The following is a 72089-nucleotide window of genomic DNA, read 5'->3' as shown; positions in this document are numbered from 1 at the left end:
TCAAAATGCCAGGGAATCCACAAGTGACAATCATAACTTTGAAAATGAATGGGATGAACTCACCCATAAAAAGTAGACAAATAGCAAATTGGATTAGAACCCAAAACCCTACCATATGTTGTCTTCAATAAACACATTTGAGGCAGGTTGATATTCACAAGGTTAGAATTAAAGGATGGAGTAAGACCTTTTGGGCCTCAACTGATAGAAAGAAGGCAGGGGTTGCAATCATGATATCTGACAAAGCCAAAGCACAAACAAAACTGATCAAAAGGGATAGGGAAGGTAAATATATTCTTTTAAAAGGGAATATAGACAATGAGGAAATACCACTAATCAACATGTATGCACCAAATGGATTAGCATCCAAATTTCTAATGGAGAAACTAGGAGAATTGAAGGAGGAAATAGAGAGTAAAATCATATTAGTGGGGCACTGTCAAATTTAGATAAATCAAACCAAAAAATATATAAGAAAGAGGTAAAAGAGATGAATGAAATCATAGAAAAATTAGAGTTAATAGACATATGGAGAAAAATAAATAGGGACAAAAAGGAATACACATTCCTCTCAGCACCACCTGGCACATTCACAAAAATAGATCATACTTTAGGTCACAGAAACATGGCACTCAAATGCAGAAAAGTAGAAGTAATAAATGCAGCCTTTTCAGATCATAAAGCAATAAAAATATTGATCAGTACGGGTACATGGAGAGCCAAATCAAAAATTAACTGAAATTAAATAATATGATACTCCAAAATTGGTTAGTTAGAGAACAAATCATAGAAACAATGAATAATTGCATTGAGGAAAATGACAAAGGTAAGACATCCTTTCAAACCTTATGGAATGCAGCCAAGGCAGTACTAAGAGGAAAATTCATATCCCTGAGTGCATATATTAACAAATTAGGGAGGACAGAGATCAATGAATTGGAAATGCAAATCAAAAAACTTGAAAATGAACAAATTAAAAACCTCCAGAAAAAAACCAAACTAGAGATCCTAAAAATTAAGGGAGAAATTAATAAAATCGAAAGTGATAGAACTATTGCACTAATAAACAAGCCTAGAAGCTGGTACTTTGAAAAAAACAGACAAAATAGACAAAGTACTGGTCAATCTAATTAATAAAAAGAAAGAAGAAAGGCAAATTAACAGTATCAAGGATGAAAAGGGGGATCTCAACTTCAATGAGTAGGAAATTAAGGCAATCATTAAAAATTACTTTGCCCAACTATATGGCAATAAATAAACCAACCTAGGTGATATGGATGAATATTTACAAAAATATAAATTGCCTAGACTAACAGAAGAAGAAATAGATTTCTTAAATAATCCCATATCAGAAAAAGAAATCCAACAGGCCATCAAAGAACTTCCTAAGAAAAAAATCCCCAGGGCCTGATGGATTCACCAGTGAATTCAATCAAACATTCAAAGAACAGCTAACTCCAATACTATACTAACTATTTGACATAATAAGCAAAGAGGGAGTTCTTCCAAATTACTTTTATGACACAAACATGGTTCTGATCCCAAAGCCAGGCAGGCCAAAAACAGAGAAAGAAAATTATAGACCAATCTCCCTAATGAATATAGATGCAAAAATCTTAAATAGGATACTAGCAAAAAGACTCCAGCAAGTGATTAGAAGAGTCATTCACCATGATCAAGTAGGATTTATACCAGGGATGCAGGGCTGGTTTAATATTAGGAAAACCATCCACATAATTGACCATATCAACAAGCAAACCAACAAAAATCACATGATTATCTCAATAGATGCAGAAAAAGCCTTTGATAAAATACAACACCCATTCCTATTAAAAACACTAGAAAGCATAGGAATAGAAGGGTCATTCCTAAAAATAATAAACAGTATATATCTAAAACCATTAACTAATATCATCTGCAATGGGGACAAACTAGATGCATTCCCATTAAGATCATGAGTGAAACAAGGATGCCCATTATCACCTCTATTATTTGACATTGTACTAGAAACACTGGCAGTAGCAATTAGAGAAGAAAAAGAAATTAAAGGCATTAAAATAGGCAAGGAGGAGACCAAGTTATCCTTCTTTGTGGATGACATGATGGTCTACTTAAAGAATCCTAGAGATTCAACCAAAAAGCTAATCGAAATAATCAACAACTTTAGCAAAGTTGCAGGATACAAAATAAACCCACATAACTCATCAGCATTTCTATATATTTCCAACACAGCTCAGCAGCAATAACTAGAAAGAGAAATCCCATTCAAAATCACCTTACATAAAATAAAATACTTAGGAATCTATTTCCTGAGACAAACACAGGAACTATATGAACACAACTACAAAACACTCTCCATGCAACTAAAACTAGATTTGAGCAATTGGAAGAACATTAACTGCTCATGGGTAGGACGAGCCAATATAATAAAAATGACTATCCTACCCAATCTCAGTTCTCTATTTAGTGCCATACCCATTGAACTTCCAAAATTTTTTTTTTTTACTGATTTAGAAAAAATCATAACAAAGTTCATTTAGAAGAACAAAAGATCAAGGATATCCAGGGAAACAATGAAAAAAAAAATACAAAGGAAAAGGGCCTTGCAGACCCTGATGCCAGACTATATTATAAAGCAGCAGTCATCAAAACAATTTGGTACTGGCTAAGAGACAGAAAGGGTGATCAGTGGGATAGCCTCGGGGTAAGTGACCTAAGCAGGAGAGTATACGACAAACCCAGAGAACCCAGTTTTTGGGATAAAAATACAATATTTCATAAAAACTGCTTGGAAAATTGGAGGACAGTGTGGGAAAATTGTGTTTAGGTCAACACCTCACACCCTACACCAAGATAAATTCAAAATGGGTGAATGACTTGAACATAAAGAAGGAAACTATAAGAAAATTAGGTGAACACAGAATAGTATACATGTCAGATCTTTGGAAAGGGAGAGGCTTTAAAACCAAGCTAGACTTAGAAAGAGTCACAAAATGCAAAATAAATAATTTGGAATACATTAAATTAAAAAAAAATTGTACAAACAATACCAATGTAACTAAAATCAGAAGGAAAGCAACCAATTGGGAACAATCTTCATAAAAAACCTCTGACAAAGGTTTAATTACTCAAATTTACAAAGAACTAAATCAATTGTACAAAAAATCAAGCCATTCTCCAATTGATAAATGGGCAAGGGACATGAACAGGCAGTTCTCAGCCAAAGAAATCAAAACTATTAATAAGCACATGGAAAAGGGTTCTAAATTTCTTATAATCAGAGAGATGCAAATCAAAGCAACTCTTAGGTATCACCTCACACCTAGCAGAATGGCTAACATGACAGCTGTGGAAAGTAATGAGTGCTGGAGGGGATGCTGCAAAGTAGGGACACTAATTCATTGGTGATGGAGTTGTGAATTGATCTAACCATTCTGGAGGGCAATTTGGAACTATGCCCAACGGGTGATAAAAGACTGCCTGCTCTTTGATCCAGCCATAGCACTACGGGGTTTTTACCCCAAAGAGATAATAAGGAAAAAAAAAAAACACTTGTACAAGAATATTCATTAGTGCACTCTTTGTGGTGGCCAAAAATTGGAAAATGAGGGGATGCCCTTCAATTGGGGAATGGCTGAACAAATTGTGGTATATGTTGGTGATGGAATACTATTGTGCTCAAAGGAATAATAAAGTGGAGGAATTCCATGGAGTCTGGAATGACCTCCAGGAAGTGATGCAGAGTGAGAGGAGCAGAATCAGGAAATCATTATACACAGAGACTGATACACTGTGGTACAATCGAAGGTAATGTACTTCTCCATTAGGGACAACGCAATGTACCTGAACAATCTGCAGGGATATAAAAAACACTATCCTCAGAGTATAAACTGCGAGAGTAAAAACACCAAAGAAAAGCAACTGCTTAACTTCAGGGGTGGAGGGGATATGACTGAGGAGAGACTCTAAATGAACACTCTAGAACAAATACCAACAACATGGAAATGGGTTCGAGTCAAGAACATGTGATACCCAGTGGAATCATGTGCCAGCTATGGGAGAGGTGTTGTGGGGGCTGGGGGGGTGGAGGTAGGAAAAGAAAATGATTTTTGTTTCCAATGAATAATGTTTGGAAATGAATAAATAAAATAATGTTTAAAAATAAATAAATAAATAAAATATGGTAGAGTGGTTGACAAAAAAAAAGAAAAATAGAATAAAATGGTTCTGATGTTATTAGATCTAATATATATATATCCTTTTTTGAACTTATCTTTGTATACCATTGAGATATTGGTCTAACCCTTTTTTTACCCAATTTTCCCAGCAATTTTTGTCAAATAGTGGGTTCTTATCACAAAAGCTAGGATCTTTGGGTTTATGGAACACAATATTACTGAGGTTTTTTTTTTTTTATCTCTAGTCTATTCCATTGATCCACACTTCTGTCTCTTAGCCAGTACTAGATTGTTTTGGTGATTACTGCTTTATAGCACATTTGAAGATTTGGTACTGCAAGGGCATAATTCATCACATTTTTTTCTCATTAATTTCCTTGATATTCTTCATCTTTTGCACTTTCACATTAATTTTGTTACTGTTTTTTCTAATTCTCTAAAATAGATCTTTTGATAGTTTGATAGGCACTGAATGATTAAATTAATTTAAGTGGGATTGTCACTTTTTATTATCATAGGTCATCCTACCAATGAACAAATAATGTTTTATTTTTCAATTATTTAGATTGAGTTTTATTTGTGTGGAAAGTATTTTGTAATTCTGTCCATATAATTCCTGTGTTTGTCTGTGGAGATAGATTCCTAAATATTTAATTTTATCTAGATAGATTTTAAATGGAGTTTCTCTTCCTATTACTGCTGATTTTTGTTGGAAATATATTGACATTCTGATGATTTATGTGGGTTCATTTATAATTTATAATGCAAGTATTTTTTGAGCATGGTGTCTTAACTCTTTTTTTTTATTATACCTTTCCAGGTTCCTAACCATTCTTATATTGATTCTTCTCTATCTATTTGCCAGGTCAGTTGTTTTTTGTAATAAGATGGTTCATATTTTCTTCCATGTTTTCATTATTTTCTTTTGTTTTGTTATTTTTGGTTGCCTTTGTAAGTCATTGGTTTCTTCTTATCCAATTGCAATTTTAATGTTATTTTCTTTTTCTAAGAGTTTCTGAATCTTTTCAATCTTGGTGAAATTTCTTTAATAATTTTCTTGATTTTCTTATATTACTCTCATTTGTTCTCTAGTTTTTCTTCAACCTCTCTCATTTGGTTTTTATAATCTTTTTTTAACCCTTCCAAAAACTCTTTTGAAGGATATGACCATTTGATGTTTTTCTTGAAGTAGACATTTTTACTTTTGTAACCTCTGAATTTAAAATGAGGACTTATCTATACCCATAACTACATGTTGGTTTCTTACCCTTTTTCTTACTTATTAATGTATGCTTAATTTTAAATTTTCTTTTTTTCTAGAGGGGATCTATTTCCAGCATGTTGGGAATGCTTCAGATTTTAGTATTTTTTTGTGTTGTTGTTTTCTGAACCCTACTTACTTCTTCCAATTTCTATAATCCAAGACTAGGTGTATTCCCCTCTTAACTAGCTCAAAACACAGCCTATGTTTTATCTCAGGTGGTCCAGCTAGAGACCCATTTGTTCTTCTACCATTATCAGCAAAGAACTTGTTTCTACTTTGGGATGACTGAGATGACTCTACTCTCTTTTGAGCAACCACATCCAACAGGTAGTGAGTAGTTTCACTCACTAGTGTGTGTTCCTTCTCCTTTCTCCTTTCCTGAAGTTGCAGCCTGAGTCATGACCAGTAGCTGGTCAGGATGGCTGGGTGCCTGAATTCTTTCCTGTTCAGTGGTCAACCCCTATATAGGTTTGCTGACTTTATGGATACCTATTATTGGGATGTAAGCTTCTAAATTCAAAAAGGTAAGGTGAGGAGTTTTGGCTTGTTGATTTCTCAGTTGTTTTTTTCTCCAGGGTGTTTATACTATCAGGTGACACTGAGTTAAAGCAGATTAGAGACCTGCCTCCTAAAATATGTTTGACTTCTCTCCTTCACTGAAAACTTTTTTTCTTCTTTTGATGCTTTTAGGGTGGATTCTGTTATTTTTAAAAAAATTCTTTGTGGGGGAATTTTGAGAGCAAGTTAGTCTCAAACTCTACTCTGCCATCTTACCATAATTTCTTCCTGCAGAATAGATTTTCCTAAATTTTGTTGGAAAATATGAGGTAAGACAAACTTTGGAGGAAGGGATGGCATATGGGATTGGTACCTTAATTTATTGTATAACAACTCCTTAAAGTCTCCTAGGTGTCTGTTTTTTGCATTTTCTAAGGTTATATTTTTGTTGCCACTTGTCGATTTAAATAATCAGTCCTGCATACTTGTTCATATTCTGAATTATGCATTTATTTTTACATATCAGACCAATTTTCATGTCTCTCATGTAACTTAGTTTTTTACTTATATACTTAAAATTAAAAGTAGAAATTCCTTGGGATTTAACATTTCAGATAAATTTGGCTCTTCCTTAAATCCCAAGGTTGTGCTGTATTTTAAGAATACTACGTATTTTTAGAAGTACCAGCAACTTAAAATTAAGTTTTTTATAAGAGATTTATATAAGAATTTAAAACACCCAAATATTAATTAAGAATATTATAATCATTAATGAAAGTACACTTCTGACATTTTAAGTTTTCTTTTCATATGAAAAAAATCACTAAAATTTCACAAGAAAAATGAATATATTCAGGGAAATCAGGATTGATATAGGTTAAAATGGTGAATTAAGTTCACATAAATAAAAAATAAAATAAGACACCAAGTTAAATTGCTAGTCTATAATAGAAGTTTTATCTTTTTATTTTGAACTCTTGTAAGTTTTAAGGGTTTTAAAGTATCTCCATGTTAGTATATTTTCACTCATTCAAAAAACCCTGTAAATTTAATTTTGTTTTTTGTCAGTTTTAAATTGTTATTTCCTTCAGTTTTACTTTGCTGAGATTTTGCTGCCTTACTTAATTTAGGTCCAAAGGAAGTTTATAAAAATTAAATTAGCTAGCGTTTTGCAATACAAGAAGAAAACAAAAAGCTGAAAGCTAAAATCCGCAAAACAGAAAGAATAAGAGACAAAAAGAAAGAATGGGAGTAAAAGAGTTATAAAGGGAAGAATGAAGGAAGAAGAAGAAATAGAAGGAAAAGGTTATAAAATAAGGAAGAGATCCCAAAAAGGGGAGAGATAGAGACAGAGAGAGAGAGAGAGAGAGAGAGAGAGAGAGAGAGAGAGAGAGAGAGAGAGAGAGAAAGAAAGAGAGAGAGAGAGAGAGAGAGAGAGAGAGAGAGAGAGAGAGAGAGACAGAGAGAGACAGAGAGAGACAGAGAGAGACAGAGAGAGACAGAGAGAGGAAAGGAAAGAAAGCAAAGCCCTACAGATTCAATCCAAGCTGGGAATAAACAACTCTAAAATAGAATAACAGTTTGAGGTAGTTTTATTTTTCCACAAATGCTAGTACATTTCCCAGGGATTTCCCTCCTTCTCTCCAGAATTGTGATATTTAACATTGTTCTTACTCACTCCAAGAAATAAACAATTGTTTAAAGAAATGGGTAATAGTTGTTCTCTGTGCTACCGTCTGCTGACTCAGTCATGCAGAACTAATTTCCTGGCTGTCTCTGAATGCACATAAAGCTGCTCTGTAGCTGCTGCTGACAATGAACTAGTGACTGGAAAAAAGGAATCTTAAACACAGTCACATCTCCTGACTGTTAAAATCCTGTTCACCAGGCACACTGATCTAATGTGCTGGAGTACAGGAATTAGAGGCTTTTAAGTGGACTCTAGTACAAAAAACTTTCTCTCCTTCTGCCTCCAAAAGGAGTTGCTAGGTAACCAGCTATATTTTATGGAAATCCCTGACAATCAAAGGTTTGGAGCCTAGTATTTTCTACCAGTGACATATTGATACACAACTTCAATGGCCTCAATTTTCACATTGAATCTTTTGGTTGTACCTTTGGATAGCCCATTTCATTATCTCATTATGACTAATTGAAAGAGATCCTAAACCAAGCCTTTGAGTATGAAGTTTGATGGAACACTTTTGTTAATTGAATCTCATTTTGATGAAGCAATAGATTTTTGGAATGTATGAATAAAATAGTGATTTGAAATATAATGCATGTAAACTTGATTAGCACTATATGATTCACTTAAAGGGCAAATATTTCCTTCAAGTAATGAGTACTCTTCAAATTTTATGTTGACCAAAGTCAACTCTAACAACCACAACAACAATTTTATTTTATATACTACCCCATGAAGAGTTATAAAAGATATGCAATTGAAATATATTCAGGAAATGAAGTTTCATTGACCTCAAGTAGTAACTGGTTATCAGATTTAGTTTTTGAGTTAATAATATTTAGGAAAATGGGATAGACAATTTGACATTATGAATGGGCTTGGAAACAGGAACAGAGAGCTAATAAGAATACCTCCTTTAATTTTCCTTTATGTATCTCTGGCAAGTATGACATATGGGACAAGAAGAGGACCTGGTTTAAATATTGATGTTGATGCTTGCTATGCATGTAGCATTGGGCAAATAATTTAACTTCTTTGGACCTCAGTTTACTCAACTGTAAAAGGCAAGAATTGGAATATATTTGCTTTTAGTTCTCTTCTGCATGCTCTAGATCTATGATTTTGTGCCTTACATAGATGGGGTTATTGGAGAGATTTTCCATACTTATGAAAACATTATGAATATGAGGATGTTTGGCAGAAATCAAGAGTATAAGCATTAATTTGAATCTATGATAAATTTAGGGGTATAAATTAATGAATGAAATTTTACTCATTAACACCACTATAGGATGATACAAACCAAAGTGGTTACAATATCATAATGGAGTATTATTGAGTGGGCTATCTTCTAAGTGTAACATTTAAAATTAGTTTCTCTCTGTCAAGGAGTATTTTATTTTATGAGGTTTATTAAAGGTTAAGGATTAAAGAAAATATAGAATAAGAAAGCACATGTCTAGGCCCAGAGAGGCCTAGAAAACCTCACCTACATCATGAAAGAGACCTGTCTGCTGGGAAGTGGAAGTAGGAAAAAAGGGCCCAGTAACCTTTACAGCCAGATTAAATGCCCCATCTTGCTCTCGGCCCAGGTGAGGTTACAAGGCATTTTGGGAAATGAGCAAGGACTTCTGGGAAATGGAGCCCCAGGTTCAAGTCTCCATTTTTAAATACCCCCATTTGATCCTCTGGGAAAAAGGTTTTTTCCCAAAGGATCATGAAAGCATAATCAAAGTAAAGATTACAATAATTTGAGGATAAGAGGAAAAAAAGAACAAAATCTATAATTGCTGGATGCACTGACAAAAAGCCAGTTAGGGGGCAGTCCCCTTTGGCATGAAAGTATACTTACAAATAAATGTTCAATCAACTACAACCAAAGTTCAATTCTTGATCTTCTTGTGCAGCTTGTGGTCTGGAGGCTTCTTCATGGTGTCTTCTCCAACAGTTCAGTTTCTGGATTCAGAGAGATAGCATCTTTCTTTACCTAATTTTTTTCTTTAAAGGGAATTTAAACTTTGCAATTTAAATAACAATATTTTTTACATTTCCCCGTGTTGTGGGTGATTGAAAAAAAACACAGGATCACTTAGGGATGCATGGCTGAATTATGAGGTATATGTATCAATTGACAAGAGAAATTAAAGACATCACAAAAATCCAAAAGAAAAAGAAAATTTTCTGGATGAAAATATAGACTATAACAGGTCCTTGAATCAGGGCCCAATTAAAATGATCTAAGCAATAATGCATTTACCCAGTCAGTAGCCAGGACTACAGAAAGTTACCACACTTTGAAAGACAGAAAAAGGGACCAGATTATAGAAGCCAGGTAGGAACCAAGGTTTGGGGATACTCGTCTGTATTTTCAGAGTGAGTGTGGACACAAGGAAAGCCTATGTTGTAACAATGTTAAACACAGTAACCTCGAGTCTTCACACTAGGTTCAAGACCTTTGCATTGGCTTGGAAGTGCATCAATCAATCCTGATTTGACTTTTCCTTGGCCTTGTGCAATGGCTCTTTTGTGTGTATCTTGTCCTGGAATCAGACAGAATTATTAAGTAAAGTCCCATCAATTTTTTTTAATAATTAGTGGCATCATTTTTATAGTCTCGAGATTTTAGGGCCTACAATAGTATTATAGCAAATGTATTTTAAACTTATCTTACTGCAAAATCAAAAAGTTAAAGAGAATCTTAATACTGGTGACGTGCTTTGAATATAAAAAAGAGATAAAAAATTTAAAAAAAAACTGAAATAGTATATTGCACATGCAAGAAAAATATAATAAGAGTTTTAAAAAATTCAAAAATATAGCTTGTAATCATTGACACACTGTGTCAGGTAAGAAAATATAGAATGCAAGGCTTTCTCACCAAAAATGAGATCCATTTCCTCTTCATATCTGACTATGATCCACTGTGAGTACAAGCAAATGAATTGAGCAGTAGTATAAATATGTGGTATCAATATCCCTAAAATTCTCAATAGCCCAATTAATTACAATAACAAACAAGCACACTATCATATTTCACATAAGGTGCTGTATGATACTTGTCACAAGTTTTTACAGACATAGTAAATATTTTAACCTTGGTAATAAACATATTTTTAAACAAAGTAAAACTCACTTTGGGCTTACAACATAATTAAGAAATCTAGATATCATTCTGGTGGAAGTAAAGTAGTGAGCTGAAGAGTATAAATGAGGGGTGCTCCTTTTTGGAGGCTTTTTAGGAGTACAAATGCCCTGAGATTAACTGCCCCAACTTCCATTCACATATTTAGAAATGCAGGAAGTTTGAGGGTTATAAAATGTATTTCACTTCAGCTACTAGAATGGGCCTTACACCTCATTTTAGGGGCAGGCAAAAATAATCAGAGATTGTTAAGAAAATTCTAAAAATCATGTTTAATAACCCTTAAAATCAGTAGAGATATTTAGCACATTAAATTTTCTAAAGGTTGTTATACAATTGTAACCAGTTCTGATGAAGTCCATTCGTCCTCTATGTGCCAATTTACAAAGGCAAAAATAGAAAAGCTGTTTTCATATATGGGATTAATTACAATGATATTCATTCAATATGGTTATAGGGGAAAAGCAACAGAATATAGCTGTAGTTAAAACTCAGTACATTAAAATGATTCAGTATAACAGAATAATATTGAATGCAGTAATATATGAACTTAAAATCACAAAGTTAAACCTTAAACAAAACAATCAGCTAAATGCAATGAAATACAGAGATTTTTATAAAACATGGAGTCTGAAATGCCTGAAAAATATAACCTCCAGTCTTTTTAAAGTTCCTTGGGTTTCTATCCATTTAGATGCCTATTGTCAGAAGGCAGAAGGTTGGTAAGGGCTAGGCAATGGGGGTTAAACAATCTGTCCAAGGCCACACCACCAGGAAGTGTCTCAGGCCAGATTCCAACCCAGGACCTCCCATCTGCAGGCCTGGCTCTCAGTCCTCTGAGCAACCCAGCTGCCCCCTAAAGTTAGCTAAAGGTTTGTACAGAGCTGAATTTTTTCCCCTGACACGCAGGTGAAGTCAAAAAAGGATCAATGCAATTGAAAGATATTCTTGTAAAATAGCCATGCTTTTAAGTTCCTATTTGAAAAAATCACTTTCTTCCCCTTTTTCTCTATGATACCTCTGCCTACATGGAGGCCAATACCCCCACTTTTTACCAGCTGGTTTTTTATCCTGAAGAAACTGGGTCTACTACCAGCAGCCTGGGTGATGAGCTGGTTGGGGTCGCACACGTGGGTAAGGGGTGCAGAAACAGACAGGCAGCGGCCAGCAGATATCTGCAGGCAGGAACACAGGCAGGCAGGACTGGGAAAGTGGGCACTAGGTCTGAATGGAGAGAGACCAGGAGCAGGAGCCAGAGCCGGAGCGGTCAGCCGGGGTGGGCAGGGCCAGGACTAGGTGATCGATATTGAATCAAGAAAGTCTGAAGCAAATGGCTGACAGCAGAAGCTGATCAAGATGGTTTTCTAAAAAAGCATCTTGGAGAAACATGGCTTATAAATCATTATCTAGGCTATCTTTCTTTTTTTTTATTTTTTTGAGAAGTTCTCATCCAATCTAGTGGTTGCCATATAAAAGGCAAAAAGTCTTCCTAGCTTCAGCACTATTCAGAGGTTCTATATGCTCATAAAGTACAAATGCAGAAAATGACTATTCTACAAATTGGCAGATGGGACCTGATCATTGTAGTCAAAATGCAGATTTAAAGTTAAAATCAAATCAATTCAATAAAACTTCATTTTAGTAAGTTTTTAAATAATCAATAGAAATGACATTGTTTTAGTTAAAAGTTGAAATAGAAATTCATATTTTGTTGAGCTGAAGAGCATTTAACTTGAGAATTATTTTAACAGCTTTTTGTAACCATTGTATTTAACTCCAAGTCTCAGAAAATCATAGAACTCAGACTCAGAAAAACATAGAATTCTTAAAAGACATCTAGTCCAACTTCTTTTTCAATATAAGATGACTCTATGGCATTCTTGACAAAAGATGTTCATGTTCTCTCACTCTCTGTGGCCTTCCATTTTCATGGCCCTCATTTAAAAACAAAAGCAAAAACAAAAACATGTCAGCCTAGTTTAATAGTTCTGATAAAACATGACATTGATACATGAACCTTATAACACATATACATTATGAACCTGACATAATATAGTAGGGCTGTCATCTTATTGTGGATACTATATTTCTATTAATGCAGTTGAACATCACATCCTTTAAAAATAATGAGTAAAAGGATCCTATTGTTTTCTCTTATTTCTAATTACAACCAAGATCTTTTTTATATGAACTACTGCTAAAACAAATATCCCTGAGTCTTTATTGGATAGATGATGTTTTGAATTTGCATGCAGCAGGTTTCATTTATTCCATTTGAATCTCATGTTACTTTCATCAAAAGTGTGATGGTAAATATTTAACAACCAGCCCCTCCCCCAATATATGCAATGTGTATATACATTTGAGTTTAGAATGAATTATTAACCTCTTTACTATCATTTTTCTTAAGTCCATACAATCGACTAAGTAATGTAAAGCCTCAATTCATAGCATTTGCATGTTTTCATGATGTTAATACTGAAAATGACATTTTAATAATCAGCTATTATAAGATTGATCAGTCTAGTCTTGCCTTTAGCTGATCATTGTGACACATGAAAGATCTTAAAACCTTGACTTTGCCATCCACTGAATTTGGGTATTCCTTTAGATTTTGTATCATCTCTTTTTTAGATGAATATACACTTTGGTAATTTCATCCTAATCATTAATCAAAAAATGTTGTATAACAGAGCTGAAAGCCCTTTAAGAGAGCCCAGCAGTATATTCCTAGAGACCTCCTTTTAGGCTGTTATCAACCAGTTAATCAGTCCTTAAAGAATCAATATGTTAGAGTTGAAAATATCTTTAAAGGAAATCTATCCTGTAGCCCTTCTTTCACAGATAAGAAAACTGAGGCATAATAAGATGAAGAGAATTTCTCAAGGTCCAGAAACTAATCATTATCTGAAATGGGACTACAATTAATTTTTCCCATCTCCCAATTCCATGGCCATTCCATCTTAATATTTATTTTGAGAATAGTATTAAACTATCTGTGACTTGTCCATGTATATGTGTACAATAAGTGGCCACATTTCTGGGCTCAGTAAACTTAATTAAAAACACAACAAATAATATTTTTAATATTGAAATAATGAAATAGGCTTCTTTCTGGTCAGAAGCAAGTCTATCAGCTAGTGTGCTAAAGGGTCAGCTTGTGCCCATTGGATATAAAATATATATGACAGTTTTTCTCTTTTTTACAAAGGCTCTCAATAATATAGTAAGTATCTAGAATAGCCTCTCTCCTGGGATCATGCAAGGTTGGCTGTAATTCATGGAGATAAAATAGGAAACACAGGGGAGATCCAATTAGCTAGAGAAGATTCTACGATGACAGTACAAGTGCAAGATCTGATGAAACTGTACAGGTCAGAGCTGGTTAGACAATTTAACCTTCCTCAAATCATCATCTCTATGTAGTAGAGAAGAAATGTAATGAGAAATGCTAGAATAGGTTCTTTAGGAGATTAATACCTGCAGTCTGCTGTATAAAAAATGGGCCTGTTCCATAAACTCTTTTTTTCCTTGGAAGATTCCCAACTACTCTTTTCAGTTTTTATACTACTGTATCTCTTTAGCTTATGAAATATGAAAAGATCACAGTTCAGCATTCTTGCTATAATACAGAAGTATCAAGTTTAGGACATGGGGTAAATGTCAAACATCTTTAACCAAATATTGCCTCAGCCTATAAACTAAAATAAACATTTGTAGAAACATGTGAAACTAGAAAACTACCTGGGCTTGTACTCTATATTCAAAGCTGGAAGGTATTATTGCCATACTTTCCAAAATGGAATACCATAGACTATGCCAATTTACCAAAACTGCCTCTGGAAAGGAGGGGTCAATTAATTGTTTCTTGTTTCATTTACTGTCTTTGTGATTTTCTATTCCATAACTCTTTTCTCTGACTATCACTCTCCTATCTGTATTGTCTCTCCTGTTAAAATATAAGCTCTATGATAGTTATATATATATATATATATGTGTGTATATAAAATCTCTTTTGTAACAATCTAACTATAATTATATCTATGGCTATCTGCCAGTATTTCTTTGTAAACATGGTGAAAGACAGAGACAGGGACAGACACAGAGACAGACACAGACACAGAGAGGCAGAAAGACAGTCTGTTTTAATATGTACTTTTAGATATGTTTAGGACTATTTATCCAGAGCTCCAATTTTAGACTTTTTCTGTCTTGCATGGTCTAGTCCTTAAGAACAAATGATTTCTCCGAATGAAACCAAACAATCAGCTTATATTTATCTGGAAAGAAAAGTTCCTCTAAAGTGTAGATGGAATATAAATAAAATTTAAATAGGATAGGAAACTCCAGAAAATAGAGATGGCAGTTGCCTGAGTAATGGTGAGAAAGGAATGGAAGAGAGTTTTTGCCACAATGAGGCAATCAGATATACTCAAGTAAATAACTGCTGGGATAGGAGATAACCAATTAAATTGGTCAGTCATCACTGTAATCAAGATAAAAGGGAAACAAAAAACTGGGAAATTATAGTAAGCATCTCTGACAATCGCCTCATTTCTCAAATATATGGAGAACTAAATCAAATTTCTAAGAATACAAATCTTTCCCCAATTGATAAATGGTCACAAGACATAAACAAGAAGATCTCAGATGAAGAAATTAAAACTATCTTCATGTATGTCCCTCAGAATTGTTCTGTTCATTGTATTGCTGGCAGTAGCAAAGTCTATCACATTTGGTTGTCCCACAATGTTTCCGGTTCTTTGTATAATGATTTTCTGGTTCAGCTTATTTCACTTTCCATCAGTGCACATAGATCTTTCCAGATCTTTCTGAAATCATCTGTTCTCCCAATGGAATTGCATGTAAGCTATGGGAGTGGGGTGGGGGGAAGAGATGGAAAGAACATGAATCATGAAACCATGGAAAAATATTCTAAATTAATTAATTAAATAAAATTTTAAAAAGAAATAATCTGTTCACCATTCCTTGTAACACAATAGTATTCCATCAAAATCACATACCATAGTTTGTTCAGTCATTTCCCAACTGAGGGACATCCCTTTAGTTTCCAACTCTTTGACACCACACAAAGAGTATCTTCAAATATTTTTGTACAAAGATGTCTTTTCCCATTTTTTTTATCTCTTTGGGATACAAACCACTAGTAGTATTACTGGATCAAAATGTATGCATTGTTTTATAACCCTTTAGTCATAATTCCAAAATACCCTCCAGAATGGTTGGATTAGTTCACAACTCTACCACCAATGCATTAATGTTCCAATTTTACCATATCCCCTTCAGCATTTATTATTTTCCTTTATTGTCATGTTGACCAACACCACACCATGTGTGAGGTGGCTCCTCAGAGCTGTTTTAGTTTGCATTTCTCCAATCAAGAGAGATTTAGAATTTGGTACCTTTTTTCTTAGCTCCCTAGTTACTTTCCCTCATTCTTAAATTTCTCTTTCTGGGGAAAACAAAACAGAACTACTCTTTCAGTCAGGCTGTTGTGACTAGGGACTATATATTCATATAGGTTTAGGAAGAAAACTGAAAAATTATTATCAGCCTTAATGAGTAGGAAGTCTTTTATGACTAACAGAGGGCACTTATAGTTGAGTATTAATGTGGAAACCAGAATTTAGGAAATCAAGGAGAGAAGAATGAATGGTGTAGTAATGGAGGTAATAAGAGAGAATAGTCAATCAATAATTTTGGTCATGAAAAGGAGGAAAAAAGATTGTATTAGTAATGTTAGGTTTCCTTTCTTCTGTGTGCACAAACACCAGTAATTAAGGTAATCTAGATGTGTTTATAATCATATAGGAAACAACTAGTAGAGAGACAGAAGTGCTTTTTGATATTTAAAAATTAGCTTCATGGCCTGACTCAGTATATTTGGCTTACAGTACATCCACTTATATTTCCTATTTGGTGTATGGATGAGGTACAGTAATGTTTTATTATAAAAATGCAATAGTTTTAAAATGTTTAGCCACTGTTAGCAGTTGTGCCAGAATTCTCTTCCCGTGTCTAATCACAATGTGGAGGCTATCTTTTCTCCTTAAATATTAACATCAATATAACAATTATGAATTTTACTTAGTATTTAAGTCACTGGAAGCAGTGTGGTATAATGAATAGATTCAGTGCTTGGAAGATCTGGATTAAATCCAATATCTGACACATATCTGCAAACTGGTGTGATCCTAGGCAAGTCACTTGATCTCTTAGTGCTTTATGTAATTCTTTAGAATGGTAAAATGCAGAGAATATGATGAAATGAATTAGTAAAAGGAGTTTCCTTACTTGAATTTTCAAACCATGATCACAGGTCTAATACCTATTCCTCATATATACATATATATATATATATATATATATATATATATATATGCAAGGAAAGAAACAATTGCATTTTTTGGATAAGTGAGATATATTGCTGGAGTCAAATATTCTGCCTCCTCTATTTTGTTTAAAAAATACTCTTTGTTAAAAAAAATTCAGGGCACACATGAAACAAAATAGTAAGTGGAACAAGTGGAAAATATTGTAACTGACAAAAAAATCACATCTATTACTTGCTAAATTTCCTAAATTCACTTCCCTGGAGGCCTACAGATTTAAGTCTTGCTGCACTAGAAGGTCCAGTGAGATTCAAAAACATTGCAGTAAAATGCCCACAGCAAGCTTTCCCCAGAATTAAGACAACTGGTAGTCCTCAAGCAGAAATTTGAGCAGAAGCAAGGCTTTAACTTCGACTTGAACAAAAGTTACAAAAATCCTTGACTTACAAATATCTTTATAAACTACTTGAGCTCATCCATCTTTCCCTTAGTAGCCAGTACTATTCAGCTGATGAATCCGACCAGTTTGAGCATAAAAATTGGGAAAGAAAATACTGAACTCAAATCTTCTTCCATTCTTCCTTGAGATCTCACCTTCTTTTAGGCTCAGTTGCTTGGGTTTCAGACTAGGAGATAATTTATATGTCTGCTTTTATCTTATATTCAATGCCTCATTTGCAATTGAAAGTGTACTAGTACTCAATGAAGATCCTGCTGTGTTGAATTTACTATGTCTCATAAGCTAAAGACTCCTTGTACTCTGCTTTAAACTCTTGGGTAATTTCAAAGGACATTATGGGTAGATAATTCAGACAAAACATGAACATTGTGACCATAAAGCTTTCATCAGCATCATAGGCATCCTGCCAAATGTGGATCGAGATATATGTTTAAATATACACCCTGTTTCATAATCAAGGAATAACTGGAGGAAAAAAAGATGCTGAAATTATGCAATACAATGAGAAGAGAAATAAAACTAGTAAAGTTAGTTACAAAATCTGTGTAAAGTACAACTAAGTTGTACAGAAAGAATGAGCAAGAACAAAGAGAAAACAAGTTGAAATTTGGTCCCTTCATTTGGATGCCTTTTCCCCCCATATAGTTATAGCAGCCCCAGTTTGAGTGAGGCTTAGCCAATTCATTCTCTTATCTCATTTCCTAACATATCCCAGAACCTTTCTTGGCCAGACTTCGCAAGAATGGTGTGACTCTGCAGTCTGATTTAGATGAAAATGAGATGTAAGGGAGAATATCATCAGCATATTAATTTCTCTGTAGTTGAAAAAACTCTCATTATTAGGGTTGGAGGGAAAGCAACACAGATCTCTGCAACTATCACTAGAGGTAACTTTCCAAAAGTGAAGACTGATTTCTCAACAATCTTAAAATAACAACAAAAGCAACAGGACTTCTAGGTTGAATATAATCCTCCTAGTTTTCCTCTTTGCAATTCTTTTTCTGATTCTCCTACTTCTCCTACTGTTTCCTTTAAGTCCTTTCTTGTGCTGTCTTCCATCTCCTGATCCCTTAGGATCAGTGTCCTACAGATTCTATGAGGCAAAGTAGCTTGCTGAAAAGAGAACTTCATTTGAAATTAGAGGACCCGAGTTCAAATCCTTCTATTGTCACATAGTACTTATGTCACTCAATTTTCTCATCCATAAAATGGATCAGATTTATTTCTAGCTCCAATCTCTGACCATATATATATAATAGTTACATAATTTAAAAGAAAAAAGCTTTTGCCTTATATACATATTATCTTTAAATCATCAGAGATAATCATAGAAATGTGACTTCATACACTTCCAAAAAACATTTCATTGAAGTTACTAGAGATATGGAAACTTTCTTTCAATAACATCCTAACTGGATTCTAACTGACATTGGTATGAAAATCAGAACTATTCTTATAGTAGCTCAATTAATTAGTAAGCATCCAAACACATTTGTTATTTTGAAATTTGTCTTTCAGTAGGAAGATAATTCAGTAGGAAGAATATTTGGATTACAATAATTAAGAGGTTTTACTTCTTTATCCCAGTTCTGATTAGTGTTTCTTGTCAAATTCATTGAAACTATGCTTTTTTGTGAAAATGGACCTGATTTGAAAGGAGGGATGAATACCATGCAAAATTATTGATAGAAGCAGGCAGGGCCATCTATTATTAGCATGGCATCATTGCTGAAGTTTTTAAATGCTTTACAAAATCATTTAAAGTACACATGAAGAGGAAAGATAGATGGAGCACTAATGGGGTTAATTGGTAGTAATAGGAATGTATCTCAGGTCCTTACTCAGAGATCAAAATGATACAATAATTTCATTAAGGAATGGTTAAAATGGTGTCATAACTTCAAGGTTGAGAAGTTCAGATACATCCATTTCAATGAATTTTTATTAGGTACCTACTATGTGCCACATTTGCCATTGGTATCTATGGTATCCATGGTATCCATGAGGATACAAAAAAGAAAAAGACAGCTCATAATCTAAAGGAGTTTCCAAAATAATAGGGAAAGACAATATACAAAAAGAAACTGAATATTATATATGTGTGTATGTATGGGTGGGGGAGGCAGGTACAAAATAACTGGCACTAGGGTATGATATTTCATGGACTAGAAACAAGGCAAAGCTACTGACACAAAGAAGAGAGTTACAACATTCTGAGTCTCTGTAAAGAAAAGCATTGGGTAAAAGAAAGAGTGGGTCAGACTTTATTGCCTCAAAGCACTTTAAGCAGATAGGAGCGAGTAGAAATCAAGTAGATCTGCTGATAAAAAAAATGGAGAAAGTAGAATATTGGAGTCATTCTTAATAACATGCTCAAAGAAGGAGAGGAATTGAGATTTTTGGTACATAAAACTCTCTTCATCTATTAATTCATCATCAATTGAGAAATGATATGAAGAAATATAATTAGTGGTTCCCTCAAGGAGTTTTCAAGCCATACATGAAGACAAAAATAGAACAGTTTAAAAACAGAATTCTCTAGAAATTCTATGAGTTAGGTCAAAATAGATATCCTTTCTACAAAAGGCTCTCCCAGAGATCCCATAAATTAGTAAACTCTTAAATACTCTTCTGGGAAAATGTCTTAATTAGGGTTGAAACCACAAGCTATTAATGAGAGATTATCTCTTTCTCTAGGTACCCATTTCTAGATTGAAGTGATTGATTTCTACTGAAGATTTTCTGGCTTATTCAGAAGAGCTGGAAGGACAATGCAAAAGGAAATTTGAGAAGAGAAAGATTGACATCTTATTCATGCCATTGGCTGCATGGGCTATTGTAATGCACTATGAATGCTGAAAACTGTGTAGCAAAATGAGGATTTAAGGTATTTGCTGTACTGGTTTCAACATGAAAGCCTATATAAACCTATAGCAAAAGGGGAAAAAATCACCCAAAAGCCATATAATTCAATAAACTTGTGTTTTGGAAATATTCAACTAGTTGAGATGAAGTGAGTCCATTTCTCTTCTTGTATTATTTGCATAATTATATCAAATCTTCACCCCATTTCAAAAGCATAGGAAGGAACAAAGAAGATTCCTTCCTTCCTTGATTCATTACTTAAATGTTTTGTTGAGCATTTCCTGTGTGAATAGCCCAGTAGGTGTACATAAGTCAAAACATGTTAGCAGTGATGATGTTCATATATGAAGTAACATGAAAAATGCCATTAGGCATACATATGCTGGAAATAGTATAGGCTAGTCAATTAACAAGACTAAAGGCTAGCAGATGAATAATCCAAATATTGTTTTGGCAATGATGGCATCTCAAAAGACTGAAATGAAAGTCTCTAGCATGTAAGGTAAATTTCCTATGGATGACTCATAGAAAGACACTGGTAAAAACTAAAGAGTTTGAGAAGGCATGGTTATGTTGGGATCTGTATCAATAGAAGCCTGAACTATGATGAGATATTGTGGACACATATGACATGCCTATAGAACAAGATAAATGATATCTGAGGGTTCAGAAGGAACTTTGAGATGTGGTCTTGAAAATTCTGTTTATAATCATTATTAAATCATGAGTAAAAGGAAAACTATCCAAATACAGAATATGACCAAATGTCATCCTGAAAGAAAGTTGAATCCAAAAAATTATGGATTGATAAACTTGATGTCCATATTTAATCATACACATTCCTAAGAATTTTTTCCTCAATCCTCTTCTCTCTTTATAATGCTTCATTTGGCCATCTCATCAGATGCCATGGATTTAATTATCATATGTATACTGATGATTCTCCCAATCTCTCTGCTAACTTCCAACTCACATCTATTTTCTCTGAGACAGGTTGAACAGGATGTCCAATAGATATTTTAAACTCAAAATGTATAAAATAATACTTATTATTCCCCCTCCTAAACTCTCTCTTTCCTCCTATCTTCCATATTATTGTAAAGAGCAACACTATCCTTCCAGTGAAGAAAAATCTTATATGGATAGTTGTAAGCATGGAGTGGCATAATAATTTCACTAAAAATAATGTTCCATTCCCTCAGTAGAAAAATGATCAAGGAATATGAACAGAGAATTTTTAAAGGAAGAAATATAAGCTATCAATAGTCAGATAAAAATGCTTTAATACACTAATTGAGAAGTTAAAATAAAAGTAGCTTTAAGGTGCCACCTTAAACTTATCATGCTTCCAAAAATAGAATGAGACAAAAATTTGAACATTAGGGCCCTATTGGTGGAGCTATAAATTGGTGCATCCATTATAGAAAACAATTGGGAATGATACCCAGAAAATTACTAAACTGCATTATCATTTACCCATATATGAGGTCTATATAACAAAGCAATTAAAGGACAGGGGGGATTTATCAATTTGTACAATATTTGTAGGAACTCTTTTTGTGTTAGCCAAAAAATTTAAACTAATTGGATTCTTTTTATTGAGGAATAACTAACCAAACTATGTTCTATAGAATGTAGTGTAATATTTTTAAGCAATGAGAAAAATGAAATGCACATTTTCAAAGGAAACCGTGAAAATCTCTATTAACTGATACAGAATTAAGAGTACCAGAAAACAAATTTATATCCTGATAATATTATAGACAAAACCAACTCTAAATAGACTTTAGAAATTTGATTTGGAATCATTACATGCAAGAGAAGTAATGGACTTAAAATGAAGAGACATACATTTTTGGACATGACCAATGTAGGAATTTAGTTTTCTAGGTTATCTAAGTCATTAGTTTTCAAGTTAAAAATATTTGCTCAATTTTTATGTGAGTAGAATATAAAAAGAGACACAATAGAACAATACAGGGAAATAACATAAGTAGTTGAAAAATAACTAGTAGCAGTGGCATCAGAGACATGCTTTGAGAAACTTTACATCAAAGAAACAAGTTCAATAATACTCATATTATTATGACTATTTTGTTATAATGATTATATTGTCATTTATATCATATTGTTTTGGATGTTAAGAAAATTGAAATAAAATTTAAAAATGTGAAATAAATAAAGAAAAATATTTAATGTAAACTAATTTAATTTTTCATCATGATTTAATAATAATTACATAATAATTAATTAATTAATATTTACACATTGGGGAAATTTAGTAGATTAGAGATCATCAATGTAGTTTTTCATCACATGTCTTGACTTTCTGTAAAAACTTCCCATACTTTTCATTCAAGATACATCAAACTCAGTCTAGGGTTTACTATGAATATACAAATAAGAAATTAAACAAATGAATTAATTTCAATAAGATTATATTTTTTCAGAGATTTCTTGACAAGTTCCCTATAACCACTGTTATTTACACCTCAGATTTAAAATGTCTATAAAATATAAGGTGTTGTGCAAATTACTTGGGAAAAGTAATAATTATGATATGGCTTAATTTTATGAGAAAAATGGTCATGTGAGTGAATGAAGTTTTATTTCTATATGCTTCTCATGACAGCAGACTCATTCAGAATGTCTAATTTTGACAAGATTTAAGTGGATTGAGCAGGAATCCCAAACTTTTTTCCCTCTCAAGAGAAATTTTCAATTTCAAATATTATAGCAATTGATTTGATCACCACTCAATTGACCTGCTCTTGCTACCAAACTGGCTTACTGTTTAATCCATAGCCCCACTGGGCATGCCATTTTTAAAAGCAATTCTATGTAGTAGAATCAGTTTCTGTCTGAGGTCTAATAGTCTTCATTATGCTTTTAGATTTATAAGAACTTATTCATATATAGTTTACTTTTGACTGATTATATTTGATTGAGGTATCTGGGCATTCCATGATGATATTATAATTACAATTGGTGTTGAAAGTGCTATGTTTGCATAATGATATAATAAGTTTTAAAGTTTATTATAGAAATCTAATTCTATCCCAATTAGTTCACATAATCCTGTTATATATACATATATATATATATATAATATTAATTTCCAAAATATATTTGAGAAAATTCTGCCATGATATCTTTGTGAAAATCATGGAGAAATATGGCCTCAATTAAGTACACTCAGGTTGAAGAGCCATGTCCTAGATTACTAAATAATTGATTGAGATAGTTGTGCAAACCTGATCCAAAGCAATTCTGGTCTTTCTGGATTGAAATTAAATGAGACCCTCTTAGGAAAATAGTTCTACCTATGTCTCAAAACCAGAGGCGACCAGGAAAGCATGCCAACAACTTTAGCATTAGCTCATTGGACTAATCAAATCTCATGGCTAACTTCACTATCTATTTATTTGTTTATTTGTTTGTTTATTTATTTATTTTTGATGCGTAGAAATTATCCTATTCTACACAGCAGGACCTGAAATTGATATAGTTTCTTATACATAGGTCAGTCTGGAAAGGACTCTATGGAAGTATGCCAACACGTTCTGTTTTGATCTTCTTATGTTTACAGTTTTAAGAAAAAAATCATTTGCTTAGATGAAGATATCAAAGTCAAATTCATCAAAATATTAGATGAGTCAGTTCTGTTTTCCTACATAGTGATTTCCTTGAGTGTCTGGTCTAGTTGTGCCTGCCATACTCATGTCCTAAATAAGTCATTAACCAACATTCCTTATGACAACACATTTTATCTCAGCAGTGACCTAGCTTAGTGTATTTTGTGTACAGTTATATCTTCTATCTAGTTTTTCCATGATTTTAATCCCTAAGCCTTTCAGTTTTCACTATTTATCTGTCTTGATAAGTTTCTCTTGGCATCTCATTCTAGCTAATTTGACTTGAGTTTAATTTTCACATCCATCTGCTCCCTTTGATTTATTAGAGAGTATGATATAAGGGCAGTAGAAAGTTTTATATAGAGAAGAAGCAAAGAATTATAGTAAAAGACACAATGACCCTGGAGTCAGATGCCTTTAGTTTGAGTTATAGCCATGATATGAAGTACATGTGTCATTTAAACTTAGAATTTATTTCCTCATCTATAAATAGGTATCATAATGGTTAAATTACTTATACCACTGACTTGCTGTGAAGATAGAGCTTTTAAAATGTGTAAAGCTCTAATTATAGCTAATCTAACAATAATTAATTTAACAGCTAATGTTAACTTTTGATGTTAAAGGTTAGTTATTCCACATTTCTAATAATTTCCCCAGATCTTTACTTTACTTACTCTTCCCTTAAAGAATTGATAAGTATACTAGGACTTTTCTATTAATGATCAAGTGTTACATAGCTACAGATACACTAGAAAATGTTTAATATCTGGGTTTCTGGAAAAAATATACATATACTTTAAAGGCTAATATGCTTTATTAACCTTTCTTCTTTCCCTTTCTTGAATCTAAACAATCAGAAATACAAACAAAGCTTAGTTCATTGTATTTATTGATTTTTTGATGTATAAATAAAATAAAAATTTAACAAATATCTTCTGTGGGTTGGTTCATAAAACCCCTAGCTCAATTCTAAAACTTGAAACACAATTTTGGCCTTTTTGTAGTAGAACATTGCTCACAATTCCATATTATTCATTTTTGTAATGGAGTGATCTTTTTTTTAGACAAGTAACTGAGGGAAAGGTGGTATTCTGACCTGACATAATAGAACATTATACTTTTTCTTTCTTTATAATCAAGTGGAGGCAACTGCCATTATGCACATTACTGGTTTAATTTCTCTGGAATCATTTGCCATGCAGATCCAAGATGTCAGGATGCAATGCTAAGTTCTGGTTACTTATGAGTCAGTAAATATTCATCACATGCCCCCAATATGCCAGGTACTATACTAAGCACAGAAAATTTATGAAAAGTAAAAAATGGTCTCTGATCTCGAGAAATCTAATGAAAATTGCCAGTTATCTCAAGTGATTCTATAAAATATTTATTGACTGGTTTTCATCATTAATTTTAAGAAATTATAGATATTTTTTATCTGACTTTCAAGACATTAAAAGAAAATAATCTACTTTTCTTTTTTTCCTTGTTTCTTAATTTACTTTATCCAACTATCTTTTGCCCCATTATACCAATCACATTATTCTTATTTGAGAATAGTTTTTGTCTTCTGCTCCATATCTACTCCTTCTCTACATCCAACCTCTACTCTTAAGAAAAGTTATACTCCTGAAAGAAAGGAACCATTAAATATATATACATACATATTTATATGTTATTGAATTGTTATTTAAGGTGTCAGTAGCTCTGAGATATAAAAGACTCAAAGAGGACTTCCGGTTAAGATGGCGGCTTAGAGAAAGCTAAAGCTCAGATCTCCTGAAAACCCTTCCCGACCGATCTCAAATGATAAGCTCCTAAGGCGCTGAAATTCAAAACGATCAACAGCACAGACCCTGGGAACCCTCCTCCTGGACCTGGACCCGGTTCAAAAGGTACGGCTCCCCTCAAAAGCCAGAACCCGAGATCCCTCGGACCTCAGGGGTAGGAGCGCAGAGTCCAAGGCTCCTGGAAGCGGCAGCCCAGCCGGGCTCAGAGAGCAGAACCCTCAGGGCCTTCTACAGTCCCGGTGAAAGTTACTGCCTGGGGCTTCCGCTGCAGAGAGCTGGTCGAAACAACAGCAACCCTCAGGGCGGGCAAGACAGCCTCACGGGCTGGATCCTGCTATCCAAGTCGAAGTGAAAGTCCTTGCCCTAGAGCTTGGGAAAGCTGCAGCCCATCCCCCCGCAGGCCTACGAAACAGCCTCACGGCCAGCGATTCTGAAGGCAACTTCCTGAAAGCGAGCTAGGGGGAGAGTGTGGCCTCGTGGTCTGACCCTTCCATTCCAGTTCCAGTGAGGCATATTCAGTTTAACCCAGGGAAAGCTCGTAGAACCAACATCTGCCCAGGACTAAAGCCTCGGATCACCAGAGATAAGAAAAGCTAATCCTCCACATTCAGAAATGGCAAACTCTACAGAACCACAGAAGCCCCAAAATACCAAGAAAAATAAGAAGAAAGGGGCGACTTTGGACACATTCTATGGAGCCAAAATACAAAATACAGAGCAGACAGAAGATAATATAAAAGAAAATGCTCCAAAACCTTCCAAAGGAAATGGAAACTCTCCACAAACCTATGAAGAATTTGAATCAGAAATGACCAAAAAGATGGAAGCCTTCTGGGAGGAAAAGTTGGAAATAATGCAAAAGAAATTCATGCATCTACAAAACCAGTTTGACCAAACTGTAAAAGAAAACCAGGCTTTAAAGGCCAGAATCAGGCAGCTGGAAGACAACGATCGTGTAAAAGAGCAAGAATCAATAAAGCAAAGCCAAAATACCAAGAAATTAGAAGAGAACATAAAAGACTCAAAGAAATTCCTACCAGACATGTTTTCTTCCCTATATAATAAATTAACATGTGATAACTAGCATTAATATACTCTTTATGGTTTGTAAGTCACTTTACAATCATTGACTTAATTTATACTCATAACAAAACCTGGGAGATAACTGCTTTATTATCTTCTTTTTAGAAATGATAAAACTGAGGAAGATGGAGATAAAATGACTTGCCTAGGATCACAAAACTTGTAAGCATCAGGGGATAGATATATTGCTGACTCTAGATTCACTGTTCCATCTAGCTGTCTTTCACCTTTAAAAAGATAAGATTTCTACTTAGAAATTTTCATCTTTCACTCTGGCTGTAAATATGTTTTTGAGTCTTTATTTATCCTGAGAGCAAGAATGGCATAGAAAGCTCTCTAATAAAGACAAAATTCCAAAATAGATATCATTCTTCATGAGGAACAGAAATTCTTACCTGAGAGCACCATAGACAAGTGAAATGAAAGATCTAGTCCTCCTCCCTAAAAAAGTCCTAAGATTTGCCCCTCATATTTTAGGGACTATAGAAAGCTAATAATCTCAGGATCAGAAATGAGTTTTATGTTTTCTATAGGTTAGTGGTGCTTATATGTCCTCACACAATTGCTGACCTTCTGGACTTCAGCCTATGAATATTTTCCAGACTTCTCTTGCTCAGTTGGACTTTGAGGTTTGACAGGTCACACAAATATGTCTTTCTTTTTAAAAATTAATTAATTATATGCTTTTCCATGGTTACATGATTCATGTTCTCTCCCTCCTCTCTACCCTCCCCACTTCTGGAGCTGAAAAGCAATTCCATTGGGCTATACATGTATTATCACTCACAACCTATTTCATTCATTTTTTGCAATAGACAACTGTTCTTTCTGTATATTTGGATAGCATTCTTTCTCATAAGTGCCTGAGGATTGCTATTAGTAGCAAAGTTTACTAGAAAAAATGTTTTTCTTCTGTCCTTTTTCAAAGTATTCTTGAGATAGGAGGGTTAAGTGTACAAAAAGGAAGGTTTACTGTTGGAGGGCATGTGGCAAAATAGGGACATTAATGCATTGCTGGTGGAGTTGTGAATTGATCCAACCATTCTGGAAGGCAATTTGGAACTATGCCCAAAGGGTTTTAAAAGACTGCCTGCCCTTTGATCCAGCCATAATGCTTCTGGGTTTGAACTCAAAAGAGTTAATGGGGAAAATTCTTGCACAAAAATATTTATCGCCATGCTCTTTGCGGTGACAATAATTGGAAAATGAGAGGATTCCCTTCAATTAGGGAATGGCTGCACAAATTGTGGTTGCTGTTGGTGATGGAATACTATTGTGCTCAAAGGAATAATGAATTGAAGGAATTCCATGTGAGCTGGAACAATCTCCAGGAATTAATGCAGAGGGAAAGGGGCAGAACCAGGAGAATATTATACACAGAGATGGATACACTGTGGCACAATCTAATGTAATAGACTTCTCTTCTAGCAGCAATGCAATGATCCAAGACATTTGAGGGACTTATGAGAAAGAATGCTATCCACATCCACAAAAAGGTCTGTGGGAGTAGAAACACAGAAGAAAAGAGAACTGCTTGATCACAAGGGTTGATGGGGATACAATTGGTCATGTAGACTCTAAATGATCAACCTAGTGCAAATATCTATAATATGGAAATAGGTCTTTTATTTTATTTGGAAAATTTTATTTAATTAATTAATTTAGAAGATTTTTCCATTGTTACATGATTCATATTCTTTCCCTCCACACCCCCAACCTCATCCCTTAGGCAAGGCTCAATTCTACTGGGTTTTATATGTGTCATTGATCAAGACCTGTGTATAATGTTCTCTTGCTTCTGCTCCTTTCATTATGCATCAATTTCTGGAGGTCTTTCCAGTTTACATGGAATTCCTCCAGTTCATCATTCCTTTTAGCACAATAGTATTCCATCACCAAAATATACCACAATTTGTTCAGCCATTCCCCAATCCAAGGGCATCCCCTCATTTTCCAACTTTTTGCCACCACAAAGAGCACAGCTATAAGTATTTTTGTACAAGTCTTTGGAAATAAATCTTAAATAATGACACATGTAAAACCCAGTAGAGAGACTTCCGGGTAATCATGGCTGCAATCTAGACGCCACATGCTTCCTCTCCCTGACACCGAATGAAATAGAGTACATCAAAGGAGCATAAAAATCACCTTTGGAGGAACAGAAAGACTCCCCAGTACTCACCAGTACACCACAGAGGCGAAGGTATGTGGAGTTTGAACATTTCCACACTATAATGAGGAGGAAAAGCTTGCACAAAAACATGAACTGAGCCTCCTTCCCCTTTCCCCCCCTCCACCACCAAACCAGAGTGAGCTAACGGAGCGCTCACTGGGACAGTGAATGAGTAGGGAACATCTCTGTCTGGGGGGGGGGGGGCATTCCAGGGTCCTTGGGATCTGGAGACTGCCAGGAAAAAACGTCTCAGGGTGGTTTCACTGGAGAATACTGCGCTGAGCACAGGGGGCCCAGGAAGCATTGCACTGAGCATCTGGGCGGAGCTAAACACCGGGGGAGGACCACGCGCTGATTAACTGGGTGGAGCTGAACACCTGGGCAGTTTGGCCGTAATCAGGGGCCCAGCACTCTAAGAAACTTCGGAGGCTGGGAAGAACTAGTCTGAGGCAACCTAAATTCACAGAAAACCCGCCCATATCACCCAGACCCCAGAACAAAAAGGAAAAGGGAATAAAACAACCAAAAGGATGGCTCACATGGCCCAAAATCAAGCCTCCAGGAATAAAGGGAAATAAGGTGACTATTGAAAACTTTTATGGTGGAAGTACTCAAGGAAAAGAAGAGAATGAGGAGGAAATAAAAAAAAAATCAGAACATGCCTCCCAAAATGGAAACTATCAGCAAGCTCTGGAAGATCTCAAACTGGAACTTCCCCAAAAGATGGAAACCTGGAAAGAAAAATGGGAGAAAGAGATCAGTAGTCTGACAGATAAGACTGCTCAATTGGAAAAATAGCTCGAAGCATCCAATAGAAGGGCAGACAAAGCTGAAAAGCAAAACCAGTCCCTAACAACCAGAATGAAGCAACTCAAAGAAAGTGAGATCATAAAACAGCAAGAATCAATAAAGGAAACCCAAAAAATTAATGAATTAGAAGAAAACAAAATATCTCACTGAAAAGGTCACAGACTTGGAAAACAGAGGAACAAGAGACAACCTCCGAATTATCGGTCTCCCAGAAAAACCAGAAATAAACAATAAACTCGATATTATTCTACCGGGGATTATAAAAAAAAATTGCCCCCATGTTCTGGAGCAAGGGGGCAAAATAGAAATAGAAAGGGTTCATAGAAAACCCTCTATACTAAATCCCCAAAAGACAACCCCTAGGAATGTAATTGCCAAATTCAAGAGCTTCCAAGAAAAGGAGAAAATCCTACAAGAAGCCAAAAAGAGGAGCTTCAGATATAAGTGGGCTCCAATAAGGATCACACACAACTTATCGGCTAACACACTAAGAGACTGCAAAGCATGGAACATGATATTTAGAAAGGCAAGAGAGCTGGGTCTCCAACTAAGAATCAACTACCCCGCAAAACTGACTATATACTTTCAGGGGGAAGTATGGGCATTCAACAAAAGAGAAGATTCCCAAGCATTTGCTAAGAAAAGACCAGAACTTAGTGGAAAATTTGATATCCAAGCACAGAAAGCAAGAGAAACATGAAAAGGTAAATATGAAAGAAAGCGAAAAGGAGATAAATCTTATCTTTTTTTAAAGTCAAACTCTCTTCTATAAGGACTACATTTACATCAAACTATATATATTAATATGTGGGGAAAATGTTAAGTGTAACTCTCAAAAATTTTATGCATCATAAGAGTAGATAGAAGAAACATGCATAGGGAAAGATTGGGGCATTAAGAAGATTTGGGGAAAGTGGGGGCAAAGAAAGGAAAAGGGATGGGGGGAACTATCGATAACACTAAGATTTACTTCAAGAAATAGGGGGGGACTTAATAGAATAATCTTTTCCATATAAAGATACACATGGGAAGGGGAGGGGAAGAACTCTCATATGAGAAGGAGAGGAAGAGAACTTGAAGTAGAATTACTTAAACCTTACTCTCAGTGAAATCAAATCTGAAAGGGAAGAACGTCTAGATCTAGTGGGATCCTGAATTCTATCTTATCCATTAGGGCAAGAAAGAAAGGAAAATTAAGGAGGGGAAGGAGGAGGGAGTATAAAAAGAGAGGGAAGGAGATGGGGGAGGGGAAGGGAGCATAAAAATGGAGGGGCTAGAAAGGGAAGTATCTCAAGGGAGAGGACTAGGAGGACTGACCTAAAGTATATCACTGGTTCAAAAGGAGATAGCTAAAGAAGAAAGGTCAGAGCTAGGGGAAGATATCAAAATGCCAGCAAATCCACAAATGACAATCATAACTTTGAACACAAATGGGATGAACTCACCCATAAAACAGACAAATAGCAGATTGGATTAGAACCCAAAACCCTACCATTTGTTGTCTTCAAGAAACATATATGAGGTGGGTTGACACTCACAAGGTTAGAATTAAAGGTTGGAGTAAGACCTTTAGGGCCTCAACTGATAGAAAGAAGGCAGGAGTTACAATCATGATATCAGACAAAGCCAAAGCAAAAATAGACTTGATCAAAAGGGATAGGGAAGGTAAATATATTCTGTTAAAAGGGAGTATAGTATCCCAGCTTTTGGGACAAAAATCCACTATTCGACAAAAACTGCTGGGAAAATTGGAAGACAGTGTGGGAGAGACTAGGAATAGATCAACACCTCACACCCTACACCAAGATAAATTCAAAATGGGTGAGTGACTTAAACATAAAGAAGGAAACCATAAGTAAATTGGGTAAACACAGAATAGTATACATGTCAGACCTTTGGGAGGGGAAAGGCTTTAAAACCAAGCAAGACATAGAAAGAATCACAAAATGTAAAATAAATAATTTTGACTACATCAAACTAAAAAGCTTTTGTACAAACAAAACCAATGTAACTAAAATCAGAAGGGAAACAACAAATTGGGAAAAAATCTTCATAGAAACCTCTGACAAAGGTTTAATTACTCATATTTATAAAGAGCTAAATCAATTGTACAAAAAATCAAGCCATTCTCCAATTGATAAATGGGCAAGGGACATGGATAGGCAGTTCTCAGATAAAGAAATCAAAACTATTAACAAGCACATGAAGAAGTGTTCTAAATCTCTTATAATCAGAGAGATGCAAATAAAAACAACTCTGAGGTATCACCTCACACCTAGCAGATTGGCTAACATAACAGCAAAGGAAAGTAATGAATGCTGGAGGGGATGTGGCAAAGTAGGGACATTAATTCATTGCTGGTGGAGTTGTGAACTGATCCAACCATTCTGGAGGGCAATTTGGAACTATGCCCAAAGGGCAACAAAAGAATATCTACCCTTTGATCCAGCCATAGCACTGCTGGGTCTGTACCCCAAAGAGAAAATGGACAAAAAGACTTGAACAAAAACATTCATAGCTGCGCTCTTTGTGTTGGCCAAAAACTGGAAAACAAGGGGATGCCCATCAAATTGGGAATGACTGAGTAAATTGTGGTATATGTTGGTGATGGAACACTATTGTGCTAAAAGGAATAATAAAGTGGAGGAGTTCCATGGAGACTGGAACAACCTCCAGGAAGTGATGCAGAGTGAGAGGAGCATAACCAGGAGAACATTGTACACAGAGACTAATACACTGTGGTATAATCGAATGTAATGGACGTCTCCATTAGTGGAGGTGTAATGTCCCTGAACAATTTGCAGTGATCCAGGAGAAAAAACCACTATTCATTAGCAAAGGATAAACTATGGGAGTAAAAACACCGAGGAAAAGCAACTGCCTGAATACAGTGGTTGAGGAGATATGATAGAGGAGAGACTCTAAATGAACACTCTAATGCAAATATTATCAACAAAGCAATGGGTTCAAATCAAGAAAACATCTAATGCCCAGTGGATTTACGCGTCGGCTATGGGGAGTGGGGGGAGGAAAGAAAATGATCTATGTCTTTAACGAATAATGCTTGGAAATCATCAAATAAAATATATTTTTAAAAAAAGGGAGTATAGACAATGACGAAATATCACTAATCAACATGTATGCACCAAATGGTATAGCATCCAAATTCGTAATAGAGAAACTAGGAGAATTGAAGGAGGAAATAGATAGTAAAACCATATTAGTGGGAGACTTGAACCAACCACTATCAAATTTAGATAAATCAAACCAAAAAATAAACAAGAAAGAGGTAAAAGAGGTGAATGAAATCTTAGAAAAATTAGAGTTAGTAGACATGTGGAGAAAAATAAATAGGGACAAAAAGGAATAAACCTTCTTCTCAGCACCACATGGCACATTCACAAAAATAGATCATACATTAGGTCACAGAAACATGGCACTCAAATGCAGAAAAGCAGAAAAAATGAATGCAACCTTTTCAGATCATAAAACAATAAAAATATTGATCAGTATTGGTACATGGAGAGCCAAATAAAAAATTAATTGGAAATTAAATAATATGATACTCCAAAATCAGTGAGTTAGAGAACAAATCATAGAAACAATGAATAATTTCATTGAGGAAAATGACAATGGTGAGACATCCTTTCAAACCTTATGGAATGCAGCCAAAGCAGTACTAAGAGGAAAATTCATATCCCTGAGTGCATATATTAACAAATTAGGGAGGACAGATATCAAGGAATTGGAAATTCAAATCAAAATACCTGAAAACGAACAAATTAAAACCCCCCAGAAGAAAACCAAACTAGAGATCCTAAAATTTAAGGGAGAAATTAATAAAACCAAAAGTGATAGAACTATTGCAAATAATAAACAAGACTAGAAGCTGCTACTTTGAAAAAAACAGGCAAAATAGACAAAGTACTGGTCAATCTAATTTAAAAAAAAAGAAAGAAGAAAGGCAAATTAACAGCATCAAGGATGAAAAGGGGGACCTCACCTCCAATGAAGAGGAAATTAAGGCAATCATTAAAAACTACTTTGCCCAACTATATGGCAATAAATATACCAACCTAGGTGATATGGATGAATATTTACAAAAATATAAATTGCCTAGACTAACAGAAGAAAATTTGATTTCTTAAATAATCCTATATCAGAAAAAGAAATCCAACAGGCCATCAAAGAACTTCCTAAGAAAAAATCCCCAGGGCCCGATGGATTCACCAGTGAATTCTATCAAACATTCAAAGAACAGCTAACCCCAATACTATACAAACTATTTGACATAATAAGCAAAGAGGGAGTTCTACCAAACTCCTTTTATGACACAAACATGGTACTAATTCCAAAGGTAGGCAGGCCAAAAACAGAGAAAGAAAATTATAGACCAATCTCCCTAATGAATATAGATGCAAAAATCTTAAATAGGATACTAGCAAAAAGTCTCCAGCAAGTGATCAGAAGGGTCATCCACCATGATCAAGTAGGATTTATACCAGGGGTGCAGGGCTGGTTCAATATTAGGAAAACTGTCCACATAATTGGCTACATCAACATGCAAACCAACAAAAATCACATGATTATCTCAATAGATGCAGAAAAAGCCTTTGATAAAATACAACACCCATTCCTACTAAAAACATTAGAAAGCATAGGAATAGAAAGGTCATTCCTAAAAATAATAAACAGTATATATCTAAAACCATCAACTAATATCATCTGCAATGGGGATAAACTAAATACATTCCCATTAAGATCAGGAGTGAAACAAGGATGCCCATTATCACCTCTATTATTTGACATTGTATTAGAAACACTAGCAGTAGCAATTAAAGAAGAAAAAGAAATTGAAGGCGTTAAAATAGGCAAGGAGGAGACCAAATTATCGCTCTTTGCAGATGACATGATGGTCTACTTAAAGAATCCTCGAGATTCAACCAAAAAGCTAATTGAAATAATCAACAACTTTAGCAAAGTTGCAGGATACAAAATAAACCTGCAGAAGTCATCAGCATTTCTAGATATTTCCAATACAGCTCAGCAGCAAGAACTAGAAAGAGAAATCCCATTCAAAATCACCTTAGAGAAAATAAAATACTTAGGAATCTATCTCCCCAGGCAAACACAGGAACTATATGAACACAACTACAAAACACTTTCCACACAACTATAACTAGACTTGAACAATTGGAAGAACATTAACTGCTCATGGGTAGGATGAGCCAATATAATAAAAATGACTATCCTACCCAAACTCATCTATCTATTTAGTGCCATAACCATCGAACTTCCAATTTTTTTTTATTGATATAGAAAAAAACATAACAAAGTTCATTTGGAAGAACAAAAGATTAAGGATATCCAGGGAAATAATGAAAAAAAAATACAAAGGAAGGGGGTCTTGCATTCCCAGATCTCAGATTATATTATAAAGCAGTGGTCATCAAAACCATTTGATAACGGCTAAGAGACAGAAAGGAGGATGAGTGGAATAGACTGGGGGCAAGCAACCTCAGCAAGACAGTATATGACAAACCCAAAGATCCCAGCTTTTGGGACAAAAATCCACTATTCGATAAAAACTGCTGGGAAAATTGGAGGACAGTGTGGGAAAGATTAGGTTTAGATCAACACCTCACACCCTACACCAAGATAAATTCAAAATGGGTGAATGACTTGAACATAAAGAAGGAAACTATAAGAAAATTAGGCGAACACAGAATAGCATACATGTCAGACCTTTGGGAAGGGAAAGACTTCAAAACCAAGCAAGACTTAGAAAGAGTCACAAAATGCAAAATAAATCATCTGGAACACATCAAATTAAAAAGTATTTGTATAAACAAAACCAATGTAACCAAAATCAGAAGGGTAGCAACAAATTGGGAAACAATCTTCATAAAAACCTCTGACAAAGGTTTAATTACTCAAGTTTACAAAGAACTAAATCAATTGTACAAAAAATCAAGCCATTCTCCAATTGATAAATGGGCAAGGACATGAACAGGCAGTTCGCAGGCAAAGAAATCAAAACTATTAATAAGCACATGAAAAAGTGCTCTACATCTGTTATAATCAGAGAGATGCAAATCAAAACAACTCTGAGGTATCACCTCACACCTAGCAGATTGGCTAACATGACAGCTATGGAAAGTAATGAATGCTGGAGGGGATGTGGCAGAGTGGGGACACTAATTCATTGCTGGTGGAGTTGTGAATTGATCCAGCCATTATGGAGGGCAATTTGGAACTATGCCCAAAGGGCAACAAAAGAATATCTACCCTTTGATCCAGCCATAGCACTGCTGGGTCTGTACCCCAAAGAGATAATAAGGAAAAAGACTTGTACAAGAATATTCATAGCTGTACTCTTTGTGGTGGCCAAAAATTGGAGAATGAGGGGATGCCCATCAATTGGGGAATGGCTGAACATATTGTGGTATATGTTGGTGATGGAATACTATTGTGCTAAAAGGAATAATAAAGTAGAGGAATTCCACGGAGACCTGAACAACCTCCAGGAAGTAATGCAGAGAGAGAGGAACAGAACCAGGAAATCATTATATACAGAGACTGATACTTTGTGGTACAATCGAAGGTAATGCACTTCTCCATTAGGGACAACGCAATGTCCCTGAACAATCTGCAGGGATCTAAAAAACACTATCCTCAGAGGATAAACTCTGAGAGTAAAAACACCGACAAAAAGCAACTGCTTCACTACAGGGGGTGAGGGGATATGACTGAGGAGAGACTCTAAATGAACACTCTAATGCAAATACCAACATCAGGGAAATGGGTTCGAGTCCAAAACACATGTGATAACCAGTGGAATCGTCAGTTGGCTATGGGAGAGGGAACGGTGGTGGGAGGGTGGGTGGGGAGGAAAAGAAAATGATCTTTGTTTCCAGTGAATAATGTTTGGAAATGACCAAATAAAATAATGTTTAAAATTAAAAAAAAAAAAACAGATGAATTGCATTTTGGCTGTGGGAGTGGGTGAGAGGATGGAAAGAAAGAAATGAATCATGGAATTGTGGAAATTTTTTCTTAATGAATCTATTAAATAAAATTAAAATTAAAAAGAGAAAGTTTTGCCATAGATTCAAATAATGAAGAGATACTTTTGCTCCCAAAGTATTAGAATAGAAATGGTAAATCAATGGTAAATGTAATGAGATCCAATATTTTGTTTTATACCCATATTTCAACAATTAAAACATTTTTTAAAAGTAAAAGTTTTGGGGGGTGATCATGAATCATGTAAATATGGAAAATATTCTAAATAAAAGATCTAAAAAAAGTAAGATTTGGGCATGTTTGAATAGTTGTTCTTAAAAGAAGTTGGGTATTTTAGTGGACCACAAGATAAGTGAGATTCAGTAGTATAATGTAGCATTCAGAAAAACAAATGATATGGGCTACATCAAGAGGGGCATAGCTTTCCGTATCCGGAGATAACAATCTCACTCAACTCTGCCCTTCTTACCTTCATGTGGAATACCATAGTCATTTCTGGACATCGTAAGTTAAAGAAAGTTATTGAGAAGCTAGAGGATGTCCAGATAAGGGCAACTAGGATAATGAAAGCCATGTCCATTTCATATGAGATTAATTTGAAGGAATTTAAATTTTTAGCCTGGTAAAAGTTTAACGTGGTAAAAAATAAGGCTTAAGAGGAGTATGAAATCTGTATTCAAATATTTAGGCAGAGAGGTGACCAAATATCAGGCCTGGAGTAAAAAAACTCTTCCTGAGTTAAAATACAGCCTTGGACACTTAGTTGTGTGACTCTGTACAAGTCACATGACCTTGTTTGCCTCAGTTTTCTCATCTGTAAAATGAGCTGCAGAAGGAAATGTCAAAGTATTCCAGTATCTCTGCCAATAAAACCCCAAATAAGTTCATGAAGAGCTGGGCATGACTGAGACTACTCAACAGCAATATTCAAGTATTTGAAGGTTTATCCCATGTGCAGAGGAGGAATTAAACTTGTTTTATTTGACCTCAGAGGGCAGAACCATTGGGAAGGTGAGGGGAGAATTACAAAGTGTTAAATTTAGCTTAATGTCAGTAAAACTTCTTAATGACAAGAGCTATCTGAGCATGGATCTGGGTGGATTCTCCTGCCTGCTCTCCCTACCACCACATTGGAAGTCTTCAAGCAGAAGCGGGACAACCACTGGTTTGGTGCATCATGGTGGAAATTATTTTCATGAATGGATTAAGCTTGTTGGCTTCTGTGGTGCCTTTCAGCTTTCAAATTTGGTGATTCTCTCTGTGTACTTATAAAAGGATGAGCTTATAAGGAGAATGTTCTGTTGTTATTTTTAATGCCATGCCATTTCATTAAATGCTTTTGCTTTGAAAAAAAAAGTAAAAGGTTTTTTTTTTCCCCCTTTTGGCATGAATTTGTAATTTTTAACAATGCAGGAAACTTTTAGAATTGCAGCTCCACTATGCTGAAATTCTCTATAACTTCAAGTTAGAAAACTTCTTGGGCCAACCAAAGGCTGCTTCAGTTACTCATGGTCCTACACCTAGCATATGTCAAAGTCAGGACCTAAAATGAGGTCTTTCTGAGCGCAAGGCTGACCCTTTATCTTCTATGTTATATATTATTTCTCAAAGAACTACTTATTTTTTCTTAAATCAAGCAAAAAGCTATGGTAATTTCTACTTTCCTTTCTGTCACCTGATTTTATGTGATATTCCTCTTTTCATCCCATTCAACTAAAACAATATAGGCATGTTGTTAGGAATGTTATATGAGTTGGTTCTTTATTTCTCAATGTTTATTGATTATTTTCATATTATTATTGATTCATCAAACATTTATTCAACAACTTTTATGATGTTGTATATACACTATTTAAAACCAGTCTTTCATAAATTCACACAAAATTAGCTTATATCTTTTTATTAAATTTAAATACTATGGATATATAATTTTAAAATTTGAGAATCATGTTACATCCTGGGGGGTCTAAACACAGATACTATTAAAATTAATGAGAATCATGCAAGACTAAGGTAGACTACATAGTCCTTTAATACTAAGAAGTAAACTACTTTGAGTTTAAAAAAGACAAAATGCAAAAATAGGTCAAAACCAGGTTGCCTTTCATCCTCAATAATTTAATTATAAGCATATTAGTTTAAATGTCACTAAATTTATAGTTATCTAAATCTTCATACTTCTATAGTCCTTTTGCATTAAAGTCAATTGCACTCTATTCAGCTATTTGTGCCATTTTCAGTATTGCTTCCAAATTGTATTAGAAAATTTAGAGAGATTTCACATCAGAATAAAATGATGTGCGTTAGTTAATTTTGACAGATTTCCCTCTTACAGTTTTGAGTACAGGATCTTTTAAGCCTTTTTTAATTTGTAGGTAGGTTCTGGCAAGGGGTCTCTGTCAAGTGATGGGAAGTCTCTTGTCCTTTGAGTTGGAAGATGAAGATTCTACTTTGGAAAGAGTGCTGGCTTTGGAATAATAGGGCCAAGGTTTATAACCTAGGTCATTGATGGTGAACCTATGGCATGGGTGCCAAAGATGGCACACAGAGCACTCTCTGTGGGCATGCAAGCCATCCCCCAACCCAGTTCTTTACTAGAAAGGCAGAGGGACTCAGACAGAATTGTTCCCCTCTCCACTGTGTCTGCAGTCATTTTTTCACGTCATTCACCGCATCCCTGCCCAGCAACTAAATGAAATTGCACAGAGGGTAAGGTGGGGAAAGCTTATAGGTGGCAAAGCTTGAGGGGAACATAGCTCATGGGCCACTTTCCTCCCCCTCTTCACCTGTGCTGAGGACATTTTTTCCACTTTATTTGTCCCTCCACCCTGTAGCTCAATGGGAGCACTTCTTCCCTTGCCTATGTGGAGTAAGTGGGGTGCAGAGTGTGAGGTGAGGTGAGGCAAAGCACTTGTTCTCTTGGGGAGAGTGAGCACAGCACTTGGTCTGGGGTTGGGGTGATTCATGACCCGTTTTATTCACTTAAATCTCTCTGGGACTCAGTTCCTTCATTTTTCTGAGGCTCCTTCCAATTCTAAATCATTTCTATTATTCTTTTCAAAAAAACTTTAATTCTATATTTTGTATTCTATGTCTCTCTTCTTTCCACCCCTCTTACTTCTCTAAGATGGAAGGTAATAAAATATATGTTATATATGCATTATGTAATATGTATTTCCATGATCATCATGTTGTGAAAGAAGTTACATATTACACTAGAGAAAAATTCATGAAGCAAATGAAGTGAAGGATAATATACTTCAATCTGCATTCAGAATTCTATGGTTTGTGATAATTATTATGACAGAGAAAGTCACAGACTCTTTAGGTTTTAATTTTATTAAAAATAGAGAATTCCATTAGCTATTTTTAGGACTAATGTAATTTTTTGAGGGACAGACCTAATTTTTTCATTGCTAGAGGAAACTCTCAGGAAAGAAAATTTGTCTAAAACCAATGTAAAGAGGCACCTACTTGGAAATGTAGAATTTTCGAAAATTTCCTGGAGTAAAAATTGATTAAGCAACATGTCAATGATCAATCAATCAGATCAAACAAGCAGAGGTGAGACTTCAATCTAGGTCTTCATGACTAAAGACACCTCTCTATTAAGATAAATCTGCGGAGAAGAAATGTTTCTGAAGGCAAGAAATTTTCTTTCTTTGTTTTTATGAGGGAAGAGTGCTTTTTCCTGGGTATAATGCCCTACTGGGGAGTGAATTATGGTCTATGATATGTATTTTTACTTCTTGGGATCCCATTAATGTTAGTTGTTTCAGGCTCCTTGATTAAAAGAGCTAGTTGAATTTAATAGTGTACATTAACAGAATTACGTATATAGTATACCTGAAGAGAGCAATATATTTGAAAATATGAATAAAATGGGCATTTAAAAATCACACACAGTATAAGGTAACTTTCATTATTTTATCAGTCAACATAAGGGCAGCCAAGGTAATATGCATTTAAAATCAGACTTCAAATATAAGGATACCCAAATAACATTTATTCATTAAAGTATCCATTTCTCTTATATTTGTCTTCTCACTTAATTCAAGAAGGAGAACTTTAAGTTCAAAAATGGTAGTTCGTTTTGATTTGGTCTTTTCTCATCTGATAGTGAAGTGTTAAGGACTTCACTTGTGTTTGGAAGTTTTTGGAAGTGTTTGGAAGATAGTTGACTAAGAAAGGTCATCCCAAGTTAATTTGGTGTTTTAATTGTCTTTAACATGCATTTAAATGCATGGGGTGTATGGGGTGCTCAGGGAGGGGTAATATCTCTGGTATGGAGGGCTTGCCGTGCCCTTCTAGGGCAGCTCTCCAGCCACTGACCCTCACTTGACACCCAGCTCTCACTTGTGGCTCCTAGTAGCTGCTAGCAGGTGGCAGTGGCCACACCCTGGGCAACGGCTTTGACAGGCCAGCTAAACCTTGTGAGGGTAGCCATCGGGTCGATGTCGCCCCCTGGTGAACTAGGGCTTTGCTCACCCAGCATGTGAAGACTGCTTCAGCGGAACAGGCGGAAGAAACCAACAAGAAGATTCAACGGCTGAGATGGCGATGCAGCAAGGCACTGTGGAGTGCTTAGGGCGTGATGGAGCACAAAAGACAACACAGCTATCCAATGCAGCTGAGGAAGTCTCCAGGTGTAATGACTTTTCATGCCAATGGACCCAGGCTTCCAACGCTGAGAGAGTGGGACTGTCTCTGTGCATCGACTTTTCCACTTAAATCTGCATGCACAGGTGTCTTTGTGCACAAAAACGCACAAAGACAATCGTCATCCTCGGTTGGAGAGACAACCAACAACCAACAAACTGCATTCACTTTTATGAAGATATAGCTAAAATGATTAGATTCTATACACTTTAGAAGATGGTCCTTCCATCTTGATTTATATATTTCATGTCTCTATGAAGAGAAAACTTGGGCTCAGTCATGGTGAAATGAAATGAATTGGGAAAATAGCAGAATTTCACAGAAATCTAGAACTCTCAATTGTCTGAAATTCTACTATTTATTAGCTTTATTAGTTCATTATTATAATGAATACTCTCTTGAATTAGAAGTCATTTCTTAAATCCCATTTGTTAATCTTTTGGTAGGAGTTAGCATAACAAATCACTTTCTTCTTGAATGCACAGTCAAATTTGTGGAATTCTGGAACCATTAAGATCCCTTAAGTTTAATTATGGAAAATATATTCATTCATTTAAACTTACAGTTTTGTTTATTAAGATGGATATTCTCTGGATGGTGTTGGTGGTTGGGGTGGGACCATTCCTTAAATCTCATTTTTCTAGCCCAGAGTTGGTGAAAATATTCCCAGTTCAAGTGGCCAGAGGGCAAATTCAAGCTGTCTTCTAGCCCCAGATTGAGAAACTGCTTGCTTTGGGAGGCTGGACAGAGGGATAGGAAATGGAAAAAAAAAATGTCCAGAAGTACTGAGAAGATGGGGAACAGAGCAGTTCCTTGAATACTGGCTGTGTACTCTTGCCACAGCTTTGCCAATGGGGTTCTATTCCCTTAAAAGTATTTACTTTAACAAATCAATTTCTGGATATAACTTCAATTTTTAATTAGCTTCTGAATATAGGGCTCTAAATCAGGAAAATGGAAGAGAAAACAGATAAGATAGTCATCCTGAGGGGTAGGTAGGAAGCCAAAGTCAAACTTTTCCTACATAATAATTACTAAGTGCTTCACTAGAGCACAGAATAGAAGATCTACTCAGTGTGGTTTACTTTAAATGGTATATTTGATTTACTGTTCCTGAATTGCCTGACTTTATATTGATGATGGTGATGATGGTGATACTGGTGATTAAAATGTCTCACATTTAAACAGTATTTTAATATCTCAAAATACTTTCCACACTATCTTGTGATGGTAGTTGAAAAACTGCATATGTTGTAATCAGTCTATTTGATCTTTACTCTAATTAGAGTAGGAATCTGAAGTGAAGGGGACATTGGCATCATCTAGTATTCTTCAATTTATGAGTATGGAATCTGAGGCTTGGAGAAGTCAGCTGACTTGCACAGTGTCACACAAATAACAACTAGGGGAGCTGATATTCTATTACAGGAAGGAAAGAGCATATTTATTATGCAAAGGTATTGATTTCCTCATATGCTTGTCACCTTGTTAAAAAAAAATAAAAAAATTTATAGAATCATTTTTCTGACAATATAGACATTTTCTAACAAACACCCCAAATGACCCATACTTCAAACTATATTCCTAGAGAACAATTTTAATGATAAACAAAAAGAAGTTGATATATCTCTTAATCTTGAAGGTATGGTAATACCATCAATGGTTTTATATGACCAACATTTTGTGGCATGTGATTACTGATGTTATTTACATTGTTAATATTATTTTACATATTTCTATTTTTTTATGATTTATTTTCTTCACACTAGCCTTCTACACTTTCTATGAATTCTTCATAGTATTTATTCCTTATAATTCAGGCAAGTATAATATATTCATATAGCATAATTAACTCACTCATTACTGAGTCACTAGTTACATATTTCTATTCTACAATTTTGTGATAACAAATAATGAGGCTATGAATTTTTTTTTACTCATGGGTATTTTTCTATGCTGTCAGTAATGTTTTCAGAATATAATCCCAGTTGTAGAATCCAAGTCCAAAGTATAAACATTTAAGGAGTTATTTTCCTTTAATTATACATTTTTTAAAGATGAGATAACCTGATGAAGCCAGTGATATTAGCACACCTGTGAATTAGCGCATCTGTCTTCCCACAGCCTTTACAAAGAGTATGTTTCCCATCTTTGCTGGCTTAATGAGTGTGAAGTTAGGTATCAGGGTTGTTCCAATCAGTTCATTTCTATTAGCTATCTTAACAGTTTTCAGGTGGCTGTGAATAGTTTAAATTTCTTCTTTTCAGTTACTTGCTGGTTCCTCATCCACAACAATTCAGTCTCTTTCCCTTTGTACCATGTCTCCCAACCCCTACCTTAATTATCAGAATGTTTTTGTTCCCTGCCCCCATCGCTTTGAACTCTTCGCTTTTTTCAAATCATGTGAAATGCCACTCCCTATGCAAGTCCTTTCTCAGACCCCATAGCTGTTAATGCCTTCTCTAAAGCATATATTCCATTTTACCTAAAAATCTTACATCTACCAGTTTCTGTGTGTTATCTCCTCTATTAAAATGTAAGCTCTTTGAAAGCAAGGATTTTTTTCTCCCTTTCTTTTAGTCCTCAAGGGTTTTGCACAGTGAATAGCATACACTAAATGCTGAATGAACTTTAGAATAAATTAATGACCTCTTTTTCAGTTCTTACATAGTGCCAGTAAGCACTGTTCTGAAGTATTTGTGTGTGTTTACTGTTTGTACTTATCTTGGTATTCATGTTGATCAGTGATTATTTAGAAAGATGTTCTGGTTTTATGGACCACAATAACTTAGTTGTAGAGGAAGATTCCTTACATATCTCACTCAATTCCCTTATTTTAAAGATGGAGAAACTGATGTCCATAGAATGTAAATCAGAATAATAACTAAAATTTATATAGCACTTTAAGATTCTCAAAGTGATTTACATGTTATTTGATTTGTTCTTCACAATAGATCTTGTGAGGGAAGTACTGTTATCCTTATTTTATATGTAAAAAAAAAACAAAAACTGAGGCTGAGAGTTGTTAAACAACTGGTCCAGGATCACAGAGTTAGTGCATATATAAGGCAGTATTTAAATTCAAGTCTTCCTGACACAAAGTCCAATATACTATCCACTATGTCACCTATCTGACCTATCAAATGTTACAAAAGTGTTACAAAGTGTTAGAGCTCAGATTCAAATACAATGTACTCTTGTACATTCATTTTTAAAATTTTTTCAGTTACATGTAGAAACAATTTTTGACAATTGTTTTTTGACATTTTAAAATTCAGAATTTTTCCTTCCTTCCTTCACCCCTTCTTTGTAGCAGTGAATAGTCTGATATGGGTTATGCCCATACTTTCATTTAATACATTTTTCCATATTGCTCATCTTATTATAGAAGATACATGTCACATATACAATATAAATATCATGAAGAATATAGTGGAAGATGGCATTCTTTGATCTACACTCATATTCTAATTGTTCCTTCTTTAGCTCTGAATAGCATTTTCATCATGATTTCATTGTAGTTATCTGAGAGATTTCCTTTGCTTATAATGGTTTAGTACTTCACAGTTGATCATTGTAAAATATTTCTGTTATTGTATACAATATTCTCCTGTTTCTTCTCACTTCACTTTGGATCAGTTCATGTAAGTCCGGATATTTATGTACTCATCCTATTCTTCATTCATTATGACATAATGGTATTAAATTCTGATCATATACCATAACTTGTTCATCCATTTCTGAAGTGATAGATGACCCCTCAATTTCTGATTCTTTGTGACCCAAAGAAGAGCTGCTAATATATTTTGATACTGTAGGTCCTTTTCCCTTATCTCTGATCTTTTTGGGATACATAATGAGGAAGGGTATTGCTCAATCAAAAGTTATATATAGAGGGCAGCTAGGTTGCTCAGTGGATTGAGAGCCAGGCCTAGAGAGGAGATATCCTTGGTTCAAATCTGACCTCGGACACTTCCTACCTGTGTGATTCTGGCCAAGTCACTTAAACCCCATTGATTAGCCCTAACTGCTCTTCTGCATTGGAACCAATAAGACAGAAGATAAGGACTTAACAAACAAAGTTATGCATAGTTTTGTGGCCCTATAAAACATGGTTCCACATTGCTCTCCAGAATGGTTATATTAGTTCACAGTGTATTATTCTCCCAGTTTTTCCATCTCCTCTCCAAAACTTATCCTTTTTCCTTTTGGTCATATTATCCAATTTTTAGAAGTGAGATTATATTTCAGAACTGTCTTATTTGTGTTTCTCTAATCAACAGTTTTTGGAGTATTTTTATATGACTATGGATAGTTTTAATCTCTCCCTCTGAGAATTGCCTATTCATATTCTTTGACCATTTGTGGATTGAGAATGTTTTGTATTCTTACAAATTTGATATACATATGGAGTGAGACCTTTATGAGACACATCATCTCTAACTTTTCTAAAGTTCTATTTACCTTCTTAACTTTTTTCTCATTTATATTTTGCCTGGACTTATATACTTCTGAAAGGGGAAGGTTGAGTTCCCCTACTAGTAACCCTTTACTATTTATTCTCTCCTATATATCATGAAATTTTTCCTTTAGGAATGTGGATGCTATGCCACTTTGTGCATATATGGTTAATATTGGTATTGTATCATTATTTATGGTGCCTTTTATCATGATGTTATTTCCTTCCTTATTTCTTCAGATTAGAAGAATTTGTTTTTCTGATATTAAGATTGATTTTTTTTAATATTAGGTGAGGCACAGTAAATTCTGTTTCAGTAAATTTTATTCTGTGTGTGTTTCCCAGCTTCAAATGTATTTTTTTTTGTAGACAGCATTTTGTTGAGTTCTGTTTTTTAATCCATTCTGCTATCCTTTTCTGTTTTTGGGGGGGGTGAGTTCATCCCATTCACATTTATAATTATGGTTACTAATCGTGTTCCCTTCCATCTTATTTTCCTCCTATTTATTCTTCTGTGTTTCCCTTTAGCCTTTCTCTATTCACAGATGTTTTGTTGTCAATGATCACCTCCATCACTTAACCTACCTTTTTTTTTTTAAATTTTTAAACATTATTTTATTTGGTCGTTTCCATACATTATTCACTGGAAACAAAGATCATTTTCTTTTCCTCCCCTCGCCCCCTCCTTTCCCTCTCCCATAGCCGACGCATGATTCCACTGGTTATCACATGTGTTCTTGACTCGAACCCATTTCCCTGTTGTTGGAATTTGCATTAGAGTGTTCATTTAGAGTCTCTCCTAAGTCTTATCCCCTCCAACCCTGTAGTCAAGCAGTTGCTTTTCATCGGTGTTTTTACTCCCACAGTTTATCCTCTGCTTGTGGGTAGTATTTTTTAGATCCCTGCAGATTGTTCAGGGACATTGCATTGATACTAATGGAGAAGTCCATCACCTTCGATTGTACCACAATGTATCAGTCTCTGTGTACAATGTTTTTTTGGTTCTGCTCCTTTCGCTCTGCATCACTTCCTGGAGGTTGTTCCAGTCTCCATGGAATTCCTCTACTTTATTATTCCTTTTAGCACAATAGTATTCCATCAACAACACATACCACAATTTGTTCAGCCATTCCCCAATTGACGGGCATCCCCTCATTTTCCAATTTTTGGCCACCACAAAGAGTGTAGCTTTGAATATTCTTGTACAAGTCTTTTTACTTATTATCTCTTTGGGGTACAAACCCAGCAGTGCTATAGCTGGATCAAAGGGCAGACAGTCTTTTATCACCCTTTGGGCATAGTTCCAAATTGCCCTCCAGAATGGTTGGATCAATTCACAACTCCACCAGCAATGAATTAATGTCCCCACTTTGCCACATCCCCTCCAGCATTCATTACTTTCCATAGCTGTCATGTTAGCCAATCTGCTAGGTGTGAGGTGATAACTCAGAGTTGTTTTGATTTGCATCTCTCTGATTATAGGAGATGTAGAGCACTTTTTCATGTGCTTATTAATAGTTTTGATTTCTTTGGCTGAGAACTGCCTGTTCATGTCCCTTGCCCATTTGTCAATTGGAGAATGGCTTGATTTTTTGTACAATTGATTTAGTTCTTTGTAAATTTGAGTAATTAAACCTTTGTCAGAAGTTTTTATGAAGATTGTTTCCCAATTTGTTGCTACCCTTCTGATTTTGGTTACATTGGTTTTGTTTGTACAAAAACTTTTTAATTTGATCTATTCCAGAATATTTATTTTGCATTTTGTAACTCTTTCTAATTCTTGCTTGGTTTTGAAGTCTTTCTCTTTCCAAAGGTGTGACATGCATGCTAGTCTGTGTTCGCCTAATTTTCTTATAGTTTCCTTGTTTTTAGTCATTCACCCATTTTGAATTTATCTTGGTGTAGGGTGTGAGGTGTTGATCTAAACCTAATCTTTCCCACACTGTCGTCCAATTTTCCCAGCAGTTTTTATCGAATAGTGGATTTTTGTCCCCAAAGCTGGGATCTTTGGGTTTGTCATATACTGTCTTGCTGAGGTCCCTTGCCCACAGTCTATTCCACTGATCCTCCTTTCTGTCTCTTAGCCAATACCAAATTGTTTTGATGACCACTGCTTTGTAATATAGTCTGAGATCTGGGACTGCAAGACCCCCTTCCTTTGTATTTTTTTTCATTATTTCCCTGGATATCCTTGATCTTTTGTTCTTCCAAATGAACTTTGTTATGGTTTTTTCTAAATGAGTAAAAAAAAAATTTGGAAGTTCCATGGGTATGGCACTAAATAGATAGATGAGTTTGGGTAGGATGGTCATTTTTATTATATTGGCTTGTCCTACCCATGAGCAGTTAATGTTCTTCCAATTGTTCAAGTCTAGTTTTAGTTGTGTGGAAAGTGTTTTGTAGTTGTGTTCATATAGATCCTGTGTTTGTCTGGGGAGATAGATTCCTAAGTATTTTATTTTGTCTAAGGTAATTTTGAATGGGATTTCTCTTTCTAGTTCTTGCTGCTGAGCTGTTTTGGAATTATATAGAAATGCTGATGATTTATGTGGGTTTATTTTGTATCCTGCAACTTTGCTAAAGTTGTTGATTATTTCGATTAGCTTTTTGGTTGAATGGCTAGGATTCTTTAAGTAGACCATCATGTCATCTGCAAAGAGCGATAATTTGGTCTCCTCCTTGCCAATTTACTGCCTTCAATTTCTTTTTCTTCTCTAATTGCTTCACCTACCTTTTTGTCCATCACCCCTTCCTTATTCTCCCTACCTTCCTATTTCTCTATATTGTAAGTTAGGTGTTTATAGCTGACTGAGTAATGGGTATTATTCCCACTTTGAGTTCTAATGAGGGGAAGGTACAATTATAGTCACCATCCATCTTCTCCTCCACAGGTTTTACCATTTATGTGCCTCAAAAGGCAGTTTATCTCCTGTCTCTCCTTTTGTCTTTTCCTCCATGTGTTCCTCTTTCCTATAATTTTTTTTTATGGAAGTCCATCTTATTTAGCATCCTTCCTTATTTCTATGTATACTTTTCATTGCTCTAATAGTAATAAAGATCTTAAGTATGTTGGGTAGTTTAGGTATCTTGCATATTTTAAGTACCTTATTTTTCTCAAGTATCACATATACCTAAATTATTTCAATTATCACTTTTCCAGGTATCTATGTTCTCAGTTTAACCTTATAAAAATCCTTAAGATTTCACTTTTTAGTGTACTTTTTAATACTTTCTATCATTGTTCTATTGTGTGGAGGCAGTGTCATCTGCTTTCTCATATACATGTTTGGGAGCTTTCCCTGTGTTTTAAAGTCAGCATGTGCATTGGTAGAACACACCTTGATAAAACAGGGAATAAGAAAAGACATTTAGCTCTTACTGAAGAGGAGCCAGATAGTTTCTCTACTTTTTAAAAAGGAAGAGAACTAAAACTAGTGATTATAATGTTTCTTACAAATGCCAGTCCTATTTTCACAGCATTACCAGACTGCTTTGGCAAAAAATAATTTCAGGGAAACATATGCTTACCTGAAATCTTCCCATCTTCAAATAAGTAAAAGTTTCTAGGTGAATCATCTGAATGCTTTAAATGCATAAAGTGGAAAGAACCAGTTACTGTTTCAAGCAAAGTCTGTTGACTAAAAGACATGCTTGAACTGCCAGGTACTTAAATATTTTAGTCCCTACTGTATGTTTTTAATTTTAATTTTTTTCATTGATAACTTTTTAAACACAGCTTTAGCTTCCCAATATATTGCTTCCTTTTCCTCCTCACTTGTGATAAATATAATAGGAACTCAAATGTAAGTATTTGCATAAAGTTGGGCTACATAAAAATTAAAAAAAAAACATAATCTACTGTGCAAGGCAACCTGGCACATAACTTTTTTTTCTAAAAGTATATACAATGGTCCACAGCAATTGTCCTCTACCTTGCTAATGAAGAATTTAAGGTCCCTAATTTCATCTATTCTCATGGCCAATTTTGCTTATCATAATTAGTTTTGACATTCATTTTATTCTGAACTCAAATTAGTGGCAGATTTAAGTTTGGCTCTTCAATTAATTATTGTGTAGATTTGGAGAAGTAACCTAACCTTTTTCTTGTCAACTCAAGTTGGCAACCAAATAGTTTTCATGAATTTTCAGTCTACCATAGCTGTAGCCCACGTCTAATAGATGACCAATCTCATGTTTTCCATATCAGCATTCTCACTGTCCTTATAACTAAATTAGTTCAGAGACAAATAAATTACATAAAATAATAAGATAACATAAATGCAATAGAAATAAGATTTAGAAAACATGTCTAACAATAATAAATTTAAATGTATCTAGATTTTAAAATCCAATCCAATGAAGTGAATGGAAAAATGCATGAGAAAACAAAATTCAGCAATCTTCTGTTGAAAAAAAAGATTTAAAAACAAGGAATCCTATGTAATGAAAATGAAATCTTAGAATATTCTTTATTATACATTGATTATTTAAAAATATGTATACTCTCAGTTAAATAAAAAAAGGATATCTACATTCAAGAGCTCTATATTTAAAGGAAATATTGACAATGAAAGAATATAAATATTAAACTTACATTTAAAAATGACAGAATCTACATTCATAAAGAGAAAACTGATTGATTTCCAAGTTAGAGTAACATGATATTTTTGAAGATTTTATTATTCATCAGAATTGGACAAATCTAATAGGTAAACAAAAAGGAAAATGCAGAAGTGAACAAATTGTGGGAGAATTTAGATCTGGGAAATATATCATAATTGAAATAGGAATATTAAACAATGTATATATTTTCCAGCATGATTTGGTAACAATACAAGAACAATTAATGTGCTCAGTCACAGAAAAATGATAAGGAAATGTATATTTGAAAAGAACAACAATATTAAACTCATACCTTACAGAGTATAACATTATAAAAAGTAGTTAATATACAAAAGTCAAAATATAGACTTAAATGGAAATGTAAAAAAGACACCTTGAATAATGATTATGTCAAAGGACATAATGTATAATGACTGTGAAAGTCATAAAGGAATTACCAAAGGAAGAATCTGTGTACTAATCAAATTGATAGATAAATTCTAACATTTTTAAAGACCAACTATATATAAGCTACTGAAATTGTTATCAAAAAACTCAGAAAAAAATATTCTACAATTGCTTTTTAAGAAGATGGAATCCATAGAAGGACAAAGGGCACTCCAATACTCAGGGAGAAACTGGACACTAAGTAAAGAGGATGTCTCATACCCATTCTAGAGGACCCGCATAAAGGTTAGGAAACAATATTTCTCATAATTAGGGGGTACAAGTAAGCATCTATGCCAAGAAATAGCAGAGGTTGAGGAGAAATCACTGACATTTGAACCTCATCCTTATCTGAACTGGTGAAAAAATAGAAAGAGTACATGCACATAATTATATACAGAAATAGATTTTACTCAGCAGTGAAATAAGAAGGAAAACACACAAGGAAGAATGTAGAATTAGAGGTATGCTGCGTTAAGGGAGCTAAGCAAAACAAATTTGGGGGATGTAAAAATATATTGATAATGTGTTTTTGAGATGGCAAAGAATGAGAATATGAGGGGATGCTTAAAGATTAGATAAGAGATTAAATAAATTATTGAATAAAATTTGATATGCTTGTGCAGAACTCTTTTTATTTATTTTAATTACCAACCAGGATTCCTAATGACTCAGGATGAAACATGCTATCTATCTCAGGAGAGATAAGTAAAAGATTCAGGATGAAGAATGAAGCAAATATATTTTAGGACAAGGGCAATGTGAAAATTAGTTGTGATTGACTAAGAAAAGAAAGAGAAGGGAAGAAGTATGGAAGAAACCTTCATAGAGTGCCTACCTACTATGTACCAGGCACTGTACCAAGTGTTTTTTCCCAAACTTCACCTCATTTGATCCTCACAAAATGCTCTGAGGTAGATGCTATTATGATCCCCATTTTACATCTGAGGAAACTGAAGCAAAGGATAAGTGAATTTCCTAGGATCACATAGTGAGTGTGCATTTGAACTTGGGCTTTCATGACTCTAGACTTAGTGTTTTTTATCCATTAGGCTGCTAGTGAATTTTATTTTCCTTTTGTGATCAGTAGGAAGAGGATGGAGTTGAAGAGTGAGTAGGCAAATTCTAGCTAATTAAAACAAAGATTTTTTTTTAATTCATACAGTATACTCCAGTTTGAGAGGATCCTTCTAACTACTTCTAACTACTAACTAAATTTATGAAGGATGACTCCTTGAGAGGAAAAATAAGGGGGAATGTAATTTTTAAAAAGTTGTAAGAACAAAAGATGTCAACATATATTATATAGAAAAAAATTTAAACTGCAATTTTTTGAATGTTTGCATTTGTGAATTTGTACTTTATGAGGAAAAGAAAGAAGTATTGATTACACATGTATTGTGGTCAGGCACTATGCTAAATCTTAAATATTTCTAAATATTTCATTTGATCCTCATGATAAGCATGTAAAGTAGGTGTTGTTATGATCATCATTTTACAGTTGAGAAAACTGAGACAGGGGGTTTAAGTGAATTTCCCAGGTCATGCTGTCTGAAGTTTGGTTTGAACAAAGAGTGTTGAATAATCTACCTAAGTCCATATCCATTGCTCCCTCATTGTTCCACTTAGTTATCTAATACACAAATGCTTTGGGTTCTGTACTTTCCTTTTCCACATGCTGTATCCTAGCTATAGGACTGGTAACAGCCAGGACCTTTTAAATGATTGAAATGATTGCTCTCACTTGACATACAGAGATCCTTTGTACTTGAGAAATAATTCAAAAGAAAATGTAGTTTTTTTAATCAACTCTGTAAAATCAGCTTCTTTTCTGAAATATAAATACTTTGAAATTTGTTATAATATCCAAATTATAACATTATAATATGAGTTATAATATCTAAACCTCATGGAGATCACACTTCAATTATAGTTGGAGGGATGATTCTGTTTCTTCTCACTTGGCAAGATTTTTGAGTGCAGGGTCAATTGAAAGTAGCATTGAAAGTATAGTTTCTATGAGAAGTATTATTTCTCCACCCCCACCCCCATTTTGATGAAGAAAGTACTTTACCTGGATCAGAAACAGCAACATTCCCCTCTGCAGTGACTGGATATTGTGGGCAATTCCAAACAGGTCTAATTGGTCTGGCCTGTTGCATCTTGTAAAGAATGATAGTATAGACTGTTGCTTTCTGGCACTTGCAAGATGAGATGTGGCAGAAAGCAACACCTAATACTGCTTCCTGAATCTGATCACAGCAATGAGTAATCATGGCAAGGAGCAATGACTGTGCTTCTGGGAAACAGTGGTAGGAGCCCAGAAAATCCATGTCTAGAAATGCTTGACCCAATTCAGATCAGAGAGAGAGAGAGCTAATTGGGAGGTATTTCTACTGGGATTTCCTATTTTATTTTGTGTAACCTTTTCATAAAACTCTCCTTCATTAGTTTTGTGGTTTGTGCCCTTGCAGGGGAGTTGTTGACACCATGCTGCATGATTTTGAGTTGTGATTTTTGTGGATTTTCTATGTGTACATTATGAACCACAGAGAAGAGAAGTTCCCTAATGTTAACATGACTCTTCTATGCTTTGAGACCCTCTGCTGTAAGAGTTACAATTATTATGATACTCTAAAACACTCAGGGATGTTCTGTAATCCATTACTTAGGAGTCAAGCCAATGTATTATAGCTTGCCTGAAAATTTTTAAAAGATATATTCTTTTGCTATGTCATTATCATTTATCTAATATGCTAAAATCATGAAGTAAATCTAAAAATAGTTCACATTTGTATGGCATTTCCTTCATAGCAATTTTGAGAGAGATATTCAAAGGTCAGAAACTGACATCTGAGAGCTGGGAAGCATCAGAGAGAACATGAGCTACTATAATACCCTCACTTTATTGATGGAGAAAATGGGGGGTTCATTGTATTAAGTCCTTTTCCCAAGGTCATACCAATTTTAAGAATCATAAGTAGGAAGTGAACCCTGTTAATAAGACTTCATTAGTTTTTCTGCTGTGCCCATTTTAGAAATGAGGAAATTGAAACATAGAGGTAAAATAACTTGCCCATGATCATGTATGCTGTACATATCTGGCTGATGCATTTGAATCTAGTTTTTTTTTCTGATTCCAAGTGGAAGAAACTTATCAATAAATGCATGCTGCATTGGAAATTCTAGCTCATAAGGAAAATGACATTTATTTAATGATTTAATTAAAATTGATAATAAATATGTATATATACATATATCAATGTAAAATACAGATATTATAAAGAGGTGCATATAAAAAGTATAACAGTTCCTTTAATCAAGAATCTTGTTGATTTGGGTATAGAAGACATACAAATGTGAAAAATTAAATAAAAATTAAAAGCTTATATAGCTGTTATATTACCACATATGTTTATACTCTGCTGCTCTGAATCAGTGTTCTTCCTTCTCCTGGGCTCTCCCCTTCTTAATATGGAGAATAATGGAGAATTAGAACAATAAATCCAAATGTGTAGCATTTCAAATGACTAGTCATCAGTACCCACAGTTGCCAGAATTTGTCTGAAGGTATCAATATTTGAACCAAATAAGCATTTGATATCACTGTTAGGCTATATGACCTGGGCATGTGGGGGTAACCCAAATCAAAATTAGATGTTTGTGTCAATCCAAATTCTTTAAATATCCATAAATGTTAACACCCAATTATCTAGGGGTTAACACCTGAGCACCCTGCCTCTCTAAAATCATAACAATACATTTTATTCAAACCCTCTGATATACCAATACTCTGCACTTTTCTCCATATTGTATTTAAACCCTACTTTCAATATACTTTATCCAAATACTCCTTATATACCTACTCTATCAAGTCCCAGTATTAGATGGATCTTATTACTTCTCCTTTATTGAGTTGGGAAAATAAATCAATATAGCTATCTGGATCTATCTTTAACTAAGATATATAGCTATTGCAGGATAGCTCATCCATTTCTAAAAAGGCAGCATTTAACTCAATTAAAAGCAATGCCCCAATGTAGCTTAGAGAGATAGAGGATTCTTGGCTCAGTAAGAAAGCACATGAAATTCATCTTGACACTGGTAGTGACAATCAAAAGCACTTCTATGATGCCCTAAAAATTATTTATGGGTCAAAGACCAATGGCATGTCTCTACTACCCAGTGCTGATGGAACAATAGTGATCATTGATAAGGACTGATCTTGGAGATATGGGCTGAACACTTCTATGGTGTTCTCAAGAATCATTAATCAACACTAAAACATTGACCATATACCTCAGATTGATGTAGATCTTCCTCTAGACAAATTTTCAAATGAAGAAGAGGTTTTGAATACCATTAGGGTTCTCATGTGTGGCAAATTGCCTGTTACTAATTTTATTCCAGCAGAGACTTAAAAGGTAGGAGGTCCACTTATCATACAAAACCTAAATGAAAATCTGGGATATATAGGAAGAGATTATCCCCTAGGAGATCAAGGATGCTTAAATTGTCCACTTCTCTAAAGAAAAAGGAAATAGATTATCCTGTGATAATCACAAGTGGAGACCTTTTTTTTTTAGTCATTGCCAGCAAGATTCTTGCCACATTACCCCTTAATAAGCTGATATTTCAACTGGAAGATGGTCACCAATTGGAGAGTCAATGTTGTGGCTTCAGAAAGGGCAAAAGCATGATGTATATGGTATTTCATGCCTGATAACTCCAGGTGAAATGCCAGGAGCAAAGCATTGGCTTTTATACAATATTTGTTGATATGACCAAGATCTTTGATTCTGTTGGTTATGGGGGTTTGTGGAAAAACATGGAGAAATTTGTTTTCCCAGAGAAGATTATCAATATTGTATGACAGTACCATTAAAGTATGCTTACACAGGTTCTGAATAATGGTTAATGCTCTCGTGCTTTCCCAGTCACCAATGGAATGAAGTAGGGCTATTTACCCCTCCCCCCCTTTCATGATGTCAGACACTTTCAATGGAAATGAAAATGGCATCAAGGTCAGCTACTACACTGATGGCAAATTACTTGACTTGAAAAAGTTATGTCAATAATAAAATCGTGTGACAGTTGGTGCAAGAGTTTCTGTTCACATATGATTATGTGCTCAAATCAACCTCTGAGGCTGAAATGCAACAGGGCATGGATCAATGTTCTGCTACTTGGAATAATTTGGATCTGACAATTAAAAAGAAGAAAACAGAAGGTCTCCATCAGCCAATACCATACCATCCATACTTGGAAAAAATACATCATAGTAAATGAAAAAATTTTGAATGTTGCAGATAAGTTCACCTATCTTGGTAGTACACTTTCTTTTTAAAACTAATTTTTCCAATTACATGTAAAAACAATTTTTGACAATCATTTTCTAAAATTTTATGCTTGATATTCTCTCCTTTCCTTCCCTCCTCTCTCCAAGCTGGTAAATAGTCTGATATAGGTCATGGTCTTTATGTAATACATATTTCCTTATACCCCATGCTATGACAGAACATATCACACATACAATAAAAAACTCATAGAATGAAAGATGGGATCTTCAATAAGATTTCAACTATTCCTTCTTTGGCTGTGGATAGCATATTTTATCATGAGTCCCTTGGGGTTATCTTGGGGCCTGGTTTTGCTGAAAATAGTTTAATTCCTCACAGTAGATTATCATACAATATTTCTGTTTCTATATAATACTATATTATTCTCCTGTTGGAAAATACTTTCTTGGAAAATAAACATAGATTGTAGGTGGACACATGCATTGCCAGAGCTACCTCAGTGTTTTTGAAGTTCTGAAAGAAAGTGTGGAACAGAAGAAGAATAAGGCTGTCTACCAAAATAAAGGTCCACAGAGCCACTGTACTGACCTTATGTATGCCTGTGAACCCTGGACAGTCTACCAGCACCATAGCAGGAAACTGATTTGATTCTATTTGAATTGTTTTAGGATGATTCTGAAGATCATCTGAGAAGATAATGTACCAGACACTGAAATCCTTTCTTGAGCCGAACTTCAACCATTAACACTCTAATCCAAGGCAGCACAACTCCAATGGAATGACCAAGTTGTAGAAATGTGAAATGCACATTTGCCTATAAGATTATTTTGTTGAGAACTCAAGCAGGCAAGCATTTATAAATGGAGGTCAGAAGAAGTGATACAAGGACAATCTTTGAGGCCTCTCTGAAGAACTTTCACATCAATTGTGAGACAGGGGAGATACTAGTACAGGATCATCTGGCATAGAAGACTGATGTTAAAGAAGGTATGATGCTCTCTGAACAAAGCATAATTGAAGTACCTCAAAAGAAATATGAAATGTGCAGATTTAGAGATATATTCTCAAAGTTCATATGGATTATTTTGCCCAAACTATGGTAGAGGTTTTCACATTTGTATTGGTCTAATTAGAAACATTGTACATTGACACCAACATAGTGATGTAATTTTGGTCCTTTTTGAATATGAAGTACAACAACCAACCGGTCAGTAACTATTGCCTGTTCAATTCTTTCTATAAAATATAAGCAAAAGTACCACAAGAAGAGGTGAAACTGATCCCTTATACATTGTTCTTTGACTCTGGGTTTAATAATGTTTCCCCTTCCCCTTGACAACCTTTTTTTTTTGTTCATGAAATACTAGGGGTTCAGAATTACATACATACATACACACATACATACATAAATACATACACACACATCTCTCTCTCTCTCTCTCTCTCTCTCTCTCTCTCTCTATATATATATATATATATATATATATATATATATATATATAGAGAGAGAGAGAGAGAGAGAGAGAGAGAGAGTTCCATTACCATTTTGTAAACATTGGTGCTGGGATCCAAGGCCCTAAAATATGTGTGCCTTTTTTGCTTTTTTAAATCTTTTTAAAATTTAATTTGTTTGTCACTTTAAAGTTTCTAGGTATCTCTATCCCTTTCTCCCTTCTCCATACTAGAGAAGGAATCATTTGACAAAAAGATACATGTATATGTAAAAAATGCATTGATTGATTCTGTTTATCAGTTCATTCTCTGGAGGTAAACATACACAAATTATTCTTCAAACAATATTTCTGTTGCTGTATATGATGTTCTTTTTCATTCTTCAAATTTCACATCTCTCCATGTCTTTTTTTAAATAAACCTGCTTTTCATTTCTTATGGTGCATTCTTATTCCATCTCAACTGTATGTCACAATTTATTTTACTATTCCCCAATTAGTTGGCATCTCTTCAATTTCTAGTTCTTTGCCACCACTTAAAAAGGCAAAAAAAAAATACCTACCTTCATCTGACCATAGAATCCCATCTATACATGTACTCATAGCTCAAGTCATTTATTAATTTTAACAAAGGATATCATACATAAGTTCACACCCAGAATACTGAAATATAGAACTAGATTGCCTGGAGATGTTCCCTGATATTCTCCTACCTATTAGTAATCATCTCACTAACTACGTTACTTATTACTAAGCCCTCTATCCATATTATTTCACTCATTCATAATCACTGAAACCAAACACTAAATTCATTCCTTCTATAGTAGAATTCCAGGAGCTGGGTTCCTAACATGCCTCCTCTTCTAATCAGCAATATCAGGAGAATCTTCAAATATTCTTTCATAGTTCATGTAGTAATTCACAGTTCCAGGCAGCTGTGAGCTGACATGTCTTCAAAGTCTGTCATAAGGGAGCATATAACTAATAGTCAGTGAGCAAACAAGAAAAAAAAAAACTCATTATAGTGCTTCATCTTTATTTGTGAAATATTAAAAAAAGATTTTTTTCAGGAAACAAAGATGACTTGAATTTATTTAATCTGTCATAGAATTCATGTCAAAGCATATATTGAATCATATGAATCAAGGAAGGAAATGCGATCCCATCTGGAATCTCTGATTCCTTTAAAAAATGCAACACTCTGTACTTATACTCTGTCACATATACTTGTAGTTATGGTTCCAATAAAGAGGTTACCTATAAGTGGTAGTATTCCTTTTCTCTGATGACACTGGTTCTAATCCACATTCTAGGGTATTCCCCCATATGAGAAATGTGAGTATTTCATGCCACTGTATAATTAAATTATTTTTAAATGAACTTTTACAAAGGGAAAGCTTAATTTTTACAAAGCTTTTTCCTGAGAAATTATATCAAGAAAAAAGTATAAAACATTCCCCTTTAACACCTAGAAAGTACTTTATTCCCTATAACTTCGCAACCCTTAGTGATATTAGGTTTAAACTCGAAGCAATTGTTATAAATACTTACCCAACCAAGTTGACTTCTAAATATAATAGGGTTTATGGACAGTCACTCCAGAAAATGACATCTTATACTGTGACTGATTGGATGCTGATTTGAGTCATACATTCTTAAGGGAATTTGTTTCTCACTGGGTTGATCTGTCCTCAGTATCTGCTATAGTCACCCGCTCCTTAATTCCTCCTGAGTTGCTTTCCTGACCTTCCTAAACTCATAAGATCGCAAATTACTCCTACATTTTTTTTCACCTAATTACATTAAAGAAGAAAAGAAAAATGCAGAACAGAAGCCTGTACAGATGGATATTTATGGTACTTGACTATATTCAGAGTTTTAATCTTTCCTTCTTACTTAAAACAGCAATGAATAAAGGGATGGGTTGTCGCTATAAGAATCCATTCTATGAAAAACCAGTTCTACTTCAGTAGCCAAACAGGACTATCTAAATGAATAAGTCAAAGAGTTTTATTTATCTATTTATTTAATTTGGAAATTTGTATTTAATAAATTAATTTAGAATATTTTCCCATAATTTCAAGGTTCATCTTCTTTCCCTCCCCTCCACACACTACCCTTCTGTAGCCAACTCATAATTCCACTGGGTTTTACATGTGCCATTGATCAAGACCTATTCCCATATTATTGATATTTGCACTTGGGCGATCGTTTAGAGTCTACATCCCCAATCATATCCCCATCAACTAATATGGTCAAGCAGTTGTTTCTCTGCTGTGTTTCGCCTCCCACAATTGTTCTTCTGAATGTGGCTAGCATTTTTTCTGACAAGTCCCTCAGAATTATCCTGGATCATTGCATTTCTGCTAGTAGCTGAAGTCCATTACATTCAATTGCAAAACAGTGTATCTGTCTCTGTGTATAATGATCTCCTGGTTCTGTTCCTTTCATTCTGCAGCAATCCCTGGAGGTCATTCCAATACACATGCAATTCCTCCAGTTCATTATTCCTTTCAGCACAATAGTACTGCATAACCAATAGATTCCACAATTTTTTCAGCCATCCCCCAATTGAAGAGCAGCCCCTCATTTTCCAATTTTTGCCACCACAAAGATCATGCTATACAAACTTTTAAGCAAGTCTTTTTCCTTATGATCTCTTTGGGGTATAAACCCATTAGTAGCATTGCTGGATCAAAGGGCAGACAGTCTTTTAGTGCCCTTTGGGTATAGTTCCAAATTGCCCTCCAGAATGGTTGCCTCAATTCACAACTCCACCAGCAATGCATTAATATCTCAATTTTACCACATCCCCTCCTACATTTATTACTTTACTTTGTTGTCATGTTAGCCAATTTGCTAGGTGAGAAGCGGTACCTTAGATTTGTTTTGATTTGCATTTCTCAAATCATAAGAGATTTAGAACATGTTATGTGCTTATTGATACTTTTGATTTATTTATCTGAACATTGCCTATTCAAGTCCCTTGCCCATTTATCAATTAGAGGATAGCTTGATTTTTTGTAAAATTGATTTAACTCCATATATAGTTGAGTAGACATTTCTCAGAGTTTTTTGTTCTGAAGATTTTTTCCTGATTTTTGTTTCCCTTCTAATTTTACTTGCATTGATTTTCTTTGTACAAAAAAATAATGTAATCAAAATTATTTTTTACATATTGTATTTTTTCTAACTCTTGCTTGATCTTAAAACCTTTCCCTTCGCAAGGAATACTATTTCCTTTCCCAAAGAATACTATTCTGTTTTCACCTCATTTATTTATATTTTCTTCCTTATATTCAAGTCATTAACCCATTCTGAATTTACCTTGGAGTAGGGTGTGAGATGTATATCTAGACCCAATATTTCCCATATTGTTTTCCTATTTTCTCAGCAGTTTTTTTCAAATAGTGAGTTCTTGTCTTGTCCCAAAAGCTGGGATCTTTGGATCTTTTAGTGCCCTTTGGGCATAGTTCCAAATTGACATCCAGAATGGTTGGATCAATTCACAACTCCACCAGCAATGCATTAATGACCCAACTTTGCCACATCCCCTCCAACATTCATTATTTTCCTTTGCTGTCATGTTAGCCAATCTGTTAGGTGTGAGGTGAAACCTCAGAGTTGTTTTGATCTACATTTCTCTGATTATAAAATATGCAGAGCACTTTTTCATGTGCTTATTAATAGTTTTGATTTATTTGACTGAGAATTGCCTATTCATGCCCCTTACCCATTTATCAATTGGAGAATAGCTTGATTTTTTTTGTACAACTGGTTAAGCTTTTTATAAATTTGAGTAATTAGACCTTTGTCAGATGTTTTTGTAATGAAGATTGTTTCCCAATTTGTTGTTTCCTTCTAATTTTGAATGCATTAGTTTGTTTGTACAAAACCTTTTTCATTTTATGTAATCAAAATTATTGATTTTACATTTTGTGATTTTTTTCCTAGCTCTGGCTTGGTTTTAAAGTCTTTCCTTTCCCAAAGATCTGAAAAGTATACTATTCTGTGTTCACCAAATTTGCTTATAGTTTCCTTTTTTATAATCAGGTCATTAACCCATTCTGAGTTTATCTTGGTGTAGGGTGTGAGGTGTTGATCCAAACCTAATCTCTCCCATACTGTCTTCCAATTTTCCCAGCAGTTTTTTATCAAAAAGTGAACTTTGGTCCCCAAAACTGGGATCTTTGGGTTTATTATAGACTTCCTGCTGAAGTAATTTACCTCAAGTCTATTCCACTGATCCTCCTTTCTGACTTTTAGCCAGTACCAAATTGTTTTGATAACCACTGCTTTATAGTATAGTTTGAGGTCTGGGACTGCAAATTCTCCTTCCTTTGCATTTTTTTTTCATCATTTCCCTGTATATCCTTGATCTTTTGTTCTTCCAAATGAACTTTGTTATTTTTTTTCTAATTCTGTGAAGAAGTTTTTTGGTAGTTCAATGGGTATGGCACAAAATGAGTAAATTAATTTGGATAGGATTGTCATTTTTATTATGTAAGCTCATCCCACCCATGAGCAATCAATATTTTTCCAATTGTTTAGATCTAGTTTTAATTGTGTGGAGAGTGTATTGTAGTTGTGTTCATATAGTTCCTGTGTTTGTCTCGCCAGTAGATTCCTAAGTATTTTATTTTGTCTAGGGTGATTTTAAATGGAATTTCTCTTTCTAATTCTTGCTGTTGAGATGGATTGGAGATACATAGAAATGATGATGACTTATGCAGGTTTATTTTGTATCCTGCAACTTTGCTAAAGTTGTTGATTATTTTGACTAGCTTTTTGGTTGATTCCCTAGGATTCTTTAAGTATACCATCATATCATCCACAAAGAGTGATACCTTGGTCTCCTCATTGCCAATTTTAATACCTTCCACTTCTTTTCCTTCTCTAATTGCTACTGCTAGTGTTTCTAGTACAATGTTAAATAATAGGGGTGACAATGGACATCCATGTTTCACTCTGTAAACCTTAAAATTTCTTAGACTTATGAATGTTGGAAATTTCACCATTTGAAAATTTCATACTTGGAAAAAAATTCCTACTGATAGTAAGAACTCTATTGGAATGTGAACCCCCTTGGCATGGGAGGATCCTTCTCCTCCCTACCTAAGACTACTTTAGGACAGAAACCTTTTCTGAAACAATGGAAAGGGCTTTGACCTATGCTTAAGCATAGAACAGGAAGTTCTTTGAGTCATGATTGATTTTAGAATTGATACAATTGAGATACTTGGAATGACAGAACCAGGTCTTGAAACTTACAATCTCCACCCTACTCAGCCTAACAGGATTTAGGAAGGGCTGCAGCATAGATCAAAATTTAATTATTTGAGAAGATGACCTTCAACAGACATGTGCAATGGGGTGCAGACCTCTGGGCGGTCCTGGGTTAAGGTAGAGCCACCATTGGCACAGGGGAGACATGGACAGTGATTGGTAGATGTGAGAACTGAGGGGAGGGAACTTAGATGGTTTCCTTAAAGATAGGAGGGTCTGAGGACTGGAGGAGAGTTCGAGGAGGTTTTGCTCTGAGCGAGGTGGCTTTGAAGGAGGACTGAGGAGGTTGCTCTGTGGGAGGACCAGGAGAGAAGGCTGGCTCTGAAGGAGGAGAATTCTCTGGAAACATTTCTTGAAAGGAGGCTCTCTTGAAGGTGGAGCCTGAGGTTGGCATGAGAAGCCTTACCTAGAGAGATCTTGGGTGAGTGATAAAACCAACTGACTGATTTATTCATTCTTATTCCTTTCTTACTTTCTCTCTTTTTCTATTGATTAATAAGTGTGTTATAAATTAAATTTCTCTATAAAACCCAGTTGGCTTGGGCATATTCATAAATTGGGAATATATTCCCTGGTGACCATCTTATATTTATATGAAAACAAGACACAGTAGAAAACATATTACAGCTGTCATAATTGATATATATATTTCCCTTGCTCCCAAACATTTTAATTATCACAGTTTATGACTCCCACTCTCTTATCTACAACTATTTGATGCTCAAAACTATTTTAAATCTAACAACTCTCTAAGATTCTTTAAGTAGACCATCATATCATATGCAAAGAGTGAGAGCTTAATCTCCTCATTGCCTATTTTAATGCCTTTAACTTCTTTTTCTTCTCTAATTGTTACTGGTAGGGTTTCTATTATATAGTATAGTGGTAGTCTCTCAGTGATCGAGAATGACTATTGTCTTTGTGCAGTTTCATCTATGGTGTACCCTCATGTGGCTTTGGAGTCCAAAGGCTGAGGTGCAAAGTTTGTGGCACATGGGACATGGGACTCCAGTTGTTACAGGAGGTGCGGTTGTGGCCTGGTGTCGGTGTTCACACACAGTGGCAAGACGTCGACATCATTCATCTTCAAAAGTGGTGGCGGCATGGTTAATGTGGGTTCGCCTGCTGCTTCTGTCAGAGGCAGCGAGTTCTAGTTGCTTTGGTATGATGCCAGCCTACTTCATGTTGGACTTTAGCTGATACTTGAATCTTTTCTTTGGTTGGCCTTTTTTCCTGAGTCCAGCTGACAGTTCACCATAGCATACCTGTCTTGGTATTCGCTGTGGGTCCATGCGGATGACGTGTCCAGACCATCGTAGCTGGGTTTTGAGGACCATTACTTCGATGCTGGTGGAGTTGGCTCTGTCGAGGACTTCCTGATTGGTGATTCGGTCCTGCCATCGGATCCTCATGATTGGCCAGAGGGAGTGTTGGTGGAATCGCTCCAGCTGTTTCATGTGCTTCCGATACAGTGTCCATATCTCACAACTGTACAGGAGCGAGCTGAGCACCACCGCATTATACACTTTGAGCTTTGTCGCAGTGCTTACACCGCTGTGTTGGAGGACTTTGCAGCTCAGCCACCCAAATGCCTGGCTGGCCTTTTGGATCCTGGCATTAATCTCATGGTCTAAGGACCCGTCGTTGGCGATGGTGCTGCCCAGGTACTTGAAAGTGTTGATGTTAGAAAGCTGCGTGCCGTCAATTGTAATGCACGGCTGGTTAGTTGGCCACCCTAGTGCAGGTTGGAACAGCACCTCTGTTTTGCTGAGGCTGATAGTCAGGCCAAACAGTTTTGTTGCAGTGGAGAACCTGTCCACAATGGTTTGGAGATGATTTTCTTGGTGGGCCATGAGAGCATAGTCATCTGCAAAGAGAGCTTCCAGGATGAGTCTCTCTGTTGTCTTTATTTTTGCAGTCAGGTGGCGAAGGTCAAATACTGAGCCATCCAGTCGGTATTTGATATAAACGCCCAGGTCTAGATCCATCACAGCATGTCATAATACTTGGTGAAAAATAGGTTGAATAGTACCAGAGCGAGGACACAGCCTTGTTTTACGCCATTGGAGCTGTTGAAAAGATCGGAAGTCTCTTCACCAAATAGGAATTCCCCTGTCATGTTGACATGAAAGAGCTGGATCAGTTTGACGAATTTTGCTGGGCAACCGAGCTTGCTGAGGATCACCCACAATGCTTCCCTGTTCACTGTGTCGAACGCCTTTGTCAGGTCTATGAAGACAATGTAGAGACTCAGGTTCTGCTCAAGGCATTTTTCCTGCATTTGCCTCACCATTAAGACCATGTCGATGGTGCTGCGATCTGGTCAGAAGCCACATTGTGATTCAGGCAGGTTCTGCTCTGAGACAGATGACAGGAGCCTGTTGAGTATAACACGGGTGAGGATCTTTCCAGAATGGAGAGTAGTGAGATGCCTCTGTAGTTGTCACAGGCTGCTCGTGAGCCTTTGTTCTTGTATAGGGCTACAATGGAGGCATCTCTGAGTTCTGAGGTCATGTCTTCTTCTTCCCATATGCTGGTCAGCACTATGTGGAATGCCTGGAGTGCCTTTCCATTTAAGGCCTTGTACACCTCTGTTGGGATCCCGTCTTTACCGGGTGCCTTGCCTACACTCATTTGTTTAATGGCTTTTTGGACTTCCTCTATTGAAGGAGGGACGTCAAGTTGTTCAATGGGGCAGTTTGGGGGGATCTGGTCAAGGGCATTTGGTTGACTGAAGAGGGTCACTTCAGAAGCTGACTGAAGTGTTCTTTCCGCCTGTTGCTGATGCCTTTTTTTATCTTTTATGAGAGTGTCACTGTCAGAGGATAGCAAGTGAGTGGTGGTGGGTTTTAATGGCCCATAGACAGTCTTGAGGGCACTGAAAAATTGTTTGTAGTTTTTCGTATCAGCAAACCACTGGATTTCTTCTGCCTTTTTTTTCCCACCATCGGTCTTGCATCTTCCTGATCTCACGCTGCACCTTGGCTTGGAGAGACTTGAATCTGCCCTTTTTAGGAACAGAGTTTGGGTTATTTTGACACTCCATAAAGGCTTTGTTCTTCTTGCTCAATAGGTCTTCAATAGCAGTGTTGTTCTCTTCGAACCAGTCCTGGTGGTTGCATTGTTTTGGGCCTAGGACTGTCTTTGATGTTTCCTTGACTACGTCTCTGAACTGTTTCCATTTCTCGGTTGAGCTTCCAGTGAGTGGTCCCTTGGCAGACAGCTTGTCGTCCAGGCAGGACTGGAATGTTTGCAAATAAGATGGATCTCTAAGACGACTCATGTTGTAAAATGCGCAAACTGTCTGGGCACATTTTGGATGGCGAGGCACAATGCACATTTGAAGAGTCGCTCTAACCAATCGGTGGTCTGTCCAGAATTCAGCTCCTCTCATGGCTCTGGTGATCTTTACATCCTGGATGTCTCGCCGGCTTTTACACTTAAATCTCTTTCACGCACAAGTATCTTTGTGTACACTCATCTATCCTTACCCCGTCCACCCTCTTCAAGACTGCGGCGATGGGGGTGTGGTGACACAACAGGTGGAGGTGAACACTGGCAGTTGTAGTCATGATCCTGCACCTAGGCAGCCCACGGACCAGTGGTCGTTCGGCCCTGTGGGCAGCAAGGATGTTCGGCAGCATCCTGAGCGACTGAGCAGCCCTCTCTAGGACAGCACTGCTCACCCTAATCAAGGGAAGGGACTAGAAAAGGTGTCCCAAATATTGCCTGCCCTACAAACACCCCATCAGCACACCGCAGCTGGCGGGTCATCCCTTTTAAGTGGTCTAAATCAAAGAAAAAATACAAAGAAACTCCTACTAGGAGCATGGAACATCAGGACATTACTTGATAGAGAGAATACACCAAGACCTGAGAGAAGAACAGCTCTAATCGGTAAAGAACTGGCGTGATATAACATCGACATCGCAGCCTTAAGCGAAACATACTTACCAGAAGAGGGATCACCCAGTGAACCTACCACTGGATACACCTTCTTCTGGAAAGGTAGAGCCTCAAATGAAGACAGAATCCCTGGTGTTGGCCTGGCCATCAAGACCAGTTTGCTCAAACAGCTGCCAGACTTGCCTGTGGGCATCAGTGAGAGGTTCATGAAGATCCGTTTGCCTCTCAGCAAAGACCGGTATGCCACAATCATCAGCGCATATGCCCCAATACTGACCAGCACAGAGGAGACCATTGAGCAGTTCTACTCTGACCTGAGTGCCGTCCTGCACTCAGTGCCCACAAATGACAAGCTGATACTACTGGGAGACTTCAATGCCCGTGTTGGCCAGGACCATGAAAGATGGAAAGGAGTGCTCGGCAAACATGGCTTGGTCAAAATGAAAAACAACGGCCTACTGCTACTCAGCAAATGCTCAGAGTTCAAACTCACCATCACAAACACTGTGTTCAGAATGGCAAAAAAAATAAAACAACGTGGATGCACCCACGATCAAAACAGTGGCATCTCATTGACTACATCAGGGTTTCTAGTACAATGTTAAATAATAGAGGTTTCGATGGACATCCTTGTTTCACTCCTGATCTTATTGGGAAGGCTCTAATTTATCCCCTTTGCAAATTATGCTTGCTGATGGTTTAAATATATACTGTCTTATTTTTAGGAAAGGTCCTTCTGTTCCTATACTTTTTAGTGTTTTCAATAGGATTGAGTGTTCTATTTTGTCAAAGGCTTTTTCTGCATCTAGTGAGATAATCATGTGATTTTTGTAGGTTTGCTTGCTGGTATGGTCAATTATGTGGATGGTTTTCCTAATATTGAACCATCCTTACATTTCTGATATAAATCACACCTGATAATAATGAATAATCCTCATGATCACTTGCTGGAGTTTTTTAGCTAGTATTTTATTTAAGATTTTTGCATCTATGTTCATTAAGGAGATTGGTCTGTAGCTTTCTTTCTCTGTTTTTGACCTGCCTGACTTTGGAGTCAGTACCATATTTGTGTCATAAAGGGAATTTGGTAGAACTCCCTCTTTCCTTATTATGTCAAGTATTTTGTATAGTATTGGGACTACTTGTTCTCTGAATGTTTGATAGAATTCACTTGTGAATCCATCTGGACCTGGGGATTTTTTCTTAGAAAGTTCTTTTTTTTTCTCTCTTCTTTTTTTTTATTTTTTTGGTCATTTCCAAATATTATTCATTGGAAACAAAGATCATTTTCTTTTCTTCCCTCCTCCCCCTCCCACCACCTCTTAGGAAGTTCTTTGTTGGCTTGTTCAATTTCTTTTTCTGATATGGGATTTTTTAAGAATTCTATTTCTTCTTCTGTTAGTCTAGGAATTATATTTTTGTAAATATTCATCCGTATCACCTAGATTGCCATATTTGTTGCCATATATTTGGGCAAAATTGTTTTTAATGATTGCCTTAATTTCCGCCTCATTAAAGGTGAGGTCTCCCTTTTCATCTTGGATACTGTTAATTTGACTTTCTTCTTTCTTTTTAAAATTAAATTAACTAGTACTTTGTCTATTTTATTTGTTTGTTTTTTTTCCAAATACCAGCTTCTAGTCGTATTTATTAGTTCAATAGTACTTTTACTTTCAATTTTTTAGGAATTCTAATTTAGTTTTAATCTGGGGATTTTTAATTTATTTATTTTCTATTTTTTTTAATTTGCATGCCCAATTTATTGACCTCTGCCCTCCCTAATTTGTTAATATATGCACTCAAGGATATAAATTTCCCCCTGAGTACTGCTTTGGTTGCATTCCATATATATTTTGGTATAAAGTCTCATCATTGTCATTCTCTTAATGGAATTATTAATTATTTTTATGATTTGTTCTATAACAAACCAAATTTGGAGAATCACATTAGTTAATTTGCAATTAATTTTTGGTTTGCCTCTCCATATATGGTTGCATTTATTATTTCTGATTTTTGCATTTGTTTTAAGCCCTAATACATAGTCAGTCTTTGTGAATGTACTTTGTACTCCTTAAAATAATAACTATTTCTTTTTGTCCCTATTTATTTTTCTCCATATGTCTATTAATTCCATTTTTCTAAGATTTCATTCACATATCTTACCTCTTTCTTATTTATGTTTTGGTTTCAATTATATAGATCTGATAGAGGAAGGTTCAGGTCACCCAATAGTATAGTTTTACCATTGTAATAGCGGAGGGTTGAGGAGGGCTTTGAAAAGGAAGGAACATCTGTTTGGGGATTGAATTCTATGTGATACTTTCTTTTTCTTTCTCTAAGTTGAGTTGTTATCAATGGAGTCACTCAGTCTATTCTAAATGGTATGTCTGTTTTCCCACAGCCTCCTTCTTAACTGATGGATTGAAATTCCCCTTCTATCACATAGACTCTGATTCAGGTTCTAGTATAACTCAAGGTACCTCATTTATTTGTGTATAAGGTTGTTGAAAAAATGAAGAAAGGAAAGGGCAGAGGGAAGAAGAATTCACTAAGATTTTCTTTCCTATATAGCTCTTGAGGTCAGGAATAAACTCTGGGTTTCCCTAAGGAAAAAAGAGAGTCTTTATCCCAAATCTTGACTTCAGTTGAGAATTCAGATCTTCAGTTCAAGCAAAACATTTTGAGATTTGTATTTCTTTCACCCAGCTCCACAAAGTTCCAGATAAGAAGAAACTTGGGTCTTTGCCTACAACTGCTTTTGAGCCTGGATGGAATTCTGTCCCATCTGCCCAGGTCTTGTGGAGGTTCTATTTGTTCCTCTTCTCAGCATCCCTTCAAACTTCACGTTTCTCTTTGCTCCTGGTTATCCCCTTCTTGATACCATCTATTTAATCCTTCAATTCCATCAGTTTCTCCTTTAAAAATTTTTATGCTCTACCATTTGAGGCATACATGTTGAGTACTGATATTTCCTCATTGCGTATACTGCATTTTATCAGGATGTAATTACCTTCTCTATCTCTTTTAATCAGATCTATTTTTACTTTGGCTTCGTCAGATATCATGGTTGTGGCTTCTGCCTTTTCTTTTCCCCTCATTTGAAGCACAATTGATTTTACTCTAGCCTTTTACCTTTAGTCTGTGTGTGTCTACCTGCCTCATGTGTATTTCTTTTAAACAACATATGATAGGATTTTGGTTTCTATTCCACTCAGCTATTTGCTTCTGTTTTATGGGTGAATTCACCCCAATCACATTGTTATAAATAAAATTATTATATTTCTACTAATTAATATTTTTCATAAAGTTTATTAAAAGAAAAGGTAGATCAGCATAGGGTTAAATATCATTCTTTACTCTAAGCCCCCAGACCAAATTTAGCCTATTCTCCATTAACTTTTCTCTCCCTTACCTGTCTCTTCCTCTCCCAAAGTTGAAACCACAAGCATTCCTTGGTCAATTCCTGACCCTTTTCTTTTCTTATTTTTCCTTTTAAGTATTATTTTATTATGTCATTTTAAAACATTATTCATTGGAAACAAAGATTATTTTTTCCTTCCCCCCCTCCCAACAACCCTCCCATAGCCAGCACATCATAATTCTTATGGGTATCACATGTGTCCTTGATCTGAACCCATTTCCATGTTGTTGATATTTGCATTAGGGTATTCATTTAGAGTCTCTCCTCAATCATATCCCCTCAACCCCTGTAGTCAAGCAGTTGCCTTTCCTCGTTGTTTTTACTCCCACCATTTGTCCTCTGCTTCTGGATAGTGTTTTTTCTCCTAGATCCCTGAAAATTGTTCAGGGATATTGCATTGACACTAATGTAGAAATCCTTTACGTTCAATTGAACCACAGTGTGTCAGTCTCTGTGTACAATGTTCTCCTGATTCTGCTCCTTTCTCTCTACATCACTTAATGGAGGTTGTTCGAGTCTCCATGGAACTCCTCCACTTTATTATTCCTTTTAGCACAATAGTATTCCATCACCAACATATACCACAATTTGTTCAGCCATTCCCCAACTGAAGGACATCCCCACATTTTCCAAATTTTTCCACCACAAAGAGCTCAGTTATGAATATTCTTGTACAAGCCTTTTTCCTTATTATCTCTTTGGGGTACACACCCAGCAGTGCTATGGCTGGATCAAAGTGCAGAAAGTCTTTTATCGCCCTTTGGGCATAGTTCCAAATTGACATCCAGAATGGTTGGATCAATTCACAACTCCACCAGCAATGAATTAATGTCCCAACATTGCCACATCCCTTCCAGCATTCATTACTTTCCTTTGCTGTCATGTTAGCCAATCTGCTAGGTGTGAGGTGATACCTCAGAGTTGTTTTGATTTGCATTTCTCTGATTATAAGAGATTTAGAACACTTTTTCATGTGCTTATTAATAGTTTTCATTTCTTTATCCGAATAAATTTGAGTAATTAGACCTTTGTCAGAGGTTTTTGTTATGAAGATTGTTTCCCAATTTGTTGCTTCCCTTCTGATTTTAGTTACATTGGTTTGTTTGTGCAAAAATTTTTAAATTTGATGTAATCAAAATTATTTATTTTACATTTTGTGACTCTTTCTAAGTCTTGCTTGGTTTTAAAATCTTTCCCATCTCAAATGTCCGACATGTATACTCTTCTGTGTTCACCTGATTTACTTATAGTTTCCTTCTTTATGTTCAAGTCATTCACACATTCTGAATTTATCTTGGTGTAGGGTGTAAGGTGTTGATACAGACCTAATCTCTCCCACACTATCCTCAAATTTTCTCAGCAATTTTTATCAAATAGTAGATTTTTGTTCCCAAAGCTGGGGTCTTTGGGCTTGTCATAGACTGTCTTGCTGAAGTCATTTACCCCAAGTCTATTCCACCGATCCTCCAAGATTTTAAAACCCCTTTTCTTTTATTGACATACCAGGACTTAACTGTGATATTTTATGAATATGTATCAACAATTTGGCCCTCCAGTACACAATATCCCCTGTGATAATTTGGATCCTTTG

Source organism: Monodelphis domestica, chromosome 2, assembly GCF_027887165.1.
Source record: "Monodelphis domestica isolate mMonDom1 chromosome 2, mMonDom1.pri, whole genome shotgun sequence".
In the NCBI taxonomy this organism is placed as follows: domain Eukaryota; kingdom Metazoa; phylum Chordata; class Mammalia; order Didelphimorphia; family Didelphidae; genus Monodelphis; species Monodelphis domestica.
This window is presented reverse-complemented; position numbering follows the sequence as displayed.